The sequence below is a fragment of the Mugil cephalus genome, chromosome 6 (assembly GCF_022458985.1).
Source record: "Mugil cephalus isolate CIBA_MC_2020 chromosome 6, CIBA_Mcephalus_1.1, whole genome shotgun sequence".
NCBI classification, from domain to species: domain Eukaryota; kingdom Metazoa; phylum Chordata; class Actinopteri; order Mugiliformes; family Mugilidae; genus Mugil; species Mugil cephalus.
The window spans coordinates 7,619,803-7,686,470 of NC_061775.1; the positions used below are offsets into that span (position 1 = coordinate 7,619,803).

Below are 66,668 nucleotides of genomic sequence, written 5' to 3' on the forward strand. Positions count from 1 at the left end.
TTATCTTATCTTATCTTATCTTATCTTATCTTATCTTATCGTATCTTATCTTAATATAACTGATCCTCTATTAGCATCTATGCTAACCGTAGTTTCTTCTGTCTGTTCTCACTGCTAAAACTTATCCGCGAACCAACATCACTCACTCGCAATCATGCACCAGGGAGCACACACCTGGGGGCAAGGTGGGTTAAGTGTCTTGGCCAAGGACACAACAGACAGACTAGGGATAGGGCAGAGTCCAACCGCCAACCTTTCGGTTATTGGACGAACGCTGCTGCCGCCAAGCATGTCAAGCGTTTATGCTATACAAAAACAACAACAAAAAAAAAAAAATCACAAGCTGGGATTAAACTTTACCCAATTAGTGTGAGCTGTAGAAAAGTAAAAATTGAAAGATACCAATACAGGTTGCTTGCAACACATGCACTGTATGTTAAAATGCAAAATCAAAGCGCAGTCTTTGTCCCTGCTGTGCTGCTTTATCATCACGGCTAGCACTCTTAGGAACCACTTCGATGGCGGTAAAGTGATTGTGCTAGGGTGTTTGCGCTGCACCTCCAGTAATCACTGTCTGCTCTGGCTAAAATATCCGCTGTCTGGCATGTAAACACACTCAAAGTCTCACACTAGAATACTTCCTCATGGTGAATGCTTGCCAGCATGGGATTTACTGTCTGAATGGTGCTCTCCCTCGTCGCTGCTCATCACTGGCCCGTGTTGGCCTGGAGACAGGTACATTGCTTTACCAAAACCTCGTCTACTGTACATAACCGCTGAGATATTCCAATCCGCATGAGGTCTGGATGAGCAGATTAATAGTATTGACAAATCCTAATTAGCGTCATGCTGAATCAAATGATTAATGTGAACAGTTGTTAAGGAGGCAGTGTGTGTCTAAATAGACCCAGAGGCTAGATAATACAGTAATAGCCTATGACTCACACTAGCATCGTTTTAATGAGAAACACACAGGAAAGGACAAAGAGTAGGAGAGGCAGAGAAAAGAAAATGTCAAGAAAACAGAAAGTATAAGACGAAGGCAAAGAGAAATAGAGTGAAATGACAGTGTTTTGTATGGCTCTAGTCTTGTGTGCCTGCCTTCCTGCTTGGCTCCCCCCAATGTTTTTACACCTCGAGTTTTAAGCAGCGATGGGATTAGTTTGTAGGATTGTTGGCTTGCATTGTGTGCTGAGAGGATAGGCAGTGAAATCCCTTTTTCAGCCACCACTACTTATCCTTGTCCCTGTGTTGTCTCTTTCAAACAGAAGCGCCTTGCTCTACATGCATATAATCTAGGTGACAAGAAAGAGTGAAAAGAGAATTGAATGTCTGTGAAGGGAGTGAAAATGGGAACGGCTGACAGGGAAGAAGAATGCAGCGAGGTTATCTTGGGAGGAAAAGACGGTGGGAGTGTGGCATGAATGTGAGCTGACTCTTTGGTACACAGGTAACACCCCCCACCACCCCCTCCCTCTTCCCTGGTTCGTATAAATGTGGGTTGCAGGCCCATAACATGAGCTCAGTGCATTTATGTTTGACATCAGCGTGTGAATAATTCATCCTCAACTTCATGCCTGAATTATTGATATCCTAAAGATTACAGAAACAGGCAGCAGAAAACACAAGTCTGGAGGGAGGCAGCATGATGCAAGACGGAGAAAAGAATTATGATTTCATCATTATTTACGGTTTCATTCCAAAATGACTGTTCTCCACCAAATGAGATATGTGACATTTAATCAGATAAAAAAAAAAAATGAAAGAAATGCTGGCATGAAAATGTAACTTCTGGTTTAATATATTTTCTTATTGGCGGGCTCTAATTTACAAAACAATAACATTTCGAACATGATAAGCGATCTTAAAAAATATGTAAATATAGAAAATATGTGGCACACACTGACGAAGCTTGTGTGTTTGTGAAAGCAGAATGAGATGCTGGCTCTCGTACAGACACACAAATTGTCTTCATACTGCATCCTCATCATGCACAGTGCACTGATGCAATTTGTATTTTGTCATTTTTTCATTTTTCTACATAGAATTCCATGAAATTTTGGCGAGATATTCTTGGTCCCCAGAGGATGAAATCCTTTCAGCTCTAGCGGTTTTAGTTGCTGGCCTTTGTGGTTTGGAGTCAAATGTTCTGACGGCTGTTTCTGTAAAATTCAGATCTTAGTGTTCCCCGCAGGATGAACGGTAGTAACTTTCTTTATCTTCTGGCTTTTAATCAGGTCCAATTTGTTCCAGTCTGTTGGGTTAAGAATCAAATATCCCATCCCACAGCTGTTCCTTGGGTTGCACCCTAATTGCCTGATGTGAGCATGCGAGAGGCAAACTAACATGATGAGCACAGTAAACATTATACCCACTTAGCCTTGGCATGTTTTATTGTAACTGTGAGTATGTTTATGGCATGATGCAGTTAACAGTTAAAGCAAAATAGCTGCTGCGAACTTCACGTGACTGCACACATTTAGTTCAGGAAACCCCCTCACTCAAACTTTCCGAACTTCAGGTGTCACGTGCCGCAATTTCTGTGACCTTTCAAAACCGGCAATCTGATTTTCACATCCAGTGCGATCGCGTGAAGGCAGGCGACTCCTGATGTGAAACTACCCTTCACTGCTTGTCTGTTTTTTTTTGTTAATTCGCAACATAACTCAGTGTAGTGCAGTGCACCCTGCCAGTACATGCATTTTCTTGAGTAGACTACATCCTCAGACCGTTGTAGTCATTGTGCTGCATGGAATCGAGACCCAGCCACAGCATATAAAAAGTTAAATGGACCACTGGGCTTTGCTAAAAGATGTACCCATCCCAGAATGCCAAGAGATCTCCCGTTTCTCAGCGTCTTTTGTTCATTTTGTTAGCCCCTTTCTGCATCAACCAGAAGGATATTTGCGTGTGCTTACGTATCTTTTTTTTTTTTTGTGGGAGTTAACTGTGCATGTGTGTGTAAGTGGTGGCTGTGCTGCCTGCTCAGGGAGGCACGGGGCCCAGACACTTGGAATCATTTAGTGAGAATTTCGAGAGTGGGAGGAGAGGAATGTGCGCCCAGATAAAAGAAAGAAAAGTGAAAGAAAAACAGAGCAAAAGGAGGGGGTGGAGAGTGTGAGAGATAGACACTGATATAGACAGAGGGAGGGCAGGCACTGAGAGAGTGTGGCAGGTGAGAGGGAGCGGTGGAGGGAAGATGGTGGAAGGAGGGGGAGACGAGGAGGGGGGGTTGCCACCCAAGAGAGAAACCCTCGGAGTGGAGGAAGGCAAGCTCAAGTCGAAGACGGGGGTGAAAATGGGGGCAAGGAGAGGGAAAGAAAACACAGAGCGGGGAAGAGGAGAGCTCAAAAGACAGAGATCCAGAGCAAATGACAGACAGTGGGAGCAGCAGAGAAAGAATAGAAGAAAAAGACTCAGAGAAAAAAAGTACAAGCTGCCCACTCCTTACCTACTGTTCTCCATTAAGCTGATTTTTTCAAATGGCTCTTGCAGGTCTCGCTTAGGGGGAACATCTATTCCTATCACAATGCTGCCTACACACACCTCGCAGTGACAGGCAGAGCGAGAGAGAGGGAGAGGGAGAGGGGGGGGGGGGGGGGGGCACAAGTACAAATGAAGGAAGATTTAGAAGAAAGAATCATGGACGAGGAAAGAAGGGGAAATGTCCACAGCATAATGTGTATGTGAAAGTACAAGCCAAAAGTACAACATGTTATAATGCCTTTATTATCGGTAACACAGAAGAAAATAGCCTTTTCATTACAGCCGCGCTGCCTTCAGTGACTCAGAGCTGAAATAAACAATTACCAGGAACGGTTTCTCTTTTTGCTTTTACCAAATCACAGGCAGACCACTTTGTATCCAGTGTGTTCCTTTTTTTTTTTTTTTATTCTTTGTGTGCACAGTCTGCTGTGACTTCTTTTCTGTATATATTTTCTTGTTGTTCACAAATTTACTCTCCCACATTTCCACCTCTCCCTTCCCTTCCCTTGTCTGTGCCAAAGCTGACAGCCTTACACGAGCATCCTTCACTGCTGTGTGTGCGTGTGTGTCTGTGTGAGTCTGTGTGAGTCTGTGGGTGTGTGCACAGGTGAATCTCCGGGACAGACAGAGAATTCCCATGGAATACAAATAACCTTCGGGTTTTTCTGAGAAGTTCTGGTCTGGAGAATAGATGCCAAGGTAGGTCTGAATCAAAGGCTGATCAGACTTGGTCAAAGGAAAGTCTAGGACTTGGAAACTCTCTTTTTCTACTAAGATATCAGAAATAAAATGGAACACTTGACCAAGAAATACTTCTTTCTGCTCTTATATTGGCTTCAGAAGCCAACAGACTGGATGAAAAATGTCTATCCATGCAGATGTGAAGCTGGCCTCCTGACCCAGCTGATGAGCTATGTAGTTTAGCCGCATGGAGTATACACTGAAACAACACCAAATCAGCCACTATTGTTCACTATTGACGAGGACCAATCTCTTGCTGGGCCCCCTGCCTGCAGGTCAAGATGATTGCCATCCAAAATCAATCCGGGGGAGTATCATGTGCATCTGTATGACCATTCCCCTGTCTTCAAGGGAATAATATGTGCAGGCTGTGAATTAAAAAATGTAATGACGAATCAGAGTTCAATTGATGGATGCTAGGCGCTATTGACCAGCCGGGGTCACGGAATGAACTGGGCTGAGCTGACCTTTTAGGCTCCTGGCAACAAGGCGGGCACATTCAATCTCACTTGACCCACTCAGCTTTGACCCTTGATCCCCGGCAATGCTACCCCCGTGTGAACTATCACCTCCAGGGATCAATAGCTCTTGACCATCGCCACAGGCCTCTGGCTAGAATGCTCGGGGCGATGGAGGGACGGCAGAGACCGTGGAACTGGGGTGCAGGCTGGCAGAAGCAGGTGACCTCAAGGGGCAGGGTCACAGACCAATGATGATGTGGGAGATTTATATTGAAATTCGATCTGATGAGGGGAGAGGGACGCCGGAACGCATATTGGTATGTAAATTTAGAGCACATCAAAGCAAAACGTTTGAATCCTCCTCTAATTCCACCTCTAAATATTCACAAATGTGAAATTTAGACCTCAAAACCTCCAAATAGTAACTTGTACTCAGGGAGAAGAACCCTTTCAAGTTCTCCCAATCTATATGTGTCATACATGGATACCTCTCTCCACGATTCAAACTAGGTTTCCGCATTCTGATCCTTAGTTATTGTGGTTTTGTTGTGAAGTTTAACAAGTCAGAGCACTAATCCTCTTATGCCAGAATGGTGTAGCAGAGGCATCAGAAAGTTGAGCTGCCCTGCATTCTAATCAGCAAGGTAAAGTTCTTTGATCTTGAGTTGGAAAAGCTTCGTCAGTTTCTGCTTTGGAGATGATACTGTGCACAGTAGCAGCTTAATGGTCTAAAACCCTTCTAGCATTTCCTTTGCTGTTGCCACACACTCTGGCATTAGGCTACTTACAAAACAGCCACTTCAATCCTTATTCCCATATGATGATTTCCAGCCTTTTACTGAGGTTAGACTGGAAGCTCTAGATTCTCGACACACACATAGTAACACAATGGCAAAAAAGCACAGACAAACAAATGCATAGTTGGTCTCAGTGGGTGTCAGGGAGATATGCTGGGGGTGTTATAACAGCAGTGAATCATCAGCAACACAGAGGACTGAATGCGTTCTGGTCTGTGAGACTATACATGAGCTAGACAATATGAAAAAACCAGAAGAACTCCTCAGACATACTGCAGGCAACATACTGTACCCTTAAAGTGAGACTACGTAGCTTCGCAAAAACAAGCGACACATTCTTCCTCTTGCTAAGAGGAATCGACAATCGTCCTTTCTTAAAACATTTCAGCCTTGCTCGGTCTTGTACGGTTAGTTGCTCGGGGTACAGCTATTTGGACGAGTGACTTCTTCACTTGCAAACACATTTAAAGCCTAAAGAAACTTCCTTCAAAATTCCAACACATCGCCACAGACTAGGAATGTGATGACACCTCTACCAGTATCCGGTATTAGATGTACTCATCTAATCATACACAACTTCCCCTAAAACCACTTTACAAATACGTCAGCTTCTTGTCAGTCGTGCCGATAGGAATGAGCACGTGCCGACCCTCTGGTCACATGCTACATACTGAAGATCATCTTCCCAAATATATCGTAATTACTTTAATTTGTGATGACAAAATGTGGCACTGGCAAAAATGCTGCTGCTTTGGTAAGGCTCAGTTCTAAAACACCAGAGGTGATAATATTCAATGACCTGGACTGGACTACAGAAGATAAAATAAGATCAATCTTTTATTTCTCCCACAGTGTCCAGCAAAGTGTTCAGTGTCACAGCAGCATATGGTTGTCAGCAGTGCACAAGACAAGTGGACAACAACAAATTCAATACAACAGTAGTTCTGCATATGTAGTGTACCGGTTGCAGGCTGGGCTGCACAGCCTCACAGCAGCAGCAGGGGAGGAGCACCAGTAAAACTCCTTCATGTGGTGTGGGTCGACCACTGAGGGCCTGCCCAGGGCTGTTAGAACAGCTTGAAGGTACTAGATTGTTAGGTACAAACCTGCAAAGTACAAGGCATGATGTAGGTACTACCGAGACACTGGGGGACAACAAAAACAGATGATCGTGCTAGAAATGACTAAACGCTAACATTACATGCACCCAGTAGGGCAGTGACATAAAGGCGTCATGCAATCATAAAATAAATAAACATTTATAAGATTTCCCCTTTTCTGTATTAGTTTTCACTTGTTTATTGAAAAAGGGACAATAATTTATTTGCTTGTTTTTTTAAATGTAGATTTGTGTGAGCTGTCAATGGCCATAACTTGTTTGTTATTGCTCTGTTCGAGAATTGTGGACACAGTGATAAGAAGTTAAGTATTTAGATAAATTCCCGTACACACAGAAACAAGACCTGTTTCTATAGAAACAATACTTGAGATTACCACTAACTGTGCAAAGAAAACTTAAATGCGCCACCGAAATGCTTTCACATGCTCACCCCACAAAACTTCTGTCAGTTCACTAAAGCAGCCAACAGTCATTGTGAGAGACAGGTGCTCCAGTTCGGCTTTAGGCTTATTCATCCCAGAATGTTGCTGGTACATAAATTATATCTGAGCTTGTGTGTGTGTAGCCGTGTGTTTGTACAAGTTGGTGTTTGTGTCTGTTTGTTCTCTCATTTCCCATTTCTCATCTCATGTCTGTGGTTTCACAGACTGCAGGGCCCATCTCACGAGAGTTGAGGCATGACTCAGACCTACGCAGAATTGTGGCTGGCGGCTGTGACTCAGAAAGGAAGGGAAAGGAGGAGGAGAGGGAAGGGGAAGGGAGTCGGGGGGGGGGGGGGGGGGGGGGGGGACCGAGCGAAGTGAAGGGTGTCAGAGATGGAATGTCTTCTCCCCTTCACCCAGGGTTGCAGAGATGAGCAGCTGGCCATGAATACATGAGTGGCAGCATCACTCCACACACACACACACACACACACACACACACACACACACATGTGCACACATGCCACTGATACATGCAGACACACAGGAGCAGCTGAAAATAGCAAAACAGAGGCCTTCCACAACATCTGCTAATTATCTGGCAGAAAGCAGGCCTGGGCTCCGGATCAGAGTAGTCCCAGCTGTGGGCCTGGACCGGAGGATGGCACTGATAGAAATAGAAGGTGAGAGGAGAGAGAAAACTCAGTGAGAAAAATTGTCAATAACAGACAAAGGGCTTTACAACAAGCAAACTGGCTCCCAGTGCGACGGGTGCATAGATCAGTCTGTCATAAACACATAGATTTATTTTATCCATATGTGCCGCAGAGAAACAACCAGGCCCCCAGCCTTCCAACAGCATTGGCAGGAATCACAATATCCTTGACAGTCGGTCGGTTTGCCCACCTTCCTTCTGTCTCTATCCTTCTCTCCCTCCCGTTGGTCTCTTCTGAGCTCAGAGAAGGAAAGACAAACTCATTTCCATACAAATGGAGTGAAAGCCTGCAGCCCAGGGACCCAGTGGAATTGCAAATATTTCATCTTTGCCTGGGAGCCTCATGCTATTACTCCTTGACCATTATCCCCTCACTTTCATTCCTTCTCTTCTCTTGCTCTCTGTCTCGTCCTCACTCTCACAACCGCAGTACTCACCTCTGCTTTCCACCCATGCTTATGTTGATCCGGCATCTATCATCTATCAACTGATCTTCCGAATCACCCAACAGAAACACATCCTCCTACAGTGTTTTACAGGCAGACACCACTCACTGTCTGCAGTCAAAAATAACCAAGCAAGACTCAAATTCAGCAGCCGCTGTCTTCACAGAAGTAGTTTTTAAGCAACTTTTGGGGCGAACAGCATCATGACTCTGAAGTGCAGCTGCGTTTCTTCTTCTGTTTCAGTTTTTTCTTCTTCTGTCTTCCTTTTCCTGCAACCATCTTCACCTCCTTCGTAGCATCTGCCCAGTGCCCACATTCTTGGGCACACATGGTATCCAGCAGCTGCCAGGTCAGCATAGGTGCTGGAGCACAGATTGCCTGGAGCTGGCCTCCTACTCAGGCTAACTGCCAGTTGTGGACACACAGACAGCCGGGAGGAGCTGCAGAGGGTAGCGGAATTAACAGACTTCACGCAGCACTGTGTGCTGGATGCGTTTAGCCTATCACTAATCAAAAGTATGGAAGAGCACTTAGAGAAGAATAGGCATATATCAAGCTACATGTGGATGGTAACTGGTAAATGTGTTGTGAATTAGAGTCATTTAATGAAGTTATTTAAGTTTAAATTTTACAATTTAGCTACTGTGGAGATATTTACGGGAGCAGTGAACCTGCAAATCTCAAAAGCATTTAGCATTCCTTCTCTATTTGTGCTTGCCAAATTTCCATCGAACACTCAAAACTTACCATCAAGTATTTTCTTCCTGCTCAACATCTTATTCTCAGAGCGATTACTTTGCCATGGGAATCCTTCACACAACTGGTTTTACTAGTAGGCTTGTACAAAGAAAAGCATAGGGAGGACAGGCTAGGCCCCAGATGGACAGTGTGTAATGTTGTTAGCTATAGTTAGCCAATGTAGTCACACTGCCAGCAGCTCTCATTACATGATCTAATTCACCCTCTCTATCACTCTTCCCCTCCTATTTCTCCAGCACACACACTCCCACACAGGCCAGAGAGGATGCGGGGAGTGCCAGGAGGTGAAAGACAGACAGACAGACGTGTGTGGATGCGAGTGGAGGTGGCGGGGCTGCAGGAGCACCACTATGTGTCCTGGAGGTTACGCAGGGCCTCCTAACTCAGGAACTTCCAGTTAAGAGAAAGGCATCAAAATTGAATGATGATATTAATAATTCAGCATCAGATTTCACCAAGAAAACAGGTTTTCTCAAACGATAAAGCAAAAATCAATGCCGCCTCCCCTCCTGTGCCCTCTTTCACTCTCAATCTCTTCATACATGCATGGAGGAGAGAGGAAGAGCGGGTGGAGAGGAGAGCATCGGAGTATGTGGCTGCATGCCTCTTTGTTTGTGCCCCAATGTGTGGGAGCTCCTGTGAGTTTGCGTCTGTATGTGCTCCTGCACGGCGGACATCAGCTTCGTGCCCGGCAGCCCGCGCCGTTACTCAGCGAATCCCCCTGGAGGCAGGAGCGCTGCTTTAGCCTCACCACCTCCAGACTGGGTCAGAGAAGAGGAGACGCCACGTGGAGGGAGGTGCAAATCTCAGCGGAGCTAAAGGAAACACAGGCGCACACGCAGAAACCACTGTAAGCATACACCCAACATAGCATGCACCTGACAAAAGCCCTGGCCGCGAGACAAACAGGCTGCTCATGCTTTCAAACAAAGCCGCTCCATTGACGTGGTCGCGTGTCCATTGTGAGGATGACGTGTTGAGTCAACCGGCGTACGGCATGAGCTAATTATCGCCTCTGTATGAAGCTGTCTGAAGAGGAGCAGGTACACACCCAGTGCATGCGTGCGCGTCTGTGTCTCCGTGTCAGAATGCCAGACGCACCACAGTGTCTCCGCTTGGCACTGACTTTTTTTTTTAATGTCTCCAATACACCGACCTGTCGCGGTGTGCCGCCTCTCCCACTTAACCCGCAGAGAGCTGTATGTAAAAATAAGACCGAAATCGGTCACGTCTCACATCATCTTTCGCTCAGTGGTGACACAGATAGCTTGTCAGATTTTTCCTTAAATTGGGGAATTTGCTGCAAGATCGCGTGGGCAGGGTGGTGTACTTGTGTTTTTAGAAACACTTGACTCTCAGGGTTAGTTTGTTGGGACCTGCTAAGGAGGAGGACATGCAAATCTGAAGAGGACGGTTTGTTAGGTTGTTCCCTAAATATAAATACATTCTTATTGAAAGATGCGCAGATCGGAGACATAACAACGGTGAAAATAGTGAGTCAGAGAGGTGTCATGCTTTTGCACTCGTACTTAGACTGTGACGCCTCGTTCCCACTTGCAATAAGTTGAGCAGGCTGTTCAGGTGTTGTCATGTTAAATAAAAAAACAAGACGGTTATCAAGATGGTTATCTTTGCCATGTACGCGGGTATTTTCAGAGTAACCTGTTAGTCTAATGTTTAAGGCACATGAAAGTGAAATTTCCCCAGTGCAGCTCCTGACTACCTGTTCGTCTTTACTGCACATTAGACCCCCACTTCTCATTACATTTCCTGACAAATAAAGGGACAACTACTGTGTGTATACTTCTGCTTTATGTTTATTTTTGGATTTTTGTACCTTACATGCAGTTATTTTACTCCAATATTGTATAATAGAAACTGCTTAGATTTGGTGTTTTTTTTGTTTTATCTAAAGCAGGGGTCTCCAACATTTTTCAGGCCAAGAACCCCCAAAACTGATGGAGAGATTTTAGATAGATAGATAGATAGATAGATAGATAGATAGATAGATAGATAGATAGATAGATAGATAGATAGATAGATAGATAGATAGATAGATAGATAGATAGATAGATACTGGTGCAGTATTTTGTTCACTGGCTGAAGAACAGAGCATTTTGAATTTTCTACCGCTCTGGTTCACGCCTTCTTCTCCAGATCAAAAGCAGCTGAGGCACATGGATGTCTTAGGCCCATCCACCCGACAAAGCAGTAGGCAAGGCACTGCTGAAACTAGTGGTGGTGACAAACACTTTCAGAACCAACAAATGAGTGATTCATTCATTCATTCATTTGTGTGATAAAGGTTCAGTGATAAAGGTGTTTGAACCGATAAATGACTAAAGTGACTTGTGAAGGTTGTGTTTTTATCTTCTGCATGTTCCCTGTACGGTGTTCCCATTTGGTAACACATCCTGCACGGGGAGATTAGAAGCAACACCGACTAACTTCCTGTGATTGTTGAGGACAAACGAGGAGGCCTTGTGTGTTGGCGCGTGGGTGGCACATCTGGCAATGGAAGCTAATAATCTGTGTTTATGTGTGCGCATGTGTGTGCCTCCCTGTGCATCTAAGTGATTGAATTTGTACTGTATGTATTTGTCTGCTCTCGCTCGTAAGTGTGCATGTGCCCACGCACGCACAACCCCGAAAGTTTGTGTGTACGTTCCAAGTGTGTTTGGTGTGTTGTGAGAGATGGAGGAGGTTCTGCTCCTCTGACACAGCCACTGTGTCATGCAGACACATCCAGAGTAGAAGAAATCATTACACTATGTTCTCCGTAATAAATTAGTGGGTTGAGGTAACCCAGGGCAAGGTAATACAAGGTTAATAATGCACTGTTATTCCCCACTGGCAGAAATAAACAATCTCCTCTGTTTATTTGCCTTCGCTACACTCCCACGAGAAGCCAGAAACAGCAGGACAGAGGCGTGGAAAGAGGGAAACGGAGGGAAAAAAGAAAGCGGGATGAGAGCGAGACAGATAGATGACAAATAGATGATGCTCCCTTCCCGCTCTGACACCCACCTACCCCTCCTGCGGTGTCCTTCGTTTCGCTGCAGAGAAAAAATTAAAACAGGCCGACCCACGTTTCTTTTCTTTTTTTTTCTTCTCTCATCCCTTTTTCCTCCTTCCTCCACATCGGGCCATCTCTTTCTGTTTATATGTCCTCCTTTCTCTGCCTTCCTCCCACTCTGCTGGTCATTGTAAGGGTCAGGATGGGAGTCACGACAGGCTCTGGGATGACCCCCCACCACCACCACCACCACCACACACACAAACACACACAGTATCTGTCATTCATCACATCCCACAATTGACAGCTGCCTCTACCCACTCTCACTTTCACCTCTGCATTTCTCATGGAAGACAATGAGCTGGATGCGGCGTCATATGCCAATATTCTTTAAAGAGCTCGCTATAGTCACCGTGACACGTTGCCTGTGCATTAATAATGTTCCATCCCTGAGGACAAAAGCCACAGCTTATTCCTCCACAGACACTAGAAAGATTTATCACCAGTTAGTTTGTAAAATAAATGTATTTGAACTATAAGTGTGTGGAGCTGGTTAGGTTGGGGGTAGTTGGTTAAATTTGATTGGTATAATTGTGTCTGTGTGCCTTCATTTGGCTGAGTGTGTCTGAGAGTGTGTAACGTAGGTAGAGGGGATCTGCTAAGAAGAAAGAGAAAGAAAGAAAAAAGAAAGAAACTCACACCCTGTCTTGCTGTGAATTCGAAACAGTGTCCTGTGAATTGTGAGGACAGCGTGAGTCGTCATAATCGTGCGGCAACACAACGAGACACAGAGCGAGGACAGAGGGAGACAACAAACTTGTCGTGTTTTATTGCAAGAGCCGTCGTTCTTTCTTCGTGACAGTTCTCCCCGTGGTGACATTCAAGCCCCCACAGCTTGTCATCCGATGAGCTCACTGGTGACACTCGCACACAAACACAAACACACACTCACCTGCCCAGTTGTGACCTCAATGCTCTTCCTGAATAGACGATTCTTAGAATTCTGTTCACTTTAAACAGAAAGCTGGTTACGCATGAGGAGCCCACACGCATATATTTGCAAACATGTATACCCCCACACATGCACTGAGTACGGCTGCAAGGTGATAGTTGCTCATGCAACCACAGTGACCTGCACATTGTATCTGGAGTCACAATGCAGGAGTAGGAGGCAAAGGCCAGAGATACAAAGCGGAGAGAGCAGCAGTCTGAGAGTCAGATAGGAAGTGAAGTAACTAAAAACAGAGCTCACATGCGAGGCGAGCCTGTCAGAGGAACTCCTAAAACCCACCACAGGGACTTAGTAACTAGGTCACCCAGGACCTTTGGGTCTGAGTGAGCTCTGCACTTTTCAAAGATAGGCAAACTTCTCTCTATTAAGGTGGAACAGTGGAGTTTTGGATCTATCATGTCCACCTTAATCTCCCCCAAGGGAATGCTCATTATGCCCTATCTACCACCATGATCTTTTTTTTTTTTTTTGTAGCATTTCCATTTCCCTAGGTCAACACTTATTCTCACCTCAGGTCTTTTGTGCTGCATGTGCATCACTAAAATGAGGTCGACGTATCCATATTGATTCCTTTCAGCGGAGTACTTCGCTGTAAAATTCATTAGAGCGCTTCACCTTGTGTGTGTTTAAACTGAAACAGCCTGCACTGGTGAAAGTGTGCAGTCTGCCGTCAATCCAGCATCCACTCATGCACGTATGCATCAATATCAATGCGATTCATGGATGTTTCATTTTAGGCAAGCTGGGCAACCTTCCCTGGAAAAAGAAAATGTATCAAGGACTGATAAATTGCTTCCTGGCATTAAAGGAATGCTTCATAATAGTAGATTATTGACTTAGTTAAATGAACCCTAGGTGGCCTCGGTAAATCTTTTTTTGTGAAAATTGGATGTTGCTTTGTGGAACAGGACAATGATTAAAGCTAATCTGTGCTCACCTAAAGTAACAGCCATATTGCTTGCTGCAATGTCCAATAGCATTATAACTGATTTGATATTAAAAACAACATTCATTGTATTTCATATCCCAAAATGCATAATTTTACTATAGCTTCCCCTTCAGCATCATTGAAAGCCACATAAATAAAATAAAAAATAAAAATAAAAAATGTACAATTTAAGGCCTGAATTATCACAACCAGCTCACCCCGAGAGAATTTCTTGAACGCCATTTCATTTTAATATCTCTGCTTTTGCTAGCCAGACATTTAGATGCTTTATTAAATCTTCATGTATTCTCTGGGAATCTGAGGAGAGTGATGATTTCTCATAGGGGTTGAACTGAATTGTTGTTTTTACACATGCTAATTGCAAACTCCAAAAAAAATAAATAAAGCAAACAAAAAAACATATAGCTAAATGAATACCACGGGGAAAGTTTTATCATTGTAAAGTTATTTTTGTTCAGTACGTAATTTTGTGAGAGAGGGGGGTAAATTGTGATGAGTTTCTTCGACTGAATAAAATCAGAACCTCTCAGTCGCAATTTAACATTTTGGCCACATGATTATATCTGTCTAAATGAAGCCCTTTAGATTTGGCCAAAAGTGGATTTTTTTTTTTCTTTAGGCTTGGATTCTCTTTACTGAGTGCATGTTTTGTTTGGATGGAGTCGCATACAGCATACCGAACACCCACAAGAAGACTTCATATTTAGGAGAAGCATATTTGCTTCGACCTTTTCACAGAATGTCAAGGAAATATTTGTACATCATTATATATTTGAAATTTTGTCCAATGCATTTCATTTAATAACAGATAATTCAGTGCAATAATCTACTTAGCAAATGAACTACTAGTATATTAATGACTTTTGGCATTTTGGCAGTAGCTTCTATAGTCAGGTTAGGGATTTGGCAAAGATATGCAATAAATATAAAGTGTATACAAATGAACATCAACAAATCACTGTTGTGGACTGAGCATCATGCAACAATGTCTGTGGAAGAATTAACCCATTGTTGAAATGCCAAAACTGCAATCTTGGGAATGACCACTTGGGGCTGTCTCAAAAGAGACTCTTAAAACTAGCTTTATTAAGCAACAACAGACCATCTCACACTCCACCTCTCCCACCATTCTTTGAGTGGTCGAGCAGTGACGACTGGAGCCTCCTCTGAGCTGCAGGACTTTTTTTGGGGGGAAAACTCTGGGCGACACACACAAAGGATTCGTCCATCTTTACACGTACGTATAGTGCCTGTCGTTACATGTTTTGAAAGAGACACCAATCACCCAGACCCCTCACAGAGGGAACAGCAGCCCACATGTTAACGCCCATACGCGGCTGAAACTTCTATCAACGCTCTCCTGCTAATACAGGCACACCCACAAGCTCAGATACTTACCTGCAGCTTTTAATTACACTTCCTTCGTTCTTATTCCACAGAGTTCCAGACAACCACAGCCTCTTTGGTGCCTGCCTTGTTGATAATCCCTCTTCTCTTTCTTTAAGACGCCATGCTTTTTTGTTCCTTTTTTTTTTTTTTTTTCGCCCGTGCATGTGAGTCAACTCATTATATCCCCCTTTGTCTTGGTTTTATTATTTCAACACAGCGAGCTCTATCTCCAGCCTGTTTACATTCACACAGTACACGGTCACTTTCATATGGGCGGTCAGGCAAGAATGTGAATGAGAGCCAGGCATTTCTCTATGATTAATACAGGGTGACTCATTCACCATGGCTTCCCGTCACACACATACACACACAGACACAGACACACATATGTGCACGGGCAGCACAAAAACATTCTCATCATTACATACATAAAAGGGAAATATATATGCATTCATTCTGCACGCCCACACATGTTTCAACACTCATAGAGTTCCCGCCAGATGTCAAATGCTTTTTGTACGTTTAATATGTAGGCTGCGGCTGTTGATGTCCTTATTCGTTTTGATTACTCTTGGACTCTGCAGTCGACATTCAAAGGCGAATGCCGGGCGCTGAAGTCTCGTCACAGGAGTGTCTCCTTTCACGGAGCCTCCCAGTGTTTTACGGTTTTCTGTCATTTTGGGTGGTTTGGAGCCAGTACAGTAATTCCCTATGTGTCAGCGCAGAAGGAATTCAGTGTGGGTGATTGTAAAACATAATTGCTTAAACTAAAAAAAAAAAAACTCAACTTTTCCTGAATAGTTTGTTACGAGATCATCTGGCATGTGAGTGGCCCCTCCTCCTCCCCCTTGTGTCTGACAGACTCATCTGTTTGGATCTCTCCTGCAGCCTAATAGAATGTAATGTACACAGACATTTTGTGTCTTTCAGACACTAAGGTAATGTTTCATGTTATGTTAGCGAAAAGCCATTTTGATAATAATCGCCCTACATGTTGTTCAGTTCATGAAAACATACTCATCTTTTAATAAAAGCGCATGTAGTGTGTGATAAGCTTGTAAGTACATGTCCTGTAGGCCGCTGAAGACCAGTAAAATATTCTTCCCCGTTGTGTGCATGTGGTTAAGCCTTTCTCTGCCGGCAGTCCCCTGCACTCCATCACTCACAGCTCCTCCGGTTACGACCTGGCCCCTCTTGGGGGCCACTGGGGCCCGCTGGCTAAATTAGTTTCAGCAGCACCAGGAACGGGAGTTGCGGGCCCCTAACCTCTCTTTGGATTACAAAACTCTAACTTGTCTCTCTGCCGAGGCCTCCCGAGGCCTTTGAAGTTCCTCATGGCTTTTCCTTCCTCACGCCACTGAATGATCTACCCCCACCTCTGCCCTCCACTGACCCGCCCTCACCCTGTTTTTCCTGCTATCTCACCACTCCTCCCTCTTTGCATTTGTCAGCCTCCGGGATGAGGTACCATTCCTGCCTCGCTCCCTTCCTTCAGATTTCTCCTACTCCTCTGGCCTCTATCCCTCTCTCTTACTTCGGTCCTTATTCCTCCTCTCCACCGCCTACTCCCAAATGCCCCCTGTCTCCGTCTCCGTCTTTTACTACTGCAGCCCCTTTCTTCTCCCTTTCCTAGCATTTGCACATCCACCCCTCTTTTCCCTGCCCAGACTTCAAAATCACCTTCCTCTCCCACTCTTTTTCCCACATCATCTTTATTCCTTCATCTCATCTTAAACACCAAATTTTCTCTTTACCCAATCTCTTGTTCCTTTTTTTGCACTTTCTTCCTCCTTCCTGCCTTCAGCCCTCCCGTCCTCCTTTGGAATATGTCCCCAGGGCTTTTTTGCGTGCCTCACACATTCCTTTGCGCTGACTGGCTGTGTTTACATTGACATCCTCTATTCTATGTGTGGACAGCGGCACCGCACCAACCCAGCGGCACGGAAGCACACACGGATGCACAAACCCCAAGTTCATTAGCCCTCCTCTTTCCCTCTCCAGAGACAATAAATGCAAGCGTGAGTAAATGACACCATCCGAAACAGAATGTAATGGTTTCCTTATAAATAATGTCCTTTATATTTAGATAGTATCCCTCGACACCGTACAGCCTTTTCCACTAATTACACTTGCGTGATCTCTAAAGGTGGGCATTTTTCATCAGTTTGCTAGGGACAGGAGGATAGCTGGAAGTTCAAATGGACCTCAAACACATTAGAGTGCATTATGCCAGCAGAGTTTACAGAGTCAAGAGCTGCCAAATTGTAATAGCACCCTTAATCATGTACCACCTGATCTGGCAGCGTGAAAGCAGGGCAGGCACAGCCCAGATTCATTGATAAATAAATGCAGCCAAGTGGATATTTTTAGAGCTCCAGCAGCCAGGGGACAATATGCATCCATGTGAGCTATGTTTATTTTATTAAAGGGACCAAGAGACAGAACAAGGTTACATAGCGCGGGGGCGGTGGCGGTGGAAGGGGAGGGAGGAGGAGGGGGGGGGGACAAAACAAAAGCCAGTGACAAGAGAGCGAGGGAGAAGTGAAGAGGGAGCATTAACCGTTTATCTATCATAAGGTCATCATTTTCCGACACCTGCGCGTCAGCCATGCGTCGCCTACCAGAGGACAGTCAGCACATTCAAATGCCACTGTCGACTGCTCGTATTGTGTAATGCCGCATTCATCCGACCACACACACACATATACACGTGAGTCGTGTGAAAAAAAAAAAAGTGGAGCACAGAGCGATTTCACGTATCTGCCGAGCCCTACCCAGTCCATGCCAGGTACTGCGTTGTGCAATGTCCTCCAGGCTCATCCACCCCGTTCTCTAAACACATCCAAATTAGGACGTTAATTCTCCTCTGTAACATACTGTGCTGTATGTGTGTCACTATTTCCTGTCCTGTGCTATTGCTGTATTCACCTGTCAGTCTGGCTTAATGAATATTATTTGCCGAAATAATGCTCTTTTGTGGACAAGTCTTAGATATTAAATGGAACAGCGGTGTAACAGTTGGCTTTATCACTAATCTGCTATTGTTTTTAATGCATGAATGGCCAACATTCATGATTTAGTGTAGCTTGACTAAACCCAGTGGTAATGGGTTAAACACATGCGTGACCGATCCCGAGTTCCTCCTCAATCATCCCCGTTTCATCTTGTGGTGCTCCTTGCCTCGCAGAGTGATCCTCTACAATAAATGTTTGCGCGTAGACATATCTGTCATGCTAGGTCACAGTTAATTGCTGGGCAGATTATAAGGTGTTGCAAATGGAAACAAACATTTGTGGAGTGAATCATTTTGACCTTAATGGCACACGCGCTTTCATTTCCAGTAAAGCTCAATAGCCGCACGCCCGCGTCTTCCCCCAGCTTCCTTGAAAACTAACATCACTGCCAGCAGCTCTGGATATGCCGAACAAGGAGTTAACACCTCAGATGGAGAGGCATAGTGGAGGGAGGAGTGGGAGGAGAAGGAAAAGGATGGTGTGAAGGAGAAAAGGAGTGGCTGGCTGCAGGCGCAAAGGTGGTGAGCTCAGGGCTGTGGAATCAGGAACTGCTCTTTGCTCTTTACTCTGCTACGCCCCTGCACTACCGCCACCGCAACACCCACACCTCCACCCATGCTCTTTACCCGTACAACCTCTACTCCACTCCGGTCCAGCTGGAATGCTGACTTTCAGCCCCCACCCACCCCCTCAGTGTTTCTCACCCGTGCTTCTCGTGCGAAACCGGGAGAAATAAAGGGGAAGCAGAGTCCCCTGTTACAAGCTGCAGCTTTATGTGGCCAGCAGTCTGTCTGAACGTGAATCACGCGTCTATCAAAAGCCACAGAAAGAAAAAAGAAAAAAAAGAAAAAAACTAACAAACTTCTAAATCAGAGATTTTTCCTTCTGTGCTGTCTTGTACTTGAGCAGAAGTGCCACTGCCTGACTAAAAATATCTCTCAGAGCAGCACAAGGAAAGTCTGATTCCACACGAGGCTCTATTAAAACCCACAGATTCGGCAGCGCAGACCTCAGTCTGATTCCGGCGAGGATTGTTCTTGCCTCTGGAGCTGAAGTTTGTACTGATTGAGAGAAGGAAAAATATTCACACACAGTCTCAACTGGGGATGATTCCAGTAAAAGCAATTTGTGTAAATTTGTGTCCAGGGAAAACGGCTCCAGAGCAGGCGTACTGATCAACAAAAAAAAAGAATATATATATATATACTTTTTAACTATGAATGAATATTCGGATATTATGGTTCGCATGTAAGAGTTGTTTTTGTCATGCAAAAGGCATCTCATATGTAGTTGAAAACAGAATGATAGCACATATTTCGGTTATCTGTTCCCCTTACCAGCTCAGCCTCTTTTATTAGCCAAGTTTAGGTCAAGTTAACCTCGCCTGAAGTCAGACACCTAAGACATGGCTGGTATGAAGCACTCATCAGCATATTTGTCACTATCTATCTTTGGTGGTAATGGACCATAGACGCTGTCTGTCTCCCGCTCCACTATATGAGTCACCAAACCATACTGCATGAATAAAAGCCCTGTGTTTTTTTTAGCAGTACATTCCAAGTTGGCTTTTAAAAGAGTTCCGATAAAAAAGTTCTGATAAAAAAAAAAAAAATGACGATAAGAAGAAGAGGAAGTTTATCTGATGTAGTGGCTTAATAAACAAACAAATTGAAGGCTATTTGCTGTTGCTTGGTCGAAAACAGGAATAGAAATAAATAAATAAATAAAGAAAGAAAGAAATAAAGAAATAAAGAAAGAAAGAAAGAAAGAAAGAAAGAAAGAAAGAAAGAAAGAAAGAAAGAAAGAGGGCAGTAGGTGGGACATCTGTCATCAATTTGGAGCGGGGAGGGAAGGGATGGCTTTCTGCTTACCTGTGCACAGTCAGTCCAGGAGGGGTAGCAAGGACATTTGTCATGAAGCCTAGGAGTAAATAGTGAGGAAACAAACCGCCATCTGTCTGGGCCCATTGATTTTCACATGAAAAGCAAATACATCCATTCTGTTTGCGCTGCCTCCCAGTTCAGTCTGCCTGTTGGGCGGGCGCAGAGTTTAAGTTTACCTTTCAACATCATGCTCCTTTGATAATCCCTCTATATAGCTGAACCTCGAGCCTGATGACTCTCTTTTGCGGGGTGTCAGTGCCAGAGCAGTGGAGCAAACACAAAGCGCTTGATCCTAAGTGAGTCACCGTACGATACAGAGAACCTGTGCTGCCAGAACGGCGGCACGTTGGCGAGGTTAGCAGATAGCGTGCCTGCTCTTAAAACAATGAACAATACAGAGAGGTAGCGCCGCGTAAACTGGCTGACCTGACCGAGGGCAATGACAAAGAAGGTCAAGGGTCCATCCTCTTACATTCGGATCTCTGAGATCTCTGCATTTTCCTTCTCGGTCCTCCAGCCCACATTTCAAAGACAACGTGTCCACTCACATCTGCGAGATGTCACGAAGGTGTGTTTGGAGGTAGGTAGGCACGGGAAGAAAAGACAGAAAGTGCGAGATGCAGAGACCGATCCTGAGGAAGAGAGAGGGAGAGAGCTTTAATGTCTTGTGTCACCACCACCTGCCTCCTCTTATGAAATCTCTTCATGTTCCACCCACTGAGTTTCCAATCCTCCATTCTGCCCCTGAACAGACACTAATTTAACCACCGAATCTAATCCCTAATGTAAAGACCTGATAAATTCCTTTCACTGCCACCATGTAAATGTTTATCATTAAATGGGTGGTATTCATAGAATTATCACTGAGGGGCGTAATGACTTTTTATGAGGTCTGACTAAGGTCTGTGGGTAGATAACCTAACAAAGAGTGCCTAGGTGCTCTGTGTGTATTATCCTCCCTATTTGGCTTTGATCATTTTGGCATTTTACTGCAGACACTTTAGATATACAGCTGATGCAACCAAAATGTCATCCCTCTTTTTGTACAACCGCCGGAGAGAGGGTCTTTTCATTAAGGGGGAGAATTTGAAACAGCTCTAACCTTTCATCAACAATGCTGCCACTTTACGCTGTGGAATTTCTAATTCAATGAGAGGCGTACCAAGGCACCTGCTTTCATCAGTGCTCAGGTCCTCTGAGAAAGTCTGCCGAAAAAGAGAAAAGCGATGGAGACGCGCATTTGCAACTTGTTGACAAGGCTGGGGTGTCAAAAACAAAATGAAACAAGCGCCTAAGGGCTCGTGATGTCATGTGGCGCAAACAGGCTTTTACTGTTGGGACAACAGCTAAGCACAGATGCATGCACACAGGATATTGTCAGAAATGATATCATACTGTAGCCAGGAAAGGTACTGCTTTGTTACTTCACTGGAAATGGGTGCATTACAGTCTGTGTGCAAACGTGTGCTTGTGTCCACATGCGTCTTCACTTTGTTCCTGTGTACTTCTATGTCTCATTCCCCCGACTGGTAAAAGACAGAGTAGAAAACCCTCAACTGCGCAATCCCCCTTCCTTCCAACATCCTCCATTGCACCATGGAGCCGCACAATGTGTCACTGCGTGCTTTGTCCTGTCGCCGTTCTCTAATCACCACACGGACGGTCGGACGAGAAGTCTCCGGGTGTCATTGTCATTGCTGCTGTGTTTCAGATTTTGTTTTACACAACCTTTTGTCAGCCTCCTTTCCTCTCCCCTCCCTCTATATATCCCCCATTCTCTGCCTCTCATGGTCCCCTCCTTCCCCTCCCTCTCTCCACATTCCTTGGTGAGTGGGTGGAAAGTTCAATGGTGATGTGGGATCCCAGAAGGGTAGCGGGTTTGCCTCTAACTAGAGCACAGTATGAGCTCAAATCAGGAGCTTCCTATCCACCAGACCAATCTTCCGCGCTTCAGAACAGTGTCAGCGAAGGTCAAAAGGCCCAAAGCATGACCAATATAGTCCAAAGGAGATTATTTTTTAACACTTTAACACAAGACAGATTAAACTTTGTATCATGTTGTTATGTTGTGATCTACTGTCCTCTGTTACAGCTGTAATACTGGAACTGTGGTGTTTCACCTTCATGGCCCTTTTGCTGCTGTTCACAGTTCAGAAGCTCACCACAGTTAATGAGAGAAGGACCTCTGCTGGATATGTCTTGATACTGCAACATTTATCTCTGAGAGTTATCTCTGTTGACTGCACTCTGGGTTTTGCTGAAAAATATAATTTGCGAATGTTACTGCTGGACTTTGATCTTGCAGTGACTGGATGAAGCTGACAGGCCGCTCACCATTTCAAGACGGATCCGTTGTCTGTTGCCTTTGTCACTGGAACACTTCACTGAATTGCTTAACACACTTGGCAAGTGGAAAATCAGAGGGTAGGGCAGTAAGTCATCTCCGGCAACTTGCATAACCTTCCTATAATGACTAACCCATGGCTGTTTTGTTATTGGCATTCCTCACACTTTTGTCACACTGTTTACTTTTGATTCTGGTCTTATCTGTTGCGCCGCATGCAAACAAACTGGTTTTAGAAGCAGCCCTGGTCCGTGGGCTGTGAGTGTAGGAGACACACAGGAAGTAGTGGGCGACCAGCAAACTGTATTTCCTGTCTATGTCCTCCCTCCCTGCCTGCTTGCCTGCCTGCCTGCCCTTTGGCTATTAATGTAACTCTAAGCTACCCACCACACACCCACATGGCCACTGGGAGCATTTGTGCTCTAGAAATCTCAGACGTACATGGACACGCACAGGCGTGCACAAAACATAAAACAAAATACAAACGTGGATGCAGTCCAGGCAGCAGATGCTTTGTTTTATCGCTGTAAATAATCAATATCTAAACAATCGGGCAACATCTTAGGTTACAAAGTGTGCAGAACAGTATGTGCCTTCATAGCTCAGGGCCTTGTGCCAATCCGTCCTCTTTGCTACCTTGATGCTGCATACACAACAGACTGCAGGGTGCAATTAAGTAGGTGTCCATCACTCAGTCACTGTGTCTATCACAGCCAAGGAAGAAGTGATGTACAGTATGCGAGCACAGTGGGAAAATACCGGCGGCGTCATAACTTCTTTCCCCATTATTTAAGCAGCTGCATCTCCCCCTGAATGCAAACACGTGCACGCCAAACACACACACACACAAAGCCACACACATTACAGATGTACCCTAACCCTTCAATACAGCAGTGGAGGAAATGATTGTAGATTTTCGTTCGCTATTTTTGAAATCCCTCCTTCAAGCACAGCCCTGATATTTCTGAAAGTGGGCTCAAAAGTGGGCCGGCAAATTTGGCACTTCAGTTGTGCGCTTTAAGTCTCTCCATCTCTTTCTCTCTTTCGTCCAATTTGCCACTTTCACACGTGGCACAGCCTACACACATACACACACACACAGACACACACACACACACACATGATCCATTGCAGTCCTTGTCTCCTCCCCCCGCGGTCATCCAGCTCATGTGTGAGAACAGAGAGAACACACACTGGCATGAATCACAGTGAATCATGCAGCCCAAATAGCACCCAAAGAGAGGTGTTGCATTTAACCAGGACACCGACTATTTATAATGGCCTGGGCGTGCACAGTCTCATTATAGGCCACGGAGGATGCTGACAATGGACAGGCAGATGAGGGGTTAGTGAGCCAGTGACTCCTTTTAAATGTCACCAGCAATGTATCTCCCTATCTACAGGCTCTCGAGGCGGCAGTCCGTCTGAATATAATATTTAGAAGGGGGGGTGAATGAACCCGATCAGAGGGGAGAAAAGGTCTTCTGTAGGACACAATGATTTGCGGATAGCCACACACATAAGAACATTGATTTTTCCGGATTTAGTTAGTCGTTTCACCCTCTTAGAGTCGAGTCCACCAATGAGATTAACAGGAAAAATACTGATTTAAACAATGACTATGGGGCATCTATATTCATGGTTTGAATCATGATCAAAGACAAACTTCTTACAACATGAGCGTGACAACAAAGTCGAACTCCCATGCAGACCTCCGCCTAATAAGCTTGATAAAGTGCAATTAGTGTAACAAGTAGCTGGAAAAGAAACAAACATAATTATCATATCAAATACATTTGCTGTTGGGGCGATGATAGACTAATTTGACAAACGCTTTGTTCTCCTGTTTTCTTTTGGCTCATTTTCTCTCCCCACATGCCAATCATGCTCAATGCATCGCGTCAGGACACAGTTGGGAAGTGCATTCTCATCAATCCTTGGCAAGCTAACACTGAAATTACACTCATCTTGCAAGCGACAATGAACTGAACCCAACCCCCACAGAACTACCAGATAGCAGAAAACACATTTTCAGGTGAAACAGGCTCGAGAAGCAATCAGCGCCCAAACAATTACATCTGGTGGATTGATTAGGTATTGACTGAGAGGGAGCCAGACACCCGACTAGAATCCGCAGATCCTCGTACAACAAAATAATGATAGTAGAGGACAGTGAGTCTGTCTGTCTTCTGCTCTGGTGAAAGAAGGAGAGCAGGAAAAAGGAGGGGCCATTTCATTATCAGCCAACATGTAGGCTCATGCTGCATGGCTTTACCCAACCAAGCGTTGTCATGGCAGCAACTTGTCATGTCATCTGCGTCTCACCTTGAATGAATGGAGACCTGTGGGACACGTACCCTCCACCGGGAGGATGCAAAGGAGGGGGGAGGGGGGTGTAGTGGAAGTGCGTCAGACCTATATGAGCAGCTGGGGACACACCCACGGCAACCTGCGTTACTGTTCGCGTGCATGCGTGTAAATGCGTGTGCGTTTGCTTTCGTAGGAGATGGCAAGGGAAGCTGGCTTCCTCGGGTCCACGTTGCCACCACAGGGACAAAATCAACAACAGCAGCAGCAGCAGCAGCAGCAGCAGCAGCAGCATCAGTCGACCAGCTGCTCCTCCATCTGAGAATACCACTTTGCTTAGTGGCTCACTAAAGGAGGGCTACTCCTATTCCTGGTCTTATCAAAGAGACATTTCAGTCTCTGAATAATTCTCATGAGCCATGGCAGAACTGGATGTTATATGCACACTCCACACAAAGGCATCGCGTCTGATGAAAGACAGCCTGAAAGTCTGGATGCTGAAGAGTCTTTCTTAGGAGTATTTTGTTATACTGTGCAGTATTGATCATGCCAGTGGTTCATAGGCCCAAAAAAAAAAACAGGGAACTAACATTCAACTTTATTGTAATTGTAAACAACTTAATAACATTCAGAAAAAAAGGTTTATCGTTTACAGTTCATTGATTGTAGCACAATTAGACATTTCGTCGATGGTTCAATGAGGACGCGTCGCATTAGCTGGGCCCCCCTTCCGCCTCGTACCCAACAGGCATACGTGTACAGTGTAGGATGTTTACAGGGAATAAAGCTTGCGTTCCTCTTGTTTCTCTTGTGTCTCTTGTTTTTCTGCATTCCCTGTTGACGTCCTGCGCGTCTCCCGAGTGTTCCTAGAACGAGGCAGCGGTGTCCACACGTGTGTGTCTCTACAAGTTTGAGTTGCTGAGGGACTGATGAGGGGAGAGGAGGAAAGGCACGGCAGGTTTCCATGACAACAACTTTTTATTTGCAGTTCTTCAATGGCATTAGTGGAGGAGACAGACAGACAGATAGGAAAAGATAGATAGATAGATAGATAGATAGATAGATAGATAGATAGATAGATAGATAGATAGATAGATAGATAGATAGATAGATAGATAGATAGATAGATAGATAGATAGATAGATAGATAGATAGACCTGGTTGAGTTATTAGGAGAAGTCAGGCTAGTGGGTTTGTGTGCAATGGCAGGCGGGGGTGGAAGAAGGCAGCAGAGTTGTATTCCTGCTTACTTGCTTTGTCTAGAACAGAATGTCTCTTTGTATACACCCCTCCCTTGTTGGAAGACCGGTAACTAGAAACTTGCTTGCAGTCATTCTTAAATAGCTTATGGGTACAGTGAAACAGGGGCCTCTGATAAGAAACAAGCTTGCATGCCTGAACAATCACCGTGGGTGTCTTGATACTATATACTTCGCCACTCTGTAAAAATAGGTTTCAACCTCAAGACGTGATCCTGGCGCGATGAGATAAAAGCATGTCAGAGGGGGACGTTGAGCGACCTGCTTCTGAAACTTCTTGCTGCTCTTGTTTAGCCGAGGCCACATGAATCCGACGCCCACCTTAAGGAGATGAAATCCGGTGGCCCAAAAAACACCTCATGCATCTGCAACGTTGACAAACGAACCAGCAACGCAAAGAGAATTTTTAATTTTTTTAAATTTTACAGGCTGCACAAGATTACGCTCCAATATATAACAATGCACTGTTAAGTACTGAAGGTGTTGCAGTTGTTGCAAAGTCTCTTTCAATCAAGAAATCTTCTGTTTTTTTTATTTTTTTGATATGGCTCCACGCTCTAGCACTTGCACCTGTTAAAGTTACCAGTTCCTTTTACCTGTCATGTTGTTCTCTCACACTTCTTAAACTCCTGTTTGCTCTTATCTGTTATGCTGAGCCACATGAATCTTACGCCCACCTCGGAAATTGAAATCAGCCGACCCAACGACCACAGCTACTGTCGCTATTCATGTGCAAAATACACAGCTTAACCAGAGATACCCACAAAATCACGAAGACACACAGTGCATACTGTGGCATTCATCCTTTATTACTGTGTTGCTCCGAGCACTATTTTATTCTCTTAACAACAATTTGGGCACACACACTGATAGACTGTCTATCTGTGTGGGGAATGACTCACCTCCTCCACCTGGAGTAGAGCCAAGCCTTTCTCGCCTCCTCCCCCTTCATCTGTGTGAGCCCTTCACTTCACTCACTCCGGCTCCACTATGGAAGCATTTCAATCATTCAAATTAGCTGTAATCACAGCCAAAGGCATAGAGTGGGAATGGCAGCATGTCACTCTGCATACTTGAGAACACTTAATACATTGATTTTATATTGAGCATGCTGGGTTTCAAAAAGGGAGTTGGGGAGGAAATAAATAAGCGATCCAGACCCAGCCTTTTTTCTTTTTCTTTTTTTCTCACCTTTTTTTTTTTTTTTTTTTTTGCCATGCATGCTTCCAAGACAAAGGATGGAAGCTGGGATGAGAGGCCAGCTTTATAATGAGCGGCGCAAAGACTCCTTTCACTCTTCGGCTCTGACATGTGAGAAGCTGTGCATCAGTAGCACCAGCTGCAGTCTTCACATAATGACACAAATTATTGGCTCGTTAATGGGCAGCTTAGCCTTGAGTGTTCAGCCTACAACACCATTCTGGAGGAGAGGGGAGCACGGGATCAATCTCAGCCTCCTTGGACGTGCTGTAAAACATGGGATGCATCTAAAGGACATCTTATCCACATCACACTTTCTCTCTCTCGTTCTCTCTCTAATCCATACCAACCCCCAGAGACTCATATTAGGAGACTCCTACACTCGCCCCTCCCACACCTTCTCCCTCCTCCACACAACACCCTCAGAACCACTATCTGTCCACCTCCACAGTCGGCTTGTGGACAAACCCAGAATAACAATGTGATCTTGCCTCTTAAAGGCGCACAGGCACATTTTTTTTTTTTTTTTTTTTTTTGCATCATTATCTTTTTGTTCAAGACCATGTTCATACACTACACATTTCACCAGTGATATTGGTTAGAGCAGTTAAAAACCAGCAACTCACGCATTCATTTCCCGTGGATGGGACTGGTATCTCTATTAGAATTCACGTATTCTAATGCACACTGATTTGTGACATGCAGCAAAGTCAGTGATACAAACTGAATAATCATCCGAGGCAAACAAAGCAGGCGTCACAGTGGCATCCGAGCACTTAGGCATCGAGACACCAATCTGCTGCCAAGCTGCGACTCGGCAGTAGCAATCAACATCAAACAGGGAGTCAAGTGCAGGACACGGCACTTGAAGGCTGCAGTCAATGAACCTCTCAGAGAAGGTACTGATCCAGACTCCAGCGTGCATGAGGAAGCGTGCAGTAGGTTTGTTTAGAGTGCCCCCTTCTGTCAGATCAGTGAAAATTAGAAATGACATGGCAGAAATTGCAAAATCATTTACAGTTTGGGACATGCCAAGAGACACTGACTCACACACACACACACACACACACACACACACACACACACACACACACACACTCTCTACTGGTTCTCCACAGGTTCTACTGCTTAAATAAACAGGGGGTTGTCTGTTTGATCAGTTTTTGCTCCTCTGGTTGATTGAATGAAAGACATTTTATGACGTGTTAATCCTTCAAGCGTGCACCAGAAAAAACAATTATGAAAGCACATTTGTAACTACTGCGAATGCCGTGACACTAGATACATTGTCTTCGAATATCTCAGCAGGTCTGTTTTGCAGCTTCTCACCTGACTAAAGTTGGCAGTGAAGCTTGACAGGCGTCAGCATACCACAATGGAAAACTGTGGTGTTGCACAGGAAGCCATGAGGTGCGCTTGTGTAGGAGGTGATGAGGTAGAAAGAGGGTTAGAGTTAGAGTGCTTACTGCAGCACTATCAACTGCTATTTTTAACCAGGCTGTGGTCTTAACTTTCTAATCTTAATTGCCTGCACCAAGCATGTTTTGTTTAGAGGCCCTGCAGGAACACTTTCAGAAGAGCTTATCTGGTACGCTTGCATTTCTGCGCAGTTCTACACAGTGGTCCGCCGTTATAATCCCGCTTAACAATAAAACTTAATCGTTCTTTCTTATACTCTTTCTACTTTACATTGTTATTTTTATGCATATAGTGTCAATTGGTGCAACCCGTCGACAGCTTGTGTCTTAATTTTGTGTGATGATTCAAACTCATTCTGGTTGCTAGGTAATTTCCTGCTGTGCTCTTTTCCACTCTGAATGACACTGATTTATAATCTGTGCTGCACAAGGCTTTGTCTGTAAGGTGTCCCTCAAGATAAGCCAAAACACGGCCTACACCATGTTTCGCATTGTTTGCTGCAGCAGTTTCCTGTGGAGGATTCAAGTCATCTAGTGTCACCTAGTGCACTAAGGTTGAATAGCATCAGTTTGTTGAAGCCTCTGAGGCCTCTGCCACGGCCTTGAAGGTGCACATCTTGATCAACAGTCGTTTTAGCAGCATCTTAGCTAGATGTAGCTGATGAAATCACCTGGCAAGAAAAGGATGACACTAGATTACAAAAATCTAATCATATTACACCTAAATGCTTATTGGTCACTAATTAGAGTTGGGACAGATTGATTAAGCGCTGACCATACAGTTTTGTCCTAAATATTTTTCTTTGAGGGCTTTTAGAGAAGATACTTTGTAATTTGGACACTTTTCCCCAGTGGTGTTCCCTTACAGCACAGGATAGATAGAAGGGGACACCAGGTGGGGCTGTGGCCAATGCACTGCAGACAGTTGTTTGTTATTACATGCAAATTATGCCAAAAGGTGGTCATCTGAGAGCCCTCATTCACATCATTGCCACAGGTCCCCAGACTTTGGACACTCCTGACAGTGCATCCATTCTTTTTCCATAATTAACTTTCACTAGAAAACATGTAAATGTAGGTCTGTCTCGTTCATCGTCTTCTACTGAGTAAAGTAAATTTTGTTACAAAAACGTGTCTTCTTCTGACATATTTCAATAAATTACTCACTTACTTTACTAAAACAATAAATCAGATTAGACATTTCACAGCGGAACCAAACATTGTTCATAACAAATACATATTTGTTATGTTCTGTTGGATTATTGTTTAGGAATATGTACAATAAACAATTTATCAGATCATTTTAATAGAGGGTATGCATTGATGACACTGCCACCCCCGCCCATCTGAGTGGCAAAAACATGGTAACATGTATCAGTAAACGCAGCAAGACCAGCAAGACTGGATTATCAGATCAAATTAAGGACAGCTGTACTCGATGGGAGTGTACCTATGTCCACGGGTCCCTAACCCTGTCCCCTAACCTAACCCAAGCCCTTTTTGGTCCTATGTTCCCCAGTCTCATACAAAGCGAGAAACACATATAGGACATGGGGAACACAGGGATGATCCCGACTCGATCCATACAAACTGGTATGGTTTTGGATAAACTGACTAGCCTCAGTTTCAGTTAGCTGAAGTTAGTTAAGAGCTTTACCGAGAAGAAATGTAAAAAGCCATACAATACTGTAGCGTCCCACCGGACGTAAAAAGGATGACGAGGAATGATCGCAAATATTCCACTTATTGTTTTAGTGTTATTTATTGTTGGAACTGAAATACTTACTGTCGTCCGTAACTACACTAAAACAACAACGTTGACAAACTTATCTGACAGCCCTCCAGAACGTAACTTAAGAAGTAACTTAGAGCAGAAATGAATATTACCTGATACAAAATGCGAACCACAACACCAGGTTTGGATTCCATTTGTTTCTTCGTAATGCAGCAATCCATGTACTTCACTTTTCTTGGGCAGCTGGAGATATCTGTAAAATTATATCTCCGATTTCACTTTAAAAAAATAATAATAATAATTTTAATAATTTAATAATTTTACAACTTAGACGCTATTAAAGCCTTTGATTCAAACTAATGCTGCTAATCTCAGTGGCCAACTGTGACCTTTCACCACTCAGTGGCCGTAACCACAGAGATTTGACTCGCTGTGACGTCACGTGCATACCCTGTATATCGGGGCTGGGCAATTAATTTCTACAGGGGGCCGCATGAAAAACCTGAACTGTGTTGGAGGCCAAACCAAACGATAACTTGAACGTTATTCTGCTCAATATTAATTTTCTCCCATTGTAAAAAGCAGTAAATTATATATGTTGATAAGCTGCTACTAGTAATCAGAAACATAAGAATATTCTGTAAATAGAGTTTTGGTGTAGGCTGAAGATGAAAATGAAACACAATCGATATGTAGTTTTGGATATAACGCGTTGGAAACTTTGTCCTCTTTGGAAAACGTCAGTGGACCAAGGATGATACATGATTATTTTCCGTATCTCAATAAAGCTCAATAAATGTTTAACCCTTTTAGCCTTGAATGCCTTGGAGCCCCAGCAAGAGAGACTTGTTTGGAGGAATTTGTTGGTAAAAACAAAGTTAGTTATACCCTTGAGATGTCACAAAGGTCTTCCAGGCAAAAGCACAACTAGCCAGTGTTCAGTCACAATGAATACTGTCAATAGCACAAACCACTGTGACTTACGGTAATTCAAAATCGGCCGCTTTGACGGATGCCAGCGATCCGTTCAGGCTTTTGAGGGTTAATAGATGGCAAGAAGCTGTTTCAAGCTTACTTTTTGTTGTTGTTGACGAACTAACAGTGCCATGACGTAAATAATGCATCATGGCTCAAAATAAAAGCAACACAGTCGTATTGCATGCACAGCAATACTTCTTCATCTGTGCTTGACTGACATACCGCGGGCTAGACGGAATGCCCAAAGGGCCGTATGCGGCCCAAAGGGCCGTAAAATGCCCAGGTCTGCTGTGTATCTATATCTATGCATACCCTCTACTAGTATTCAAATAAACAGTTCAATTGGAATCCCTAATCAGAATTATTTGAATGGAAAATTATCATCCGTATAGAAATAGCATTGACAATAATCAGTTTGTAAATGTAACTACTGCAAAGAGCAGTCATAGGAATTATTTGTATTAATATACTCTGACTAATGTCATGTAATCTAGCACGTATTAATTCCTGTGCCAGTTTGTGTGTTTGCAAGTCTGCCAGAAGAGGGTGCTCTTTCACTGGATTTGTCAGTCTGCTAGCATTCTTTTTTGTGTTACAACCTACTGGAAGAAAGTCGCTGGCTAATATCTCATTAGATATAATGAAGATGTGTTGTGTTTTTCCATCTCTGGCATGTTTTACAATATATTATGTTAATCTGTTGATACAAGCCTTTTCCCAATAATTTAAAAGCTCTGACCCTTATTTAGAATTATAATAAATGTACAGTATCCTCTTAAGTATTTCACTCTATGCATTACATCATAGATCAGAGTTCAGGATCAACTCACCAGAGTTTGGTACACCTATTTTCTAAAAGGGGCTCTGTCTCTCTGAGCTCCTGAAGTATTCGAAGCAGGAAGAGCATAACTCACACATTTCTAGCAAAGCAAAGTTTGTGAAATTCCTAATATATACTCCAAATAGATTTTCAGCATAGAGTTATGCATGTGTAAAACAGAGTCAATGCATGTAGCCTGCTACTGGGTGAGAATGTCGCACTGATGTAAAATAAGAAACCACCTGATAGTGATGCTAAACACAAGCTGAGAAAATCACTTGAATTCATAATAATTACACCAGTTATGTCTGAGCCATGCTTAGCACAGGTTAATCAGTTGATGTAAATAAGAGGTTTAATGTGTTTAACTGAAAGGCTTCACCAGATGATGTATTAACTCATTCTACACTGATAAACACGAAGCATATAGCAGAACTTACAAGCCCATAAAATAGCACTGCATGCACAGATGACTGACAGATCCAAACTTAGCAATAAACTTAATCTGATGTAGCTGAACCAAGAATAAACTAAATGAGGGCCTGGTGACTCAAACTCCTAATAGAATTGTCAACCTGTAAAAACAATAACAGTATTTAAACTAAATTCATTTTGACAAACACAACTACCATCCTCAGTCACCATCCATTATGATGTCATGGTTTTCAAGCTCTAGCTTTTAGCTTTAAATAAGATGTCTACACATGTTTTGCACTATTTTAACAGCGTCATTCTGAACTATCAATATACTATTATTAGTCTTCTTTAGCCTGTACGACACATTTATAATATATACTAAATGTATACATACAAAAGAATCTGAGATTCTTATTTTTAATTAATGCTGAGAAGATGAGAAGTAATAATAATGATAATGATACAATTTATTTGTGGGCACCTTTCAAGGCACTCACGTCTTAAAAAAACATCATGTACACAGGTACAGAGAGAACACAGTGAGAGAGCAGCCGTTTAATGATTAAAATATGATACAATTCCTGCTTGGTGGACTTGCACAATGCAGTAATTCACACATTTAAAGACATTATTATAAGTGGGATATGTAGTATCTAATATAAGCACCTATCACATCTATGACTCAGCTGTGAGTAAACTCTTAATTAATTTGAAACTTAAATGTCAAACCATGTCACTTTCTTAACAAGATCACATTCATGTTTAGATGCAGTGTTACATGTGTCAAGGCTCACTATTTTGTTTCATAGTTATATTAATCCAATCCCTGTAGTCAGGTATCTTGGTATACTTGTAGACTGGTTTGTCCCTGTGCATGATGCTGGCAGACACCACCCCATATGCCTTTCCATTGCAGAACAGTGGACCACCAGAGTCTCCCTGGAAGTACATGCACATTATGTAGTAAATACTTGAGTGAGCACTGAACTGATTAACACTGCACATTACAAGAATGTACTTACAGTACCGGGTCCAGCATCTCCCTCAGAGCAGTAGGCATGATGCTCTGCACATTCTGCAGTTAACGTCACATTAACTTCCATGAGTATACGAGACATATATCCGTTGTTTCTGGCTGTTTGTCCCCAACCACAAACTATACAAGATTTTGGGGTGGCATCGTCCTTATCTGTGAGAAGAATCCGTTTCACCTTGCGGTTGAATTTTACCTTGGAGCTCAACTTAACAAAGAGAGAGAAAAATTATTTATTCGCATTCACATTTATTTGCATGGTGCCTCATTTGATTTCATTTGAAACTAATGGAACATATGAAATAGGACATTTTTGCTATGATTATTGTCACTGTATTTACCTTGAGCAGCATTATGTCATTTGTAAGAACTTTGTCATCGTACTCAGGATGTGGAAACCTTTTTCCAACTGACACATTTTGTATGCCTTGTGGGTTGGAGAAATCGTGAAGTCCTAGTAAGACATCATAGGACCTGAAAGGAAAGAAGCAGGCCCAAAACTGTTACATGGGCATGAAAAGGCTCCTCTTTGTATTAACAAAACAACAAAACACACAAAATTTGGCATTGTCAGTGTGAGCCAAATCTGTTGCTGAGACAAGAAATGCTATTCGGGTGCAAACATTTCTGGCACCATCACGCTCAGATTTAAAAACTGTTTAACTTACTCGGCCTGGCAGTGGGCTGCAGTCATCACAAATTTTTTATTCAGCAGGAAACCACCACAGTATCCTGTCGGATGATTAGGCTGGTGCGTTACTAAAAGCACCATGTACGGCCTGCTGTGTTTCACAGCCTGGTGTCCTCCAATGATTTCACCTGAATGAACTGGGAAAAGAAAAACTGTCACACATTGAAAAGTTCTATTATTATACACCTACTCCACAAGTGATGAAATGAGACTCACCTTGGCCATCAAAAGTCAGCACCAGCATTAGTGCTCCCAGTACACAGTGGATAGACATGATGAGATCACAGCCGGGCTGAGCCTCTGAAGAGCAGCAGCAGCAAGCAGCTTTTAAATGTTTCCTTGTCTTCAACACAGAAGGAAGTGATTGTGTAGACTGCATATGCAAATGATGTGGCTTTAAACCATAGTGCAATCTAAGGAGGCCACCACTGTCACCTAGCGAGTGTGATTGAAATTTGGTAGTATAATCTTAACTTTTAGCATTTTGTTCACATCCACACAGCCTCGAAGAACTCTGTCAGCCTCATGGGCTCACCTGAAACACGTTCTTTCTTTCTGTTTAGCTGAATTATTTCCGACTTTTTGCCACATATTAATATGGATTGAGCCAAACAGCTATTCCTTGTAATACAGGCATAAATCACTAATGTAGAAAGATGAAGTAATATCCTGCACTATTTCAAACTACATCAAATACAGGCTTCACTTAGCAAGAGTGATGCTGCTACTTCTCAGAAGAAGTTACGCGGCCATTGGCTTGGGATGGGCGAAGATGTAACAGAATTTCACAGTGGATGAAAGAAAATAGTCCTATTTGTTGACATATTCAAGAACTGGAAATTATACATGTGTTAACATCAATGTACAATTTTTAGAGAGTGTTTCATCAAGTTGACTTTTGCATTCCACTGTATGTAGATTGGCGCTTTAGTCACTGTGCCCTACTAGAAGCCACCATGAAAGAGGGATTTAAAACCATACCAGTCATAAATTTGACAGAACTATTCAAACATAACTAACTTTACAAGGTTGGTTGTTCTGTATTTTCAGTTAGATAAACAAGTTAGCATTTAATTTTTTACTATTATTGGACTATTATTATTATTATTGCACTCTTAGCACTTACCTGTTTTGTGAAATGTCAGCTTTTCCAAAGTGCATTTTATCTTTACTACCAAGTTTAGTTATTTTAAAAGGACATGTAGGAGACTGAAGGACATTTAGTTCTTTTTGTAGGACATGCATCAGAGCCATGGAGACTTCAAGATGGAGCCATGTATCAGATCTACCAAACAACCATTACTTATGCTTGAATATGATCAGTCAAAATCTAACAAGCAATTATTCACACTTGAAATTTATGTTAGAGCTGATGCTGATGACATAATATATTATTATATTATTTATAAATAATAATAAAAAGAATAATAAGAACAAACTAGAACAATAACAACAGTTAATAAACAAAAAACATTAACAGACAAACAAAGTGGGGCAATGAAACCATAAACACGGCTCTGGAAAAGGGGAAAGAATGTCCTCACAGCCGCCTCACTCAAGACTGCCTCCTGCATGTGTCTCGGGATGAGGCTAAAAACTGGTGGCATAAATGGACAGAGATTGTAAAGGTGAAGGCAGGGTCACAGGATCTTGCTTTGTTTAAGGGTCCTCAGTGAAAACTTACAACCAATACACAAGCAAACAATACCTTTTATGGTAGTTCCATTCACACCCTTCTCATGCTTTTCATCTGTATCCTGTAAAAAAGTAAACAGGGTCAGGGAGAATGGTTAGATAAGACAGCAGGTAGCGCTTAGTCTGCACTTGATATAATACATTCCCGGCATCATATCAGTGGGTGGAGATAGACTGCTATATAAACAGATAGACAAATGACCCCCCATCACCCCCCCGATTCACATTAGTGCTTAAAGAGAAGCCTGTGATATTTGATAGTGTCCAAGTTCAAGACAGCTATGATTACATCATTTTGTAGATCAGTGGTTTTACCATGGTGGGCTGTGCAGCCTTCTGATGCCAAAGGCTGATCCGGATCGATTGTTCAATCAATCTGAGAAAGGAGTTTCGATGTATAGCTTCCCCAAGGACACTGACCGCCAGAAAAGGTGGTTGGCGATGGTCAGCAGGCAAAACTTTCAGATTAAAGGTGACAACATCAACAGAAAACTTTGTTAAGTAAGTAATGGCCACAAAGGTTTTATGATACATTTACTAAAATTTCAAAGGGCATTGTACACCTGAAGAAAGGCTGCAAGGAGAGAAGACAAGAGAAATGGTTACTTTGGCAGCAAGAGTCAAAATAAGAAGGCCAAAAAGGCTCAACCTCCTGCACCAAAGGCCATAACATCTAGGCCACTACCAAATACCTGCTTATTGCCATGGATATATTTGGCCTCTCCAGTGCTCCTCAACCTCCAGCAACCACCAGCATCTTCCTGCAGCCATCAGTGAGACACCAGGAAACAGTAACCACCAGCAGCTTCCAATTGCAGCAGACACCAGCAGCCTCCACCAGCAGGAGCTGGAGCTGTGTATTGAGCTTTGTTAACAAATTGTTAATGTTCTATTGTTGTTTTATCTGTGTCTTGTAAGATGACATTGAGTGCTTTGAAAGGTGCCTCTAAACAAAATGCATTATTATTATTATTATTACATTATTATTTATTATTATTATTTATTATTTATTATTGTAGTAGCAAAACAGCTGGCATTTAAGTAATAGTAGCAATAATAGCAGTAGCATGTTAGTATTAGCAGCAGTGGTAGTATTTGAGTAATGTTTTAAAACCTAACAATCAAAACAACTTTATATAATATCACCTGACAACAAAAGGTTAACGGACTTTAGTGAAATTATCACGTTAATTACCTCACGTTAGCCTCCGTTACAGTTAGGTCCCTAAATCCATGACATTTTTAACATCCATATTGACATTTCATGCAAACCAGTTGTAAAAATAATGTCTAAGAGTATACTTCTAACAGCTAATGCTTAAAAATATAAAAAAACCTTTAAAATGCAACTTACCAGTAATTGTTCTTGACGAGCAATTGAGATCAATGGAGCTCCGTCCCTTGTTTGGAACTATTGGTGCCTCCATCTTTCCATGAAGCTTGTTGCATGTCACACACTTATGAAGGATGCTGTTGATAGGCCTCCCAACACCGATGAACCAGTATCCAGCAGTACGAACAGCAGCTTCAGTGAACACGCGATCCTGATGCTTGACTCAATCATGGTAGTATTCCACAAGCAATTTTGCAGCATGGCTGCAACCTGGAACTATCACAGGGAACCTTTCTTTTGAGTCCAAGGCAGCATGCTTAAGCCGACCTCCAAGTAAGGGTCCAACTCCTTCGTCCAAGTAAGGGTCCAACTTTTTCAGAACACTGTATCTTGGAATGTCATTTCCATCGGCAATGCAGGCTAGCTCTTCATTGTAAGCTTCCCTCTGTACAGTCTTAATTATGACTGCTTCTGCTTGCGACAGTTCTGCCACTGTGAAAGGTTTTGTGCAAAGATGCCATGATCTGCAGGTTTTGTCTTAACCCTTAAAACACTGGACAATGTTAATGAGAGAAGCTGTAGCTCTCACCAATGACCTCTGTTGGAATTATTATACATAAGTTATCCCATATTTACTCTGAGTGTTTATGTATCTATTAATCTCCTAGTGCGCCAATGTGCAACAGTATATGTCTGTAGAGTTGCTGTGCAGGAAGGAGAAGTAGGGGGACGCGATTTCTGTCTACAATGTACAATGTCACACACTTGTCTTTCTCTTCTTTGTGCAATGTTTATGAATGTTTTAGGTTGTTTAACCTGACATTTACTTGGTCCTTCGAGCCGGATACCAACACACCTGAGGATTCCAGCAGGTGCGGCGAAATTCAGGAAAGACCGTGGCCACGGCAGAACTCCGTTAGAGAGAGTTTCTCAGACCCTTTCTGGGACTGGAGATCAGCCTGCCAGCTGGGATGCGAAGGCTGACGGTAGTCCATAAAGGGGAAAGACAACAGTGGTGAGTGGAATTTCACTTAAAAAGTGGTGAATGACTGAGGGTCATTACTCGTAGAAAAACCCTGGAAATCCTAGGCACTAGCAGGTACTGAAGGACGATGGAGTCCAAGAAATTCCGTGAAAAAGTAAAGGACGGCGGAGTCCACTAGCGCAGTTAAATTCCGTAGAATGAGTGATAGGATGACGGAGTCCTGCAAATTCCGTGTTAAAAAGGTGAGTGATTGTATGTGTGATTGGAGATTAAAATATCGCTAGGTATTTTATCTCATACCAAAACAGTAGGATTGTGAGTAGCGAGCCTCTTGTGGATGCAAAGGCAAGAACTCTCCACTCGAAAGAGTTGAAGCGAGGGTTACCACAAAAGGTAGTTTGATCGCGGCCCTACCGAACACAACCCAGTTTTTAGAACACCCTAGGTGTTAATAAACTGGACCAAATTCTCAAAAATGGGAAAAGGGGGAAGCAAAATCGATCCTAAGGAACAACTGCAGTCTAAAGTTTGGCAGTTTATAGAAAAACAGGGCCCTGATAAATTAAAACATCTAGAAAAATGGATAAAAGTTTATGGATTTGATGGCCGACTAAATACTCAGAGAATAACCGCATTACAAGATGCAATAAAAGAAAAAACTAAAATGAACATTTGAAGCCTGGTCTATGCATAGGTCTGAACATTAATATAATATAATATAATATAATATAATATAATATAATATAATATAATATAATATAATATAATATGATTTTGTAGTATGGTATAGTATATTATTGCATTTTACTGAATTTAAATCTAGAGAAGTATTTTAGATGCACTTAAAGAAGAAGAAGCTGAGCAGAAAGAGTTCACAGTGGCTTATTGACCCCTTTGATCTTAAAATGTGTCTTTACCTGCCGTAAGGACTTTCTACTGTATGTAAACAATTTAAAGTCTAGTTAAAAACTAAGGACTTCACAGTCATAGAATCATAAAAGCAGCTACAATCAGCATCAATACGAGAGCAGCAACAAGCAATATCAAGATTTATGGACCTCAGGGTTGAAGCCTCGTATTGCTCCACTCATTCAGACGCTGTATCCAGAACTACTAACAGAGTCGCCACCTCAATATGAGGAAACACCACGAACGACTCGTTCAAAAGGGAAAAGTTATACATGCTCAAAAACGATGGGGAAGCTGCTTTCCCCAGGCCCGTCTGCACCACTAACAAACTCATCGCTTAGTGAAGCTGATGCATATCCAATGATTCAAGTAGCAAACCCTAACGTAGCTCATGATCAGCCACAAACCATCCTGGTCTACAGAAAATGAACAATAGATGACATTAAAAAGGCTGTAGAAGGAGTGGCCTCCCATAAGGAGGACATCACTCAGTTTGTCCAAGATATGGAAAACGTTAGACAATCGTACCACTTAAATGGACAGGAAGTGCAACAAGTTCGGATGGCTGCACTGGTATCAGATTTCTTATTTATTTTATTAAATTTATTTATTATTGGCATTATGTCAGCGGAGACTGGGATCCTGCAAGGGGAGGCCATCCTCTGCCTCACAATGACGGAGAATTAGGCGTCCGTGTACGAGGTCTAACTGACCGAACTACACAACGTTTTAGAGCAAATTACACTGAAATAGGAAGAGTTAAACAAAAAGAAGACGAACCATTCGAAGAATATAGGATCAGAATGACCACAGTGTTTAAAGCTCACAGTGGTTTAGAAGAAACTCCTGATCAGAATGGAGCGTTCCAGCAACAATTAAAAAATGCCCTACATGCAGGATCAAAAGATATAGTACGTTTTTGGGTCAGCAAACATTACATAGGCCTTGCAACTAGAACTCTGGAGGACTATGTTAGTCATGCCCTTCACGCAGAAAAAGTTGTAAAAGAGAAAAAAGCTAAAAACCTGTAGAGACCTACCAAAATGAAAATGCGACTGATTGGGGAGAGACATCAGTAAACACATAGTATAGCTGTAGCACAGGTCTAACAAAGAAAGCCTTATTCTGGCCAGTCCAAGTACCGGCTGGTATACACCTCGATCAAAACAAAAGGATTCAATGATATGTAATGTTAACTGAGGCTGAGGAGCAGCTGTTAAAAGATGTTCCAGACAAATTATGGTCTAAAGGGCCTACTGATGTGGGATTGGTGAAAGGTGCACCTGCAAGCTGTAAATAATCCTGTAATCCAAAGAGCCCCGTGTGTGCCTGACCCTCACACACTACTAAATTCCTTACGACCAGGTAAAGGTATTTACAGTAGTAGACATCAGCAATGCATTCTTCTCAGTGCCAGTGGACAAAAATAGTCAGTTCTGGTTTGCATTTATCTTCGGGGGCCAAAGATACACATACACCAGGCTGCCCCAAGGTTACTGTGAGAGCCCAACTATTTACTCTCAAGTAATGAGTGTGAGTATGGGCAAATTCCAACCTCCAGGAGGGAGCCAAGTATTGTTGTACGTAGACGATATCTTACTGGCCTCCCCTGATATGGAAACATGTAAACAACACACTCTAAGACATCTAGCCGAGGAAGGTCACAAGGCAAGTAAAAATGTGCAAAGACCAGATAAAATATCTAGGGCATAGTCTTAGTGCAGGAGGACGAACAATATTAGAAGACAGGAAAACTACAATTCTCCAAGCTCCAAAACCAAGAACAAAGAAACGATGATGATGATGTCCTTTCTGGGCCTGACTAATTAATGCAGAACTTGGGTACCTAATTATGCAGAAATAACGGCACCACTGAGCAAATTAATGTATGAAGAAAACCTCAAAATGACATCCCCTCTGAGCTGGACCACAGAAGCTGAAGAAGCATTCTGCAACATAAAACAAGTCTTAGTGTTCAGCACAGCATTAGCGTTGCCAAATTATAGCAAAACCTTTGTTCAAATGGTAGATTGCAAAGGTCACTTTATGACCTCAGTATTGGCTCAACAGCATGGAGACAAAATGAAACCTATAGCGTACTTCTCATCTAAGTTAGACAGTGTGGCATGTGCACTGCCTCACTGTGTTAGAGCAGTGATAGCAGCCTCTCTGGCAGTAGAAACGAGTGCCACAATAGTGTTGTTCCACCCTCTGATTCTGAAAGTACCACATGATGTTGCTGTACTACTCTTACAAACGAACATGACATTCTTGTCACCAGGAAGACATTTATCATGCATGTCTACGCTACTATCACAACCGCACCTCTCTATAGAGAGATGCACCACGCTGAATCCCGCCACATTGTTGCCTCTACCAGAAGACGGAACGCAACACGATTGTGAAGAGCTAGCAGAACAAACGGCCAAAAGCAGAACCGATCTGAGAGACCAGCCATTAGAAAAAGGAGAGGTGCTATTTGTAGATGGTTCTTCTAAAAAGAATGAACTAGGAAAAACCCTAACAGGATATGCGGTTGTGACCCAAAAAAACGTGTTACAAGCAGAACAGCTTCCCTCACACTACTCAGTGCAAGCAGCGCAGCTAGTAGCATTAACTGAAGCGTGTAAAATAATGAAAAACAAAGAAGTAACAATCTACACTGATAGCCAGTACGCGTATGCAACAGTTCATACCTTTGAAAAACAGAGGCATGATTATGTCAACGGGGAAGCCAGTGACACATGCCGAACTCTTAACAGATTTACTGCAAGCAGTACAATTACCTAAAGCATTAGCTAAATGTAAATGTGCGGCGCATACGTCAGGCACGGATACCATTTCCCTAGGAAAGCCCGCATTCTGAAAAAGACACCTGGATAAAGAATGGGGCGAAATTACAATCTGACGTATATGTATGACCAGACAACAAACCTATCCTACCAAAAAACATGTATAAATGGATGAAGCCATGGTTCTACGCATGTCTCAACAGGAGGGATGGTAGGGCAGGTACATCAATGTTATACCACTTAACTCTTGTCAGTGAGGTTCAGATAATGAAGAAATAGCAAACCACTGAATGCCAACAATGTTCCCAATCATCAAGAGTGAGGATATAATAAATGCAGATAATTCAAAAATGTTTGTAGAGCATGCCTAACGTGTGATAGACACAACTCACAAGGAAACCTGAGACCTCTTGGAGGACGGTTCCCTACACCTCAATATCCATTCCAAATCATCCATATGGATTTTATAGAACTGAGCCAGAGTGAAGGGAAAAAGTACTGTCTAGTCATAATAGATGCATTCTCAAAGTGGACTGAGCTCTTCCTGACTAAACACCCAGACGGTCTTACGGTGGCAAAAGCACTCTGTAAAGATATAATCCCCAGGTATGGAATACCTGAGAAAATATACAGTGACAATGGAACTCGTTTTGTAAATCAAATTGTGAAGAAGATTGGTGTAATGTTTCACATTGATCTGAAAAAACACTGTGCTTGCCACCCTCAAAGCCCTGGTTTAGTAGTAAGGATGAATGGAACAATTAAAAATAGACTGAAAAAAATGTATTGAAGAGACAGGGAGACCATGGACACAATGTTTAGACTTAGTGAAATTATATATCAACATTACGAATCAAACTCCTCTTCATCGCAGGCAGCTGTGCGCTGGAGACCATAAATGGCCACAGCAGGAGACGGACTGTTACTGAACATGTGCACTCTTATTCGGATGTCGATGATCTCCTTGCTGGTGTCGTCATCCTTGAACTACATGAAACGCAAGAAATCTTGGCTGTCCTCTCTTATGATGAAACTGTGGAACATCTGTTTGATGTCTGCAGTCACGGCCACTGGTTCTCGTCTGAAGCGAGCAGACTATTATTCAGGTCTGGACCCTAGAGGAGAACATCGTTCAGAGAGATGCCTTGTTTTTGTGCGCTAGAGTCAGAGATGACTTTGATCTCCCCAGGCTTCTGTGGACGGTATATCCCGAACATAGGCAAGTACCAACACTCTTGGTCTTCTTGCAGGGGTGGGGCTACCTCCACGTGGTCCCGGTCAAAAATCTTCTTCATGTAGGTGATGAAGTGAGCCTGCATTTCAGGTTTCTTCTCCAGTGTGCATAGGAGAGAAGTTAGGCATGCCAATGCAATGTCTCTATTGTTGGGGAGCTGCTGGCGTGGCTTTTGGAATGGGAGTGGTGCCACCCAACTGTTGCTGTCATCCCTGACCTTTTCTCTGTCCATGGTTTCCAAAAGCTGTCCTTTCAAAGATGGTGGTTCCTATGGCACCGTCATCGAAGATACGAGTGTTGCATGCAAGGGAAATCAGTTTACTGCTACATTGAACCGGTTGGGACATGTAGGAAGAAGAGAAGGGCGTCCATTGTCATGTACATGAGTGTGGTAAATACTCACATCTGTGGACTTGTGCACTGATTCTAGGCAGACGTCTCCCACCACGACTCAACCCAGGTCGAGTATCTGCGCATCTGCGATGGGCAATAGACTTTAGGTGAGCATGCCAATGTGCTGCCTCAGGTGTTGGTATTTCGGCCTTATCATCAGGCATGTTATTGCATTCAATCAGAGTAGGTAGTTTGACCTTTGTTGTTCTGTGTAAAGACTCGACTATAAAACCTGTAGCTCTTCTCTCTGTGGTTTCTGTCACACCTGCACAGGTGCGTAGGGTGTATGTCGAGCTTGCTCCTTTGATATTGAACAGGTTGAAGAATTCAGTTCTTGCAAGCAAACGGTTGTTCTGATCATCTAGGATTACATAGAGCTTGACTGCCTTCTCAGGGCGGCTCTCCAGGTAAATGTTAGCTGGGCAGATTTTCACACACGACCTTGTATTTCTGTCACCTCCACAGACTTCAGTACACTTTGAAGTGACAGCTGGCTGAGTACTCCTTCATCTTCCTCCCCGCCATGCTCGGTTGAAGTTGCACCAGCTGGTCCTGGATGAAGGGCTGCAACGTGAATGTCGCTGTCACATTCCTTACATTTGATGACTGCCTTACAGTTCCTGGCGAGATGACTGGTTGTAGTGCAACATCTGAAGCATATGCCATTTTTCCTTAAGAAACTCTTACGCTCCTCTAAAGGTTTGTTCCTAAATCCCCTGCAGTACCCGAGTGGATGTGGCTTCTTATGAAGTGGGTATTTCTTGTCAACATCATCCAAACCTTTACTTGAACTACTCAACTTACTCGCATTATCTGACAAGACCTCAGTCTTGTGGGTGTAGATTGAGCTTTTCCCAGGCCTCTTGGCTGGTTGCTCCAGTTCTGATGTAGATTGGTTTCCTGATGAAAGGGCAAAGCTTGGATAGTTGCGCATCCGTGCTTCTCTGCAGATAAAGTTACAGAAGAATGAGAATGGAAGAAAAGCAACATGATGCACTGCTTTGTATTGGGAACCTTGAGCCATCAACTTATCCTGAAGATTGTAAAGTAGCTTGTCTACTATCGGTGCTACACCACGAGCAGTGTCGTGGTAGTTCAGTCTGGGTAAGAAACCTTTGTCTTTAGCACACTCCACCTCCTGTAGGAGATCTCCTAGCTCTCTAAGTTTTACAGCATCCTTGTTACTAATCCGTGGAAAGTTGTCAATTCTGTCAAAGAGAGACTGCTCTACAATCTCAGGGGATCCGTAGAAGTCTTCAAGGCATTTCCAAACCTTTTCCAGGCCTGTAGTAGGATTAGTTATGTGCTTGTCTCGAATCCTCCTAACATGATGTGCAGACTGTTCTCCTAAGCAGTTTCAAAGAAGATCTAGCTCCTCACTAGCTGATAGGTGCACTCCCTCTATGGCAGGGGTCGGCAACCCGGGGCTCCGTAGCCACATACGGCTCTTTCGCTCTCTGTGGCAAGCAGTACGGAGCAAGGACACTGATCAAAGCTGTTCACTTTTTTACGCTAACTGCCTCAGAATAGCGGTAACTAGTCACTCATCAGTGAACAAGCGAGAGTTACACAACAACTGAATGACACACCACACTCATGGTTGTAACATCAAACTACCAAAAAACACTGAACTCCCACAGTGCATTGCAGCACATTTACTAGTTGCTATCGAGTATTTAATTCAAATGTAATTTTATTTTAGTGCGTTAGTTTTTTAAATATAATTCTAAATTTAAATTGATGATGATCTTTTAACATTAAAAAAAAACAATGTGTTTAATTTTTTGTCGCTCAAAAAATACATCATAACCGCTGACGTGCGACACCCACCATCAGGCACAGCCCGCTATTTATTGAATTTTTCGACCCCAGGTAAGCCAACCGTGGATAAATCCCTGTTATGTTACATAAATGCAATTTCGTTTTCTTTCTAGCAGTTCTTTCATTTCATAAATGCAACACACTATAGGCCTAGCATAGTGGTAAAAACGATATATGCAGTGTTATCCTCATTTTAGATGTCAAAGGGGTTTTGTGGCTCCCAGTGTTTTCTTTTCTGTGGGAAACGGATCCAAATGGCTCTTTGAGTGTTGAAGGTTGCCGACCCCCGCTCTATGGCATTCGTGAAAGATGACTTCCATGACCAATAGTTCTCGGGATTATTGAGTCCAGAGGTAATAAGCTCACGACGTGCCAAGTACCTGGCGACATCACCCATGTCGGTGTCATTGTAGAGCGGTGGTTGTGGTGTAGTCTTCGCTGGTGAGGAAGAGAAACGTGGTGCCGGGGGGGCGACGTGTATCATATACGCACAAACTGACAGATAGCTAACAGCAGGATTTTAGAGAAAGTCAGACACAGGAGTATGTTTATGTTTCTTTACTTTTTTGAGTCATTTTTACTCTTCTTTCCATCCTTTTTGTAAAACTGAAATGAATATAACAAAAATATAACGCAAAATGAATTTACATTGATTACAATCTCAATGCACAATCCATAACAAATTATTTACGGTACTCTATTGAGTAAAACACAGAAAAAGTAACAAAATTTACAAGCAAAGGCTCTCCAAGGCACTAATGTAGCTGAAAAGAGGAGAGGAGCTGACTGCCTGAACGCATGGACCAATAATGAGTACACCTCCTGGTCACATGACCTTAACTGACCAATAGGAAAACACTTAACAACATAGTGTCTTTTATGACAGATTGCAACAAAATAAGACTAAAGTGTCACATCTAGAGGCCACAAAATATGTGCCATGACAACTTTTCAAGTCAAATTTACAGTGCGCCCCTAAATTTTCTGCTTGCGCCCCTAAAAGTTAAGTGAGGGGCCACTGTGCCCCTAGTAAAAAAAAAGTTCTAGTCTAGTGTATCACAGTATTTCTTGATCAGTTTAATGAAAAGAAAAGAAAAGGCTGTATTGATTGCGGATGGAGGATTCGCTCATGTGCATCATCCTGCACTTCTATGTCTGAGGTGTGAGTTTGAAGTGACAATTCACATGATTTTGCATCTTTCATAGTTGTAACTGACAGGAAACGCTGATCTTATCTTAAACCACCTTAAACCATTTCCTCTTCTCGATTCTCTGAAATACCAGTAAATCAACTGATAGGTATTGATATGAAAGCTCTGAGATATCAGATGGAATGTATATATAGGGGTGTATTTTTTAACCACCTGCTAGCAGCATTTGTAACTGTTGAACCTTTCAAGGTTCAGGGCTTCAACACATTCACTTAGACTTAGACTTAGACAGACTTTAATGATCCACTAGAGAAATTACTTTGTCACCGTAGCTTTGTTATACATAAAAGTAAGCACTCTTAAAAAAGAAAAAGAAAAAAAACACGAGAAACATTCAAATAAAATAAGATTAGATTGAAATTATTAACTAGCAAAATAAACAAATAAACAGTGTTCAAGGTAATGTGGTTGTTTGGCCAGTTGCATAGCAACAGCGGCATGGATTGTGTCTCATGGTGTTTCCTTGTCCTTGTCGCTGAGGGAGGGATGAAAACGCCAACAGAGTGTGTCAACCAACAGAGCACAGGCACACTGTGGTTGGTATGAACCAGGTCTCCAAAGCCCTTCTCATGGCACACTCCCTCTGGGTCCCATCAAGTGCACACAGTCCATCCATTCTGCCTCCAAAGACCTCAAAGAGCTGCTGATCACAGGAACACACCACGGGACACAACAGCCGCTCCACTGTGAAGTAAAATAACCCCTGATTTAAAATGCAAAGTCTAACTAATTTTGATTAGACTGATAAAGAATGAACCATAAATCTATATAATAAATTTTGTCTAAATAAATTTCACTAAATGAGAGAGTGTCCTATTGGGTGTTGGGGTACAAGCCCAGCTACAGTAGAGCATTGATTTGAACTCTGAAACTTAGTCAGAAATCTCCCATGGCATTCAGATGAGTGAGACAAACATTACAGAGGGAAACTAAAAAAGGGTACTGAAAGACAAAGTAAAGTGACAGCCTTTGCTGCTTCCCTTTTTGGGCCCTGATTCTCAGCTCACATGGTTCCCTTTATTATTTATTTATCTTTTTACACCTAGTGAACAAAGAAAACACAAATCATTTTTTGTATTTTTATTATAATAATAATTGTTATTATTGTTGTTGCTTACAGTGTAATACTTTTTACTATTTTTATTTTTATTTTGTTTTATGTTAATTTATTGAATTAAGCTACTGTGATGTGTTACTGCTTTGCTTTTGGGGGCGCTGGGCCACCGCCCTCTCTGTATATAAAAAAAATATATAAAAATATACTTTAATATATTCAGTTTTAAATGTCAGTTTTACCTACCAGTGTGTGTGCCTAGATAAGTTACAATTCCACCAATTGACAGACAGACTCGTATAGTTTCCCCCCTGACGAGTGCCCCAGAAGTGCAGCGAAATAGCCAATTGTGTACAGTTGCTAGAGAAAATTTATAAATAAATGGGCAATCAGAGAAGAAAGCTTGTGTGGCGCAGTCAGTCAGTCAGTCAGGCAGAGGAGTGATGGAAAACTGAACAGCAATTAGCAGCTTCCACCATATTCAGTGAGATCTGCCCGTTTGTAAGAAGGACGATAGAGGAGTTGGTAGGAGCATAAATCATGGCTGATAGGCTGTGGAATAGCCAATGCTCTTCTCTGTTTTTCCTTGTATTCTTTTTTAAAATGAAAAGTGTGATACACCGTGGACACAATCAGGACAGTGACACTTAAAGCACCTCCCCAAATGTATCAAGAAGCATAAACGATCAAGAGTTCATATGGAAAACTGCATCAAGCTAGCTGTGCTAGGAAAGATTAGCATAGCAACGCAGCTGGATGACGGCACAATGAAGAGGTCGATAAGAACACCAGGATCATTGAGAAATTTGCCACTCGGAAAGACAGACGAGCAAAGTTCTTATACAAATAAGAACTATCCATCCACTTGAGAGTTTCTTTGCCAAACATTTCGAAGCTGAAGGCATGCCATTGGCTATGGTTACGTGCAGTTAATGGGCTACAAATCCCTTACATTGGCTATTTGGAACTTGACGTTCAGGTATTAGGCAAGCAAATCCCCAAGCGTGGTGTACTAGTCATCAAGCACACGCCTGATGCCAGCCCCAATCCAGACATCTATGGATTTCTCGGCATGAATGTGATCCGTGAGTGTTACAAGGAACTGTTTTTGGAACATGGCACTGCACTTTTTGATCTTCCCCCTGTCAAGCAGAACCCATGGCAGGAGGCATTGCAATTCTGTCACAGAGCCCAACTGCAGCCTGAATTCCAAGCGAGTGGCCCAGTTAGAGTTAAGGGCCGAAGGAGAATTCACATCCCAGGAGGCACAATGAAATTGGTGCCCACTACTTGCAGGAAGGCATCTACAGTCCACAAGGAGTCAGCCCTCTTTGAACCGCTGGAGGCAGGTCTGCCTTATGGCCTCCTTGCTTCCCCAGTCCTGGTCAGAGTGGTAAATGGGACTGCCTTTACCCCTTTCACCAATGTAGGGACCACAGAGGCAACCTCATTCCTGAGCGCTGTAGTCCCTTTGCCTCCCCAATTGTGAAAGACTCCACCATCAGGTTCTGTGTTGATTATCGCCTCCTGAATGCAAAGACTAGGAGAGATGCTTTTCCCCTACCTCGTATTGAGGAGACCCTTGATGCCTTGTCTGGTGCGTGCTGGTTCTCGACATTGGATCTAGCCAGCGGGTATAACCAAGTCCCAGTTGCTGAACCTGATAAAATGAAGATAGCCTTCTGTACCCCATTCGGGCTGTTTGAATTTAACAGGATGCCTTTTGGCTTGTGTAATGCCCCCAGAACTTTTCAAAGGCTAATGGAGAGAATGTTTGGATGACAAAATCACCAATCCCTTTTGTTGTATTTGGATGATGTCATTGTTTTCTATGCCACAGTGGATGAACATGTGCGACGTCTGGGAGCTGTGATGGAGATCTTGCAGTTGCAGAACCTGAAGGCTAAACTGGAAAAGTGCTGCTTCCTGAAAACAGAGGTGAAGTACCTAGGCCATGTCATTTCCAAAGATGGTGTAGCTATTGATCCTGACATCTGACACCTGACAAATCTCTGTAGTGGCCAATTGGCAAACTCCAAAGACTGTTTCTGAGCTGAGGTCATTCCTCGGCTTTGCAAGCTATTACCGTCACTTTGTTCAAGGCTTTGCTAAGCTGGCTGTACCTCTCCATTAACTTGTGGCTGAATTGGTGGGCTCAAAAACCAAAAAGCCATCCAAACAGCCCTTACAGGAAGTGTGGTCAGAGCAATGTGGAAAAAAGCTTTCAGGATCTCAAGGCAAGATTAGTGGATTCCCCTGTACTGGCATATACTGATTTTTCACTCCCCTGCATCCTTGAGATTGATGGCAGCCACTGGGGGCTTGGTGCAGTACTACCAGCAACAGGATGGTGGAATGCGCCCAGTTGCATATGCTAGTAGAGGCTTAAGGCCCACAGTACGAAGCATGTCAAACTATTCCTCAATGAAGCTGGAGTTTTTAGCCTTGAAATGGGCTATGACAGAAAAATGTATCTATAAGAGTATCTGTTGGGCCATAAATGTGTTGTCTACACAGATAACAACCCCTTAAGCCATCTGTCCAATGCAAAGCTTGGTGTGTCAGAACAACGTTGGGCTGCCCAACTCTCTGCCTTTGATTTCACAATCAAGTATTGCCCCGGTTGCACCAATGGCAATGCCCATGCACTTTCTCACCAGTACCAACCATCTGACTCCATGGCACAAATTGAAGCCTTGCTGCCTGGCACCTCACTGCCGGACGCCTTACTCCACACTGACGCTCCACCTCACCAACAGGCCAACTCACTCCTCTGCTGATCTTGCTGCCTTGCAGAAAAACGACACCATTATTATTGTGTTCCTGAGGTTTTGGCAGAGAGGAGCAGGGCCAAACTGGCAAGAACGTAAGGGTCTATCTCCATCTGTGCTGGAAACGCTGCGGCAGTGGAAAAAGTTGGTGGAAAAGGATGGGGTCCTCTACCGGCAAGTGTTCAGACATGATGGTGGGGAGGCAGTGCGCCAGTTGATGTTACCACAAGCCCTGAAAGGTGAGGTCACGCACCAATTACACAGTAATCATGGCCACCAGGGAATGGACAGAACATTTGAATTGCTGTGGAGGAGGTGCTACTGGCCTTTTATGTTTAAGGACATCCAGAACCACTGCCAACAATGTGAACGATGTGCGTTGGCCAAAGCAGTTCGCCTCAAACCTAAGACAACCATGGGCCACCTCCTGGCGTCCAGGCCAAATCAGATTTTAGACATGGACTTTACATGCCTGGAACCCGCTGCTGATGGCCGTGAAAATGTATTGATTCTAACTGATGTGTTTTCTAAGTATACACAGGCCATTGCTACCAGGGAACAGCCCTACTTCCTCATGTTTGGCCAAGAGCCCCAGCTGCCTGTTGACTTCCTGTTAGGGATGGTGGAGGAGCCAGTGCAGGGCCCTGTCCACAGCTGTGTACAAGACCATCACAACCCCCTGAAAGTTGCATATGAAGGAGTCCAGAAACAGATGCAAGCTGCGGCCCAGAAACGTGCAGATCAGCAGAGTGGACCTGCTTCAGATCCACTGCAGTTACACCAGCTGGTGTACCTTTGAGACCACACCATAAGGGGCAGGAACAAAATCCAAAGTCCTACCCCCTTCCATATCCTTAAGGTCCCTGGTGCTGGTCCAGTGTATACACTAGCCCCTGTAACTCATCCCGAAAAGGTAAAGCACATCAACAGACAGTTTATCAAGCCAGTTGCTAGTAATCTCTGTGAAGAGATTGACATGTCAGCACATCTATCTACTCCCCTTCATTTATCCCCTGTCGTTGCGCCATGAAGGACAACACGCTCTACTCCATTTATGCCCTCTACAATCTTGGTGCATTGTTGGGGCGCCAATGCAAAAACAAGGGGGTCAGATGTGAGGGCTGACACCTGAGTGGGAAGTCCCGCCCATCTAGGTAAGGAAGGAGTTTTCCCCCTTTATAAGCTCAGGTGTGGACAATTACTGCCTCTTTGTCTGGGGCCTCTGGATGTCAGGTAGGACTGATGTGTAGGAATAAGTGAAGCTGCTGTCTGGTGAAACAACTCCTGTTTAAATGAGTTTGTAACCCCTCTTTGTCTGGGGCCTCTGGATGTCAGGAGAGAGTCTGCGTTTCACTGCTCCCCTGGTCGAGCCACTGCACAAAGCCAGTCACCCTACCTGGGCCAGCTCCAGTGGTAATCTTGTTGACGGATTTGGTGCCAGACTGCTGCTTTGTCGGGATGAATGTAACTAGGCTGTAGCATCAGGACTGATTATAACCAACCATTTAAAGGACTAAAGGACTGGGAAACTCTTACCTTTCTGACTCACATTCATACTGTTCAACTGCTTGCAAAATTATCCTTGATGTCTATATATTGCACACATTGTTTTAATGATTGATGGCTGTGAACCAATTGATTTTTTTTTACTATATTTTGTTTTGTCTTTTGTTCTAGGCAGACGGAGGACCTGCGGGGAGTACGCATGGGATACACACACACATTGCATGCATGGTGGTAGATTCGCCCTTTCTGTTGCAGTGTGCAGTTTGCAGTAGGTTGCAGTACTCACGGTGTATACACGTGGTGGTTGTTGGGGTTGGCGATAGAATCTCCCTGCAGTGAGTATCCTGTCTTGTATTTATGTTATTTTATTCTAGTAGTTGGCATAGTACTCATTTTAGTATTCTTATCATTGTATAATAAAAAGAATTGATAACACTTTTTATGAAGGTTCGATTTATAATGCCCTATGAATGCACTCATAATATTTTATAAGGTGTCTATAAAGCATTATAATGGTCATTATTACCATCTATACATATTCACAAGTCGTCATAACCAACTTCATGATGCACTATGACAACTGGTTATGAATGATTATAATTTTAATCTGAATAGTGCATTATAAATATGTCAATATCTGCCTAGTCACTTGTTCATTTTATGATGCATCATAACTACTTTGCTTTGCTAAATGTACATAGTGATGCATAATGAGTTTTGACTTCACCTAAAGTGCTTTATATCTCTAGTTATAAGTATATGTAATAAAGTTATAATAATGTATACATCTCCCTACAGCACACAGTTATAAACATCTATGCAATATCATAAGTGCTATTTGTCAGTGCTAAGTAAAGTGACAAGAATATGACACTATTATTAACAGATATAAGTTACTATGAGTAATTAAAAGGTGCAATGAACTAAGTCCTGAGTCTGGCATCTTTACCCCATATGCACAATGTTAATATCATAGGTGTTATTTGTCAGCTTTAGGTAAATTAGTGCAAATGAGGTGTTGTGGATATAAGACTATTATAAACAAATATGAGGCACAATGAAATGAGAGCCTGGAAGGTAAAGACAAAAGGAATGCATTTAGTTCACTTTATTTTCATTTAAACCAACACACATAATCAGAATGATTATCAATGTTCTGAGCACATTACACAAACACATGAAACAGGCCACAAAGAAATGTCCTAGAAACAATCCTAGAAATGTGGCTCTTAAAAGTGCCTTTGGGTTGGTGAGGTGATTCAGGGTCAGAGGTCAGGAGATGGTTTGACAGCAACTACAAGAAGAACAGAGGGAAATCTTTAGTGCTCTAGCTGGGTTTGTTTTTTTTTTTATGCAGAAAGGTTTGATTGAAAACACATAAGCAGATCACGTTTTTTTGTTTAAAGCAGCCTAATGAGACATTGTGTTACCGCATATCATGCAGGCAGCGCAGATTACCCGTAGGTGGCTTAAGCTAGCTACACGAAAGTTACCAGACACGGCTAGTTTTAACTCACAAGTTAGATCGTTTTCATATTCTTGAGTTTAATGATTGAAACCATTCGAACTCATTGCTTTAATATGTAATCGATGTGCTTCATGTAAGCAAAGTAAGGCATTAGCTCACAAAACACTAGCAGGACAGAGAGACAACCTACCTGTCCTGGAGAGGACTCAGTGGAGAAAGGAAAGAAAAACCGCTTTCTGATACAGTCAATGCTTTACGACAGTGGGTGGAGCTGTGGACGGAGGTGGGTGGGTGGGGTCAGAGGTCAGGGGTCATGGACTAAGGAATGACATTTCTACAATAACAATAATATAAATAAAAACGATATTAAAATAATATCTGACGGCATTCAATAAAGGCGGATATTTCTAGCGATCCTGTATAAGAGACCGATATAACAAATAACCATTAATTTTTTTTCGAATCTCAAAGTGCCGAATCCTGCAACAAAATTGACGTTACATTAAAAACCGAAATAAGACCATTACAAATCTAGTCTAAATGAAATAAAATCAAACCTCTTCATTGCGCAGTGTCACATTGACAGTGGTCCTCATAGCACGAAATAACTTCCAATTGAAATACATCAGTTTGAAATTCGTTTCGAGCGGCATGAAAATTTGAGAAAAATCGGCAGGCACCAAACAATAGATTAATTTTCGTGACAGTTTCACATCCACTGTGAGACCGGGTTGGCATTTAACCGCTTCTTTATACAGGATCGCTAGAAATGTCCGCATTTATTGAATGCCGTCAGATATGATTTTAATATCGTTTTTATTTATATTATTATTATTGTAGAAATGTCATTCTTTAATCCATGGCCCCTGACCTCTGACCCCACCCACCTCCCTCCTCAGCTCCTCCCACTGTCGTAAAGCATTGACTGCGGGTTTTCTGCTCTTTCTTCGCTGAGTCCTCTCCGGGACGGGTAGGTTGTCTCACTGTCCTGCTAGTGTTTTGTGAGCTAATGCCTTACTTTGCTTACATGAAGCACATCGTTTATATATTAAAGCAATGAGTTCGAATGGTTTCAATCATTAAACGCAAGAATATGAAAACGATCTAATTTGTGAGTTAAAACTAGCCGCGTCTGGTAACTTTCGTGTAGCTAGCTTAAACCATCTACGGGTAATCTGCGGTGCCTGCACGAAATGCGGTAACATAATGTCTCATTAGGCTGCTTTAAACAAAAACACGTGATCTGCTTATGTGTTTTCAATCAAACCTTTCTGCATAAAAAAACAAACCCAGCTAGAGCACTAAAGATTTGCCTCTGTTCTTCTTGTAGTTGCTGTCAAACCATCTCCTGACCTCTGACCCTGAATCACCTCACCAACCCAAAGGCACTTTTAAGAGCCACATCTCTAGGACCACGCCGTGCCACTTTTGTGGCCTGTTTCACGTGTTTTATGTGCTTATGTAATGTCAGCATTGATGATCATTCAGATTATGTGGGTTGGTTTAAATGAAAATAAAGTGAATTAAATGCATTCCTTTTGTCTTTACTGTCCAGGCTCTCATTTCATTGTGCCTCATATTTGTTTATAATAGTCTTATATCCACAACACCTCATTTGCACTAATTTACCTAAAGCTGACAAATAACACCTATAATATTAACATAGTCATTTATAATATTGTGCATATGGGGTAAAGATGCCAGACTCAGGACTTAGTTCATTGCACCTTTTAATTACTCATAGTAACTTATATCTGTTAATAATAGTGTCATATTCTTGTCACTTTACTTAGCACTGACAAATAGCACTTATGATATTGCATAGATGTTTATAACTGTGTGCTGTAGGGAGATGTATACATTATTATAACTTTATTATATATACTTATAGCTACAGATATAAAGCACTATAGGTGAAGTCAAAACTCATTATGCATCACTATGCACATTTAGCAAAGCAAAGTAGTTATGATGCATCATTAAATGAACAAGTGACTAGGCAGATATTGACATATTTATAATGCACTATTCAGATTAAAATTATAATCATTCATAACCAGTTGTCATAGTGCATCATGAAGTTGGTTATGACGACTTGTGAATATGTATAGATGTAATAATGACCATTATAATGCTTTATAGACACCTTATAAAATGTTATGAGTGCATTCATAGGGCATTATAAATACAACCTTCATAGAAAGTGTTACCAAAGACTTTTGTTATAAAATTATAACCATCTGTTTCTGTTTATTTTTAGGTCCTCTTTTCATTTATTTCATTTTTGCAAATAAATATTATTATTCATTGACTGCACGACTACGACTCTTCTTACCTGTAAAATTTTCTTGTGTCAATTGTCCAGCAATTGCAGCCTCTGTTGGTACTTGTTGATACCTGTTCCTCATTGTATTTACTGGACTTGGTCACACAGTCACTCATATTACACGGACCTTAGAAACAGAAGCACACGTCTCTTTCTCTCATGCACTCACTCACTCACTCACTGTTTATTTGTATAGATTCAGCTGTTCATAGCTTTGCTGTAAAGTTCTCTCAAGAACTACAATATTGTATTGTGTCTGATACCCTTGATATCCTTTATAAAGCAGGGATGGAGTCCTATACAATTGTAAATAGTTAATTTACTTTGTCTGTTTAACTGGTGATTTTGAAAAGAAGATTGAATCATTATTGATTTGAATTGTAGCCATTTGACTGTTGACTGTTTTCTTGTGTGATGGACTGGGCAGAGAAATGTATTGTCACATCAGCCCCACCAAGAATATTTTTTTTTCACCAGCCGCCAAAATACAGCTTTACTGCTGCTGGTGTCTACATGTTACCACACAAGCGATATCTCTCAGCTTGATCGTGTATGAACGATGAACCCGGACATATAACACTTTGCACAGAAACCACAGTGATTATTCACTAGATGGTCAACGCTGTGTCTTCTGCAAGTGATATTGTGTTTATCTTATTCAGATTGACATTCATATGAGTAGTACAAAATGAGTTGTGCAATGAATGAACACAATATACACATTTGGCCGCAAATTTGGCAATGAGGTAGATTTTGAATTTCAGTAACATAGAGAAGCCACAAGATGGTAGTATAGTATACTACCAATAATTTAGTCCAGTCTAATACAGCAGTAATTTTTTGGTGCTGCTTAAATCAATTATACGATTGTTTGAATTATGTACAATAAACAACTTATCAGTTTTAGTTAGCATTCAAATAAACAGTTGGGGGGCGGCACAGCAGCTCGGTGGTTAGCACTGATGCCTCCCATCAGGGTGGAGTTTGCATGTTCTCCCTGTGTCTGCGTGGGTTTTCTCTGGGTTTTCTCCAGTTTCCTCCCACCTCCAAAGACATGCTCCTAAATTGACCTTAGGTGTGAGTGTGAATGGTTGTTTGTCTATGTGTTAGCCCTGTGATAGAGCTGTCCAGGGTGTACTCCGCCTCTCAACCCATGACAGCTGGGATAGTCTCCAGCAACCCCCGAGGTAGCAGAAGATGAGATGAGATAAACAGTTAAGTTGGAATCAATTCCTAATAAGAATTATTTGACTTTGATAAATGAATAAATATCATCTATGTAAAAAATAGCCAACATTGTAAGTGTAACTCCTTCAAAGAGCAGTCAAAGGAATAATTACTATTAATATACTATGACCAATGTCATGTAATCTATGTGTTAATTCCAGTGCCAGTTTGTGTTTCTACAGTTCTTCCAGAAGAGGATGCTGTTTCACTGGAATTGTCAGTTTCCTTTCAACTAGCATTCTTATTTTGTGTTACAACCTTGTGGAAGAAAGCCACTGTCTTCTGTTAGTGTCCCTTGCTGGCTAATATCTCTCAGGATATAATGAAGATGTGTTGTGTTTTCCCATCCCTGGCATGTTTTACAATATGTAACATTAATCTGTTGATACAAGCCTTTTCCCAATAATTTAAAAGCTCTGACCCTCATTTAGAATTATAATAAATGTACAGTATCCTCTTAAGTATTTCACTCTATGCATGACACAGTAAAGAAGGGTCAGGACTTTAGTTAAAGAGAGAGTTTTTTATTTGTCTGAAATAACTCTTAGGAAGGAAAAACAGCTTCCATTGTTCTTCTAGATAACATTCTAATGGTAGAAAACCAAGTCTTAGAGGACAACAACTTTCCCTCAAAGCTTGTATCTTAATAATTGTATTTTCCATTAAGAGAATTCAAGTCTGCTAAATGATGCATGTATGAACGGTGTGAGTTATTTTTTATGACTATTTTCTTCTCTTTCACCGTCATTTTTGAAGTATAAATATGCATTATACTACATAATAAATAAAACCCCCTGTGTTTTAAAATGGATGACTCAACTCTCTTTATTTACCAGTTGCCATGGTGAATATTCGCTATCAGAGTTCAGGATCAACTCACCAGAGTTTGGTACGCCTATTTTCTAAAAGGGGCTCTGCCTCTCTGAGCTCCTAAAGTATTCAAACCAAAAAGAGCGTAACTCACACATATATAGGCCATGTTTCTAGCAAAGCAAAGTTTGTGAAATTCCTAATATATACTCCAAATAGATTTTCAGCATAGAGTTATGCATGTGTAAAACAGAGTCAATGCATGTAGCCTGCTACTGGGTGAGAATGTCACACTGATGTAAAATAAGAAACCACCTGATAGTGATGCTAAAGACAAGCTGAGAAAATCACTTAAATTCAAAATAATTACACCAGTTATGTCTGAGCCATGCTTAGCACAGGTTAATCATTTGGTGTAAATAAGAGGTTTAATGTGTTTAACTGAAAGGCTTCAGAGCTTCATTGTTACTTATTAAACCAGATGATGTATTAACTCATTCTACACTGATAAACACAAAGCATATAGCAGAACTTACAAGCCCATAAAATAGCACCGCATGCACAGATGACTGACAGATCCAAACTTAGCAATAAACTTAATCTGATGTAGCTGAACCAAGAATAAACTAAATGAGGGCCTGGTGACTCAAACTCCTAATAGAATTGTCAACCTGTAAAAACAATAACAGTATTTAAACTAAATTCATTTTGACAAACACAACTACCATCCTCAGTCACCATCCATTATGATGTCATGCTTTTCAAGCTTTAGCTTTTAGCTTTAAATAAGATGTCTAAACATGTTTTGCACTATTTTAACAGTGTCATTCTGAACTATCAATATACTATTATTAGTCTTCTTGAGCCTGTACGACACATTTATAATATATACTAAATGTATACATACAAAAGAATCTGGGATTCTTATTTTTAATTAATGTTGAGAAGATGAGAAGTAATAATAATGATAATAATACAATTTATTTGTGGGCACCTTTTGAGGCACTCACGTTTTAAAAAAAACATCATGTACACAGGTACAGAGAGAACACAGTGAGAGAGCAGCCATTTATTGATTAAAATTTGATACAATTCCTGCTTGGTGGACTTGCAGAATGCAGTAATTCACACATTTAAAGACATTATTATAAGCGGGATATGTAGTATCTAATATAAGCACCTATCACATCTATGACTCAGCTGTGAGTAAACTCTTAATTAACTTGAAACTTAAATTTCAAACCATGTCACTTTCTTAACCAGATCACATTCATGTTTAGATGCAGTGTTTTCATTTTAAGACTAGTTCCATAGAAGCCAGGTCTTTATCTGGAGACATCAGGTCTATGGAGTCAGTCTCAAAACAAACAGCTGGTTAGTTTTTTTTTTTTTGTTTTTTTTTTGTTTAGTCAAGTGTTACATGTATCAAGGCTTTCTATTACGTTTCATAATTTCATCGATCCAATGTCTGCAGTCAGGTATCTTGGTATACTTGTAGACTGGTTTGTCCTTGTGCATGATGCTGGCAGACACCAACCCGTATGCCTTTCCATCGCAGACCAATGGACCACCAGAGTCTCCCTGGAAGTACATGCACATTATGTAGTAAATACTTGAGTGAGCACTGAACTGATTAACACTGCACATTACAAGAATGTACTTACAGTACCAGGTCCAGCATCTCCCTCAGAGCAGTAGGCATGATGCTCTGCACATTCTGCAGTTAACGTCACATTAACTTCCATGAGTATACGAGACATATATCCGTTGTTTCTGGCTGTTTGTCCCCAACCACAAACTATACAAGATTTTGGGGTGGCATCGTCCTTATCTGTGAGAGGAATCGGTTTCACGTTGTGGTTGATTTTTACCTTGGAGCTCAACTTAACAAACAAAAAGAAAAAAATTATTTATTCGCATTAGTGCCTCATTTGATTCTGAAGAGCTTCTTTAAAAATGAAAAACAGTAAAGGAACATATGAAAAAGGACATTTTTGCCCTGATTATTGTTGCTGTATTTACCTTGAGAAGCATTATGTCATTTGTAAAAACTTTGTCATCGTACTTGGGATGTAGAAACGGTTTTGCAACTGACACATTTTGTATGCCGCTTCGGTTGAAGAAATCGTGAAGTCCTAGTAAGACATCGTAGGACCTGAAAGGAAAGAAGCAGGTCCAAAACCATTACTCTGGTTAAGCAAGGCTACTCTTTTATTGTATCAAAAAAAAACACAAAACACAAAAAATGTCACAACCTCATTCGGCATTGTCAGTGTGAGCCAAATCTGTTGCTTAGATAAGAAATGCTATTCGGGTGCAAACATTTCTGGCACCATCATGCTCAGATTTAAAAACTATTTAACTTACTCGGCCTGGCAGTGGGCTGCAGTCATCACAAAATCTTCATTCAGCAGGAAACCACCACAGTGTTCAGTCAAACCATTAGGCTGGTGCTTTACTAAAAGCACCATGTACGGCCTGCTGTGTTTCACAGCCTGGTGTCCTCCAATGATTTCACCTGAATGAACTGGGAAAAGAAAAACTGTCACAGATTGAAAAGTTCTATTATTATACACCTACTCCACACGTGATGAAAAGAGTCCCACCTTGGCCATCAAAAGTCAGCACCAGCATTAGTGCTACCAGTACACAGTGGATAGACATGATGAGAACACAGCCGGGCTGAGCCTCTGAAGAGCAGCAGCAGCAAGCAGCTTTTAAATGTTTCCTTGTCTTCAACACAGAAGGAAGTGATTGTGTAGACTGCATATGCAAATGATGTGGCTTTAAACCATAGTGCAATCTAAGGAGGCCACCACTGACACCTAGCGAGCGTGATTGAAATTTGGTAGTATAATCTTAACTTTTAGCATTTTGTTCACATCCACACAGCCTCGAAGAACTCTGTTAGCCTCATGGGCTCACCTGAAACACGTTCTTTCTTTCTGTTCAGCTGAATTATTTCTGACTTTTTGCCACATATTGATATGGATTGAGCCAAACAGCTATTTCCTTGTAATACCGACAAATCACTAATGTAGAAAGATGAAGTAATATCCTGCACCTTCTATTTACCAAACAACCATGTCGGACACTGTTTTGCCAGCTATTTTTGTATATTTTTTCATAATTCTGTAATTTTTTGATTACACTTTTTATTTTTGTCTACGTCTAAGTCTAAGCTACATCAAATACAGTCTTCACTTAGCAAAAGTGATGCTGCTACTTCTCAGAAGAAGTTATGCGGCCATTGGCTTGGGATGGGCGAAGATGTATCAGATTTTCACAGTGGATAAAAGAAAATAGTCCTATTTGTTGACATATGGAAGAACTGGAGAGAAAATGATATTCCAGTGCATCAAACTCACAGTGGAAACATGGGATGCTGGAGTCCAGTCAAACCAAATCAAAGCAACTTTATTTATATAGCACCTTCCATACAAATGTATTGCAACCCAAGCAATTTACACATCGAACAAACATATATAAAACAAGCCCACAGAAACCTCCCACTTCCCATACACACACACACACACACACACACACACACACACACACACACACACACACACACACACACACACACACACACACACACACACACACATGCACACAAGCACAAGCACACACACAAAGGAGCACATTATATAAAGAGCACAGATAAAATGAATGACATGGCTGAGCACGGACAGACTAGTGAGGAGACGCCATCACAGAGGACTGTCCACACCAGTGGAGTTTTGCACCTTCCTGAAACTGTCTGGAACACATATGTCAGATCATATTGGAATTACACGGGTTATCGGGTTAAAACTAGGATATGGAGATTGAGTGCTGCTGAAAAATGTGTGTTAATGTCAATGTACAATTTTTAGAGATGACAGTGATTTGTCAAGTTGACTTTTGCATTCCACTGTATGTAGATTACAGCCCAGCCCCTCATACCAAAGTACAAGAGAAAGAAATTCACATAAAACTGACTGGCACATCTGAACTGGAGCCAGTCGAACTCACTTTACGTCTTTGTAGTGTGACTGATAAGTGCAGAAACCAGTTGCAGTATCCAGCAAGTCAGAAAGAGCCTGTATGTATTTGTGCTGAAAGAAGCTGTGCAACTGACTGACATCCTATCTGCAGACATGAATACAATGAAGCACAAGAGATGCAGCGATACTTCAGCAGTATACAACAGACCAAATTACATGAACAGAGAACAACAGGAAGAGACTGATAATGATATCAGGGTGGTGGTTGGCGCTTTAGTCACTGTGCCCTACTAGAAGCTACCCACGAAAGAGGCAAAACCATACCAGTCATACATTTAACAGAGCTATTCAAACATAACTGTATTGAGATAACCAGATCTGAGCCCCCACTCAGTTCTTCACCTATTAATAATGGAATGGAAATATTGTTGGGCATTGTTGATTAGTTAGCTAATGGCATGTACTATGGCACTCTGTATAGAAACCACAGGTTTGTGGTATTATAGTATATATCTGATTAATATTATTAAAAAGGTATTCATGAATATAAATGCTATAATTTTCATGAAGGAATCACCTACCTCCATACCTCCATACCTAGGGAAACTTACTTATGAATCACACAGATTTATCTGATACATTTGAAATAAGAAATGAAAACTTGCATTAGGTGTGCCCTCCTCTGTCTCACCGCTGAGTTGATGTCTGGCCCTTGGCATTCATTCATTATCCCTTGGCACGGCTCGGGGAGCCTGGTCCTCCGCTGGTAGGGGCGTCTTGGGCTGGCAGTCTGTGTCCCCACAGCAGCTGGACGGGGTAGTTACCTAGGTTCTCAGGTGTCCTCTTGGCCGGGCTTTGTCTCCTGGTGCTGCATGGCGACGGGTCTGTGGCGGCTCCCTTAGGGACTCTATCGGTCCAGCATTGATCGGACTAGGTGGTGGATCCCCTCTCCCTTCTGTTCTTGCTTGGTTGGTCTGGTGGTGATCGCCGTCGCTCGCCATGTGCAAGAGAGATGCACCACCCTGAACCCAGTCAAACTTGAGTGAGGTGACTTGGGAGCACAGAACCGTACACACCACCAGTTCCTACCAGCACCACATGCCTCTCTTCCACTGTCAATCCTTCCACACCGTCTCTGTCCTTTGTTCTCCCCCTCTATTCACTGAGGTGTAGCACTGCTCTCCCTGCCACACAAGGTCACTCCACTCAATAAAGATCAACAGGACAGTTCTCAGGGAGGGCTGGTGATGGTCACACACACACGCACACTTAAGTAACAAAATATTCAGCTGCAAGAACATAACCTCGTCAACCTCATATAATGTTGACACCCTTTAACTATGTAGACAAATGCAGACCAAAAAAAAAAAAGATATTCATGAATATTTAGTGGCAGAATGTGACGCCTGAAACAGATTTGGTTATAATACATCTCTAAATATCTGGTCTTTTGCTTATGTGTTTTAGGTTTTGGGAAGGTGATTTCAAAAAAAATACTTGAAGAGATAATATTGAACCAGCAGTGTTTGAGGGAAGAGCTGTAAAAAAAAATCTACCCTGGATACTCTGAAGGCTCAGTCTAATACCAGTGTGTTTTTGACTGTTGATTTGTCTTCATTCCAAACACGTTAGGAGTCCAGGTCTAGTCTAGTGTATCACAGTATTTCTTGATCAGTTTAATGAAAAGAAAAGAAAAGAAAAGAAAAGAAAAGAAAAGAAAAGAAAAGAAAAGAAAAGAAAAGAAAAGAAAAGAAAAGAAAAGAAAAAAAAGAAAAGGCTGTATTGATTGCAGATGGAGAATTGGCTCATGTTACACCTGCTCCTTTTATTTATGAACTCAAATATGCATCATCCAACACTTCTATGTCTGAGGTGTGAGTTTGAAGTGAGAATTCAGATGATTTTGCATCTTTCATCAACTGTAGCTGACAGGAAACATTGATCTTATCTTAAACCACCTTAAACCATTTCCTCTGCTCGATTCTCTGAAATACCAGTACATCTGATAGCTATTGATATGACACCTCTGAGATATCAGATGGAATGTGTATATAGTGGGGTATTTTTTAATCACATGCTAGCAGTATTTGAACTGTTGAACCTTTCAGGTTCAGGGCTTCAACACATTCACTTAGACTTAGACTTAGACTTAGACAGACTTTAATGATCCACGAGGGAAATACTTTGTCACCGTAGCTTTGTTGCACATAAAAGTAAACACTCTTAAAAAAATGTGAGAAAGAATCAAATCACATAAGATTTAATTGAAATTACTATATAGCAAAATAAACAAATTTACAGAATTAGCAAGTAGTTAGCAAAAACAGTGTTCAAGGTTGTTTGGCCATTTGCATAGCAACAGCGGCATGGATTGTGTCTCATGGTGTTTCCTTGTCCTTGTCGCTGAGGGAGGGTGTGTCAACCAACAGAGCACAGGCACACTGTGGTTGGTATGAACCAGGTCTCCAAAGCCCTTCTCATGGCACACTCCCTCTGGGTCCCATCAAGCGCACACAGTCCATCCATTCTGCCTCCAAAGACCTCACGTTCCCCGTGAATACAGATGGCACCGTCAACCCGAACCTCCTGGCATCCGCAGCACTTCTTCTGAAATTCAGCGGGGATCGCAAGCCTCAATCTGGGCAGCTGAGGGGATACGGACAGTGCTAGCCGCTGATCACAGCAACACACCACGGGACACAACAGCCGCTCCACTGTGAAGTAAAATAACCCCTGAATTAAAATGCAAAGTCTAACTAATTTTGATTAGACTGATAAAGAATGAACCATAAATCTATATAATAAATTTAGTCTAAATAAATTTCACTAAATGAGAGAGTGTCCTATTAGGTGTTGGGCTACAAGCCCAGCTACAGTAGACTTAGCATTGATTTGAACTCTGAAACTTAGTCAGAAATCTCCCATGGCATTCAGATGAGTGAGACAAACATTACAGAGGGAAACTAAAAAAGGGTACTGAAAGACAAAGTAAAGTGACAGCCTTTGCTGCTTCCCTTTTTGGGCCCTGATTCTCAGCTCACATAGTTCCCTTTATTATTTATTTATCTTTTTACACCTTGTGAACAAAGGAAACACACATCAACTAGTATGTCAATTTATTATAATAATAATTGTTATTAGTATTATTGTTATTTACTACATAATACTTACATTTTATTTTTATTTTATTTTATTTTAATCTTATTGAACTAAGATACTGTGACAAAGTTGTGTTACTGCTTTGCTTTTTGCATCTCTTGAACCCTGAACGATCTTAGATTAATTAAGTTATACGTAAATAATTTATTCAGAACTTAAAAAAGTCATGAGGAAGAAAGTTAGAGCTATGTGCAAATACAGTTTTACTGCTGCTGGCGTCTACTTGTTACCGCACAAGCGATATCTCTGAGCTTGATCATGTATGAACGATGAACCCGAAGACAAAACATATTGCACAGAAACCCCAGTGATTATTCAGGAGCCAGCCAATGCTGTGTCTCCTGCAAGTTATATTGTGGTTATTTTATTCACATTCACATTCACATTCAGGAAACTTTATCTCCAGGGGGCAATTATGGGCAAACAGAGCAGGCAACAATGGTACAAGACTGAGTGGATTTAGGTAACATAGGATAAACAAATAGAATAAATGTACATAAAATAAATGAAAAAAGAAACACATGCCTAGTCATGAGTTGTGCAATGATTGAACACAATATACAAAATATATACATATATACACACTTAGGTACAAATGTGGTAATGAAGTAACATAGAGAAGCCACAAGTTGGCAGTAATTAACAAGTAATTTAGTCCAGTCTAATACCACAGTAATCTTTTTTTGCTACTGATTATTATTATTATTTTTTTTTTTTAAATCTGTTAATTTATTTTTCATCCCCGTTCAGAGTCAGCTTGAGTCATGAGTACCAGATTATTGATTAAGTTTGCAAAATCCCCTTGCATCTTTCATTGCTCTTTCATCATGTTTGGAACAGGAAGTATAGATCATTATCAGAAACTACTTCTGAGTTGTGAAATAGCGGTATGCAGTGTGAGAGGTTAATTAACATTCATATTCAAGATGGTTCATTTTTAACACTAAAATACTACAAATTTACCAGTCCAGGTGGAACAAGGAAATATTTAAGTCGTAATGCAGAGAACCAGACTGGTTGTGATCATGCAGACATCATAGGCCCTCTTCACCCTCTTCACACACGACTGCCTGGCCATCTACTCCACAAACACGGTAGTTAAATTTGCAGGTCTCATATTGCCCCTGTAGTGGCTTCCTTGTCACTAGCTGTGCAGACTGGTATGAGGGGCTTGTACGCTTGATTGAAAGTTTCCCAAAGTTTCCCTTATGCTGATTTATTTTTGGATACAACACTACACATTACATTCCTTGGCATACTCTACATGCTACACTCACTGGCTTGGTCAAAAACTGTATGGCTTCCCCAGTGTGTACCTGATTAGACAATGAACCAGAGGTCTAAAGATGCTGTCACCTACTGACACAAATGTGCACAACACCCACAAGAAACAAACAAAATGAACAATTTGGCCCCTACAGCCCCTTTTCTGGGTTTTTCGCTCAGTGTGACCCAGCATTTTTCACTCTGACGCTGATATATCTGCCAGTTACATTCTGACTTGCTGGCCTGACAGACTGTATCAATGTAGAAGCTTCAGCTCAAAAACAAGTTTCGGTCTACTCCCATAAAGACT

At 42.2% G+C, this 66,668-nt stretch overlaps 2 protein-coding genes across 2 annotated transcripts; both read right to left on the bottom strand.

Annotated features, from left to right (window-relative positions):
- Window positions 1–33,228: 33,228 nt before the first annotated feature.
- On the bottom strand, window positions 33,229–34,773 carry LOC125008926 (granzyme B(G,H)-like). The gene is made up of 5 exons (XM_047586336.1): window positions 34,629–34,773; window positions 34,390–34,549; window positions 34,063–34,195; window positions 33,711–33,929; window positions 33,229–33,627 (listed from the first exon to the last, which is right to left on the bottom strand). Exons 1-5 carry the CDS (start codon window positions 34,684–34,686, stop codon window positions 33,472–33,474), a joined length of 726 nt encoding a protein of 241 aa, XP_047442292.1. The 5' UTR covers window positions 34,687–34,773; the 3' UTR covers window positions 33,229–33,471.
- A 24,228-nt stretch (window positions 34,774–59,001) lies between these two features.
- LOC125008925 (granzyme B-like) lies at window positions 59,002–60,654 on the bottom strand. Its single transcript, XM_047586335.1, has 5 exons — window positions 60,554–60,654; window positions 60,315–60,474; window positions 59,970–60,102; window positions 59,612–59,830; window positions 59,002–59,528 (listed from the first exon to the last, which is right to left on the bottom strand). Exons 1-5 carry the CDS (start codon window positions 60,609–60,611, stop codon window positions 59,373–59,375), a joined length of 726 nt encoding a protein of 241 aa, XP_047442291.1. The 5' UTR covers window positions 60,612–60,654; the 3' UTR covers window positions 59,002–59,372.
- Between the last annotated feature and the right edge of the window lie 6,014 nt (window positions 60,655–66,668).

What these genes read in the sequence shown, in the direction of transcription:
- LOC125008926 (XM_047586336.1), bottom strand. Translation starts at nt 34,686, where the DNA reads ATGTCTATCCACTGTGTACTGGGAGCACTAATGCTGGTGCTGACTTTT. An exon ending in GCTGACTTTTGATGGCCAAG is followed by an intron (nt 34,550 to 34,628) that starts GTGAGTCTCATT and finishes TTCTTTTCCCAG; the next exon opens with TTCATTCAGGTGAAATCATT. An exon ending in ATGACATAATGCTGCTCAAG is followed by an intron (nt 33,930 to 34,062) that starts GTAAATACAGTG and finishes CTCTTTGTTAAG; the next exon opens with TTGAGCTCCAAGGTAAAATT.
- LOC125008925 (XM_047586335.1), bottom strand. Translation starts at nt 60,611, where the DNA reads ATGTCTATCCACTGTGTACTGGTAGCACTAATGCTGGTGCTGACTTTT. An exon ending in ATGACATAATGCTTCTCAAG is followed by an intron (nt 59,831 to 59,969) that starts GTAAATACAGCA and finishes TTGTTTGTTAAG; the next exon opens with TTGAGCTCCAAGGTAAAAAT. An exon ending in GAGATGCTGGACCTGGTACT is followed by an intron (nt 59,529 to 59,611) that starts GTAAGTACATTC and finishes ATGTACTTCCAG; the next exon opens with GGAGACTCTGGTGGTCCATT.